We start from the raw sequence: 60,948 nt of genomic DNA, 5'->3' as shown, positions 1-60,948 counted from the left end.
TAAAGTTTAGGGATCTTCAGCTGAAGAGAAGTAAACGGTTTTCTAGAGATAAGCCTAAGGCATCGGTCAAACCTCATAATCGTGTTCCTCCTAAAAACAGGATATTGATGAATCTGATGACGAGGATATGCCTTAGTGCTTTAAGTGTAAAGGATTTGGTCATTTTGCAAACGAGTGCCTAAATCGTAGAAAATACAGTGGGAACAAAGGTCTTGCTGCAGCTATTGGTGAAATTTCTGACAGCTATGAGTCTAATGAAGACGAGAAATCAAGTGTTGCACTTCTCGGTGAAAATATTGATTTTGATAACTGTAGAAATACATACATCAATCTCGATATTCTTTCAGAAGAAAACCCAACTAATCTGGAAGAAAATATTGACCTTTTCTTTGGAAACTCTGTTTGTAATGTTTCAGGTTCCACTATGTGTCTAGCTGCGTGCACATCTCAGAAGCCTGACTTTTATCCTAGTTTGACGTGTTCGTATTGTTCTCTAAAGGGTCATGAACTTGCAAAGTGTTACAAGTACAAACACCAATTAAGGCACGTCAACAAACTTCAACGAAGAGCAAATCAGTTAGCAAATAAGCTCAAACTTGCCCGGAAGACCGCTGAGGTATGTAGGATTTTATCTTTGTCTAAGAAGTTAGTTTCCAAGGACAAAACAAGACCATTAGAGAAGAACGTATGGTCAACTCGTTTTTATAGAGGTCTGAGGATTCCCCTCAAGAGGAACGTGGTGGAGAAATTGTTGTTCACCGCAACACAACTTGATTGTGTTGATTTGTAAATCTTGTCTCATGTGCCTGATCAAAAGAGACAAGGTTGTGTACCTCTGAGGCTTTAGGAAAGTTTTTTTTTCTTAGTTTTGTTCTTCCCTGTCTATCAATAAAAAGAAAGGGTTACTTTCGATAATTCTACTCTCTCTAGGGTTCAGAGTTGTGCATGCACGAACCTGTTAAAAGGTTGCGTAACCCTACATTCCTTTTTCCTTCTCTGTAACCTCCTTTTATCTCAAGACTACTTGTTGAGTTTAAATTGTGATTTCCTCTCATAAACCCATACTACTATGGATACTCCAAGCATGATGTCTTCTGATGGAAAGGATGTTAATATGATTTTTAAGCCATCAATCATGAAGGAAAAAGAGAAATCTCCATTATCTCCTACCTTGAAAAGAAAGAGAAGGAATGTGAGGAAGCCAAGAGCCGTTCCTTCAAATTCTCAGAAGTTTTCTGACGTTCTTGAAGTGATGAAGGAGATGCGAAAGTAGATTCAACTAATAAAGGCTTTTGTGTGTAAGACTCATGAGATTCAGAAGGACCTAGTTCGATATCAGTCAAGAAGGTTTATTGATATCAACTCCTACCTTAATGAACCTTATGTCCCAATGGTTGTTGACGACAAGGAGTTGGGACGATAAAGAATTCTTCAAAGGTCTTATTGCCTAGTAAATCTTCTATTTTTCTTGTTTTATTTAGAATAATAACTAGAGTTTGGAATAACAATTATTGTGATTACACATAACTATGTCCAACGTTTTCATCTTCATGTTTTTAAGTTTATTTTTTAAAATTCTAAAAAATTGTTTGGAAGATGATTTTTGCAGTATTAATCTTTTTGGTTTTATATATTGCAATGTGTTATGGGATATGTGTGTTTGCGTCCGTGAACTATGATTGTCCCATACTTTGTCAAAAGTAAAGTCTTTGTCGATATTCACATATTGATAAAAGAATGAATGGACTTTTGACAAATAACAAAAGTTAAGCCTATTATGTCAATTATTGATGGAAGATAGGTTTAAATCTTTTGTTTTCAGGGATTATGTCTATTGTGTGTCATTGTGCAAATAGTGATGGAAAATAGAATCAATCCTTGTGTATTCCGCAGTGTTGATCTTCCCTGATCCATAATCTTTTATGTATTACTGTGAGGCTCCGTAAGTTTTCTTATGTTGAGCACTATCGACTGAGTTGATTATATTTTTATGATTAACTTAGTTGTTGCTCCGTGAGAATCCTTAAATATTTAGCATGACCAATTGAATTGATCATACTTGTGTGGCCAATTTAGTTGTTGCTCCGTAATTTCTCTTATGTCGAGCATAACCAATCAAAATCATCACTTTTTGTGGTTAATTTGGTTGTGTATTCCGATTATATTAATTATGGGTTCTTTTGTGATTAATATAATTGAGCATTTTTGAGTCTCCATAAGTTCACTTATGTTGAGCACGATTAAATTAATCATAGGTCCTCTTTTGGTTAATTTAATTGAGTATTTTTGGATTCAAATTCATACTCGTATGTGATTTGTTATGTCCAAAGAAATCCTTCTTTTTTTTCGAAATTAAGGTCGCTCATGTTGTTCTTTTGGGAATGACATCAAATGGGGGAGAGTTCTTTTGAACTTGTGCTTAATTGCCAAATCTTTGTGGGGAGTGCGGCTGTGGAATACTATAGGGGTTATCTTGTATCTTTATAAACTCCTTGATGAAAGCATTTAGCTTCGACTTTATGATTGCATCTAAACAAGTTGATATGTACTTCCTTTGTTCATGAAATGTCTCTTTCAGAAATTTCATTAGGATCCCGTTCTTGTACCTTTGCCAATTTTATTGACAAAAAGGGGGAGAATTAATATGTAGTTCACACTATAAATACATATGGTTCTCGGATCATCATGTAAGGGGGAGTGGTTTCCATGAGAAATAGAGTATTGACTAAGGGGGAGTGATAATATCACCATAGTATTGTTGTCAAAGTTGTGATACAATTGAACTTTGATACCGTGTAAGATACTATGACATTGTATAGCAATGATCGAGAACTTTGTTTTCTCATTGTTATAGCTACGGATTTTCAACAACGATGATGCTGAACTTACAACCTTTGGGATCATTGGAGTACTTGGAAGTGACGAAGATTTCGAGTAATGTTGAAGATTAGGCATGTGAAATAGGAGCTACAAAAGTTTATGTATTTATTTTTGTATTCCATATGTATTAATAGTTTTATCACTAAAATTGACAAAGGGGGAGATTGTTAGAGCATTGCTCGGTCAACCTCGCATGCGTTGCTATCTCAAGAATGTTTGTCAATGTTAGTGATCAAAACTACAAGTCTTGATTTCTAGTCTACTATACCTAATGTCTCAGACTAGGATAGAAAGTGTAGTTGAGCTCAAGAACTCCATGGCGATCATCATACAAGACGAAGGACTGCTCAAGGAACTGGTGGATCTTCATCGACTAAAAGGTATGTGGAGACTTGAACTTATCTATCACTCAAAATTATATCTACTCTATCTCTTATCTTGAGACAAAAGTCGTTGTGCTATATAGACTTTGATTATACACATTTGTTATTTCGAGAAAAGTTTATCTCGCCTATCTATTTCTTGAAATATGTGTTGGTAAGATTTCTCTTTGGCCAAACTTATCTTTACCTAGTGACGAAAGTCATGTTATGTTTCAATCACTTTGAAAATGGCTTTGATGACGATAGTCGATGCTTTATGTCTAACAGATATTATAACATTATAGAAGAATGTTTCAATGATTGAAATGAGAGTTTAGATTATATAACCATTGTTGGATATAAGAGTTGTTGTGGAAATACATATATGTATAAGTCCTTATTCCTTGAACCGAAGTTTGCGAACTTTGTTGATCAAGAGAACCGGAACAAGAGCCGTGAACTCAGTCCGCGAACTGGTGGAAGTTCTCGACCCGAGAAAATCTGCCGGAGTTTGAGAACTCCTTCCGGGAACTTAAGTCCGCGAACCCAGACAGTCTGCGAACTTGAGTTAGGTTATATATAAAGACTATTGTTTGTGAACTCATGTTTATATAAACTAAGGAATGCAAGTTTGCAAACCGTGGCTATAAAGTTCATAAACCGATTCAATTGAATCAAATCGTTTTTGCTTCAATTGTGTCTTGTGTAGTTACATAAGATTTCCTTGCAATTGAAAAACTCTCTAACTAGTTCATTTGAGTCATTTGAACTAGTTATGGTGAAGAAGAGATTGGTTGATATGAAAGTGCTCATATGGCTAACCATTCGGTTAACTACTGTTGAACCAACAAATGTACATGTTTGGGTACGGTTACACAAACCTAAAATCGTACATTTCATTTGTGTGTAACAAGCTAGGTTTTTCGATCTAACGGTTGAAAGATATTAGCTTGAATCTAAATCAAGTTTTCATCTAACGGTGAATATTGAATGCTTTTTTATCAAACTAACATTGATTGCAAACCCTGATTTGAAAGGCTATATAAGGGAGAACTCTAGCAACTGGGAAACCTAATCCCCACACCTTCTATGTGATACTAATTGGATAGCTAGAGTTGATTCTCCTTTAACCTTTGGTTTCTTCTTCTAAACCAGGTTAACGACTTAAAGACTTCATTGGGATTGTGAAGCCAGACCGATACTACTTTCTCGTAGTTGTGTGATATGATCTTGTATATTCTATCGTACGAGTACAATCGCAAAGATTCGCTTGAGATTAGTATCTCCGATAGGCAAGATATAAAGTAATCACGAACATCTTCGTCTCATCGTTTGTGATTCCACAATATCTTCTTTCGTCGCGTCGATTAAGATTATTGTGAGGTGATTGATAATACTAGGATGTTTTTCAGGAATATAAGTTCGGATTATCAATTGGTCCCTGTTCACCTTGATTTATCAAAAGACGGAACAAAACTCGCTGTGGGAGACAGATTTATCTATTACTATAGACTTTTCTGTGTGATACATATTTGTTTATTAAAGTCTTCGACTTTAGGTCGTAGCAACTCTTAGTTGTGGGTGAGATCAGCTAAGGGAATCAAGTGCGTAGTATCCTGCTGGGATCAGAGACGTAAGGAGCGCAACTGTAACTTGGACCAGTGTGAGATTGATTGGGGTTCAACTACGTCCAGACCGAAGTTAGTTTGAAGTAGGCTAGTGTCTGTAGCGGCTTAATACAGTGTGTGTTCAATCTGGACTAGGTCTCGGGGTTTTTCTGCATTTACGGTTTCGTCGTTAACAAAATTTTGGTGTATGTGTTATTTCTATTTCCGCATTATATTGTTTATCTTTATAATTGAAATATCACAGGTTGTGCGTTAGAATCAATTAATTAGAAATCCGAACTTTGGTTGTTGATTGAAATTGATTGATACTTGAACATTGGTCTTTGGTACCATTCAAGTTATCTCTCTAGTATTTGATAAAGACTCGTAGATTTCTATTTGCTTGATATAGATCAAATCGAGAGATTGAGATATTAACTCTTTGATATACTTTTATCTAGATCGAGTCTGACTTTCTAGTTGATTCTCTATAAAGTATATTGGAGTTTGTCCATACAGATTGCTAAGCGAAATATTGGGTGTGGTTGTTAGACCCCCGCTTTTTCAATAATCTTGAATCACGATTTGGATTTTGAACAATAAATTGTTCTTAACCGAAACTCATCAAGTATGAACAAATGTTCATTAAGCTTAGTCATATATATTTCGAGAACTAATTACCAATATAAACTTGACTCGAAATTCTTGATATGCTTGCAATAGTCTAGTTAGTCATGCGACAATGTCATACAGATAGAAGGATGAATATAACTTGAGAAGTAGTTGGTTCAGTCTTCATTTACCTTTTGTTGAAGAAGTTCTCCAAAAGCTTCGGTTGATCTTCGATTTCAAACGGTAGAAAGCAGTGATGTCCGATTCTCAACTACATACTTATATCCTAGTCCGAGACTTAACTAATTGTAGACTAGAAATCAAGATATAGTTTTGATCAACTAAATTTGACAACAAGATTGATATAGCAGCACTTTTGAGTTCGAATGAGCAATGCTCTAACACTTTCCCGATACCAATCTATTCGTTGCAAAGAATTTGAGAAATGCTATTGGATCACGAAAGAGTTTCTTGAGCACTTCAACAAAGCTTGATTATTTAAGAATAATACTCTAAGTTTTATTTCTTACATCCAGGTATAATGGGATGTAACGCAGCTTAATTATGTAACGGTAACATTATGAATTGATGAACGAAAGTCAAAAGTTTGATGAATAACGGATAGGTAAACCATAATTCTGGAAATCACAAGTAACGTCCAAAATAACCTGCCATGACTTGTTTCCCATCCGAACCATCAAATTCTAATCCATGACTTATACTGAAAAACAAGTTACGGTCAAGAATGGCTTAGGACCCAGCCGTAGTCTAGTTTACGATTTGGTTATGGTCCATTATCCACTTGTTATTTCCTAGTCGAAACATCAAATTCCAAGCCGTAACTTCTACTGAAAAACAAATGACGTCCAGGAAAAACTAAGGACCCAGCCTTGGTCTTGCTGACGGCTTGGTCATGGTCCATTATCCAAACCGTAAATCTGATAATTTCAGTTTTTCTTCCATTTAGGCCAAAACGGCTAGGTCCTTGCTGCAGAAAACCTAACCAAAAATACCTATAAATTTCCAAAACTCTTCATTTTCCTTTTTTTTAGGAAATCGAACAAACAAAAAACACAATACACCAAAATAGTTTTTCATTGATTGAACCGAAAAAGATTGTATCATTGATAGAATAGATCTTAATATTTCAATTAAACGCATAATCGTATGGGGTAAAATCATAGGTAGTATTTTCTAAGACCCGGCTCGAGCCCTCGACCTGTGAAAAACCAAATCAGTTATGTTAGATAGTGTTATTCAAAACAATTTCTAACGAAACAACTTATTAAAAAACTTACTCTTATAGCACTCGGCATAGTGGGATTAGCTTCCTTTACGACTTTCATTTCCTTTTTGAAAGATTTGCATTCTTCGAATAGTTTCTCAAATCTTTACTTAACAATTGTCAAAGTTCTTCTGTTACGATTTCCGTTTATTGCAAAATAAAAAAAAAAACAAAAAAAAAACTATGAATATACGGTTCCAAAAAGATAGGGAGGTTTTATCTATATCGATGTTTAGATCTTCATCACATTGTCTAACCGTGACCCATGCTCTGATAATAGTAGAATCTTCAAAATAAGGGTAGGGAATCACCATGGTGTTTTTTCTTCTTTTTTGGATGAGAAGTAGATGAGAATGAATTTGAAAGATTAAAACTAGAATTTGGGTGAGGAAGAGATGATAAAAGGGTCTCCTTTTGTAGAGTTTAATGAATTGGTCCAAGTCAAAAAGGGTCTCCTTTTTTTTTGAAAAACTAGCCGTTAGAAACTCAACCTCATTGGTCCAAGTCAAAAAAAACACAGTAAATGAACCGGTTGAGAGTCATAACCTCATAAATGGCTAGGTTAACCGTCATGAAAGAGCCGTGATCAGGTTTTACGGCCAGGAGTTCTTATATAGCCAACTGTAACTTAGACATGAAATCTCATGTCATGATGATCTCTTACTGAATGTATAGCCTTTTCAGAACGTGTATGAATATGCAATTATTAAAGCCTCTCGACCGAGCTTTCAATATTTTGTGTATTCCATCATTTATACTGAGCAATTCTAGTACACACTTCTATGTAGAATCGAGAAAGATTGGACGACTCCTAGATGGATAGACCACCAGTATAAAGCAATAACGTCTTCAAGATGTCGCAAACGTTCCCTAAATTTGCAGAATAAATGTTCATAACGAGCATGATGCTTTCAATATCTCATACCTCGATTCTCAAATAAATAAAATGCTCCTAGACAGATTACCTGCTAGTATAGAACCATCAATTAATTAATTATAGTGCAGTATTCATCAATTGAATTCCTAGAAAATATTATATTTTCATCACAACATTTTATTACTTCAATTCACGGCTTTTCTCAGCTGAATTCCATGGATTATTTATAAATATTCCCTTTTCGGGCATATGGGCCACCACCAAGTAAGCCCCGAGAAAATGGTGCGAGCGTACTTAGTAATAGTTCACAAACGAGCACCCAAAATATGGACAAATAAGGATGAATGGAGAGCTATGGAAAACAGGAAAGGGGGAAAGAAAAAAGAGGCGTACGGGATTGGGCCCACCGGTTGACTGACAATGCGGCGGTCGTGGTCAGTCCCACGCCTCCTCACTTTTTTTATTGTTTTTTTTATTATTCCATAACTCTCGACTCCCATATTCGTGCAAACTCTTGGTTTTTAATATTTTTTCCAAATATTGCTCAATTCTCCAAGAAAAAAACTTACAAATCAAATGGTCCGACGACCTTCAGGCCTTTTTATCAATATATATTAAAATATTTTTATTTTAATATTCTTAAATATTAGACTTGTGTGCAAAACCCTACTTGTTCATTCATGCAAAAATGTAGAGTTTCAGTCAAGATCAAATTCTTTGGAAAATACAAAATATTGCACAAACGTCCAACAAAAATACCAACATTCTCAGGAATGGCTGGTCGTCGGCATGGGTACCCATGCACCACCATGACCGGACTTGACCGGTCACTTGTCCACCATGTCCAGACGGTCTCACATTCCTTAATCTATTTTAGATAATCCTCCACTTGGATAACTCTCCATATTTTGGTGAATCCTCTTTCACCAGTTGAACAATCATACATATACCGCTCAGCCGGTCTCTCTACCACCAATTTTCGTTCCTCATACGCATTGGTTGGTCGGTCTCTCTACCCATATTGGACAGTCCTCCATCTTCTGGATCCAGAGTTTCCCAAAATTATGGTTTCAGACTTATGATAATTCTGATGAATGTCAATAATCTTCATATTGATATTTAATGTTCGGTCCTATAACCAATATTTTTGTTGCTCTACTTTCCAAGAAACATCACATTGGACGGCCATCCACTTGATCGATCATTCAATATTTCATTGGACGCCCATTCGTCCAAAACTCTAATTCCTACGTCATTCGACAACTCATGACATGGGTATTCTATAATAAATCAGCAATATCTGATTTCCTATCAAATACTTGACATATCAGAGTAGGTTATGATCCAGAAATCTCATCAAACCGACGTTAATCAATACAAAATATTCAAGTTTTATTGGTGCCTCAGCCAAGGTATTGAAAGTGGGAAGCGGAGCTTGAATCGTTTTCTATTTTTGAGAAGCGATGCGTGGGTTGAAGCATGAAGCGGCGCTTCATGGTTGGTGGTGAATCGTAAAATATAAAATTTGATATACTATAAATAGGTATGAAAATATTTATAAATATAAAATATAGCCAAATATTATCCTAAATAACCATCTAGAACAGTGGTTGAGCATTCCATACGATACATGAGGTGGTAGGTTTGAATTCCACCATTCTTTTTTAATTTTTAGAACATTATTTCTTGAAGTTGTGACCATTTTGCGCTTCTGACTTTGGTCAAAATCAATGACTATACGCTTCACAATCAGAGCGCTTCATAGGTATGCTTCAGAGCGTTTCTGGAAAAAAATTGAAGCGAAGCGTAAAGCTACGCTTTTAAAAACCATGGCCTCGGCCAGGTCAATGATATGTTACAATTCATCAGACTCGACGCCTATGCATCACTGTTTTCCCAGCAGACACCTTATTATGAATCTATGATTCACAGAGCATACCACATTCGTTATTATGCTCAATTCGTCAAGGCTAAGATTCATGATCTGGCCAAGTCAACAATTGACCAACTAAATACACGTCTTCCTTGCAGACTCCACATACATGAGACATCAATCATGTCGCATGGGGGGATATTCACTGGGATTTGGTCTGGCGTCCTACATCACGTGCGATGTAATAGTACATCCACGATGAGAAATGTGAATAAGTTGTACAAGCAATTGAAGAAATAAGCAAAGTAGTGGATGAACAATCAACCAAGTTTCTCGGGCATTGTGGAACTGGTTCAACCACGATTTCCCACTTCCACATTCTTCCACTCCTCTGCGACTGTCACACTTACTGGAGATCAATGTGTTAATTACTTCTGCAATATAAATAGGTCCACCAACCTATGATTTAAGGAACAACTTAACTCAATTCAATGGATCTCAATCGAACACTATTGAAGAGAACTCAATCAATCTGATCAAAATTCACTGACGGTTCATCAAACATACAGAAGTCTCCAACACGTCCACAATCCTTCAGCCATCATTGATCTCACAATTCTCAGCTTCCCTCCTACAGCTCGACCCTCATCCCTCTTTGTGACCGGCCGAATTGACTCTGGAACGACCATTGTCTTGGTTTAGGCTGGAGTCATACAGATTGATCTCTCGAACTGCACTCCCATGTAGTGCATCTGTTAAAGGTTTCGGAAATTTACTTAATCGAGGATCCTCCAATACGCACAACTCTCCACTTTTCCTCAAAAACCAGCAAATCGTTTTCACCCATCAAAAGGTTGGGTTAGAAATTCTTGATTATCTATAGGAGTTAGAGGATTGTTGTCTCATTTTGGAGAGGAGAATTCACCTACCTCATTAATCTTACTAGAATCACTCATCTGGAAGAGAAAACCTAAATTTCTCGTTTTTTCTCAAATTTCTTCTTTTACCTTCACTCTTTAAAAAAATTGATTTTTGGTTTTCAAACACTAACTATAAATCAAATAATTAGTCTAATTTAATTACTACCACTATTTAGTTTAATTAATTTTATAGTTCATGAAGGACATTTTAGCCATTACAAAAAATAGTAGGATAAGAGATTTTGTTGATTACTATTTTGTAACCCGATTTTGTCCTCTTATGAACCCTCGGTCAAAACCCAATGTTTGAAGGCTTCAAAATCTCCCATGTGATTCAAATTTTCCATAATCACGGATTTTTTTGAATTTTGTGATCCCAACATGCAACTGTGATCCAAATTTATGAAAATATCACTCTTTCAAAAGGGAAGTGAAGCACTTTTCTTCCCTACCACTTGTCAGTCCTGTAGTTCCACGGGAACATGCTTAGGCAATCCATTCAAACATCAATAAGCATCCAACTACTAGGCAAATGGTTAACGAGCACATCACTACTGCCGAAAAGAAAAAGAAACGAGCCTAGTAGTAGAAAGAAAAAAGTTTATTCTCTTTAGTCATACCTCTTCTTATCAGAATCGGATTCTTCTATCTCTGGTTCTCTGCTTTATTCTTCATCTTGTCTTATATTCAGCGCTCTTGCCTTAATATCTTTAGTCATCAGTTTCTTACAATTACGCTGCTGATAACTCTGCTTCTTCAATTCTGCACAGCTTATGTAGGGTGAACCATTCTTCATCCCATCTTGATATGTAATTTGAGAAAACTCTTCAGTGAGTTGGTCAAATTCATTATCTTTCGAATATAGATTTTCTGTTTCTTTTTCTGAGTTTAGTCAGATACTCTGCAATAATGGGTATGGCCATCTCAAGACTAGTAAGGATGTTGTTTGCAAAGCGTGAAATGAGAATTTTAATGGTTGGTCTTGATGCTGCTGGAAAGACAACCATCCTCTACAAACTGAAGCTTGGAGAGATTGTTACTACCATACCCACCATAGGTATTCATTTTATACATTATCGTCAAAAAAGTATTAAAGCACGCCGTTTTATCTGCTTGCAGTACCCTCAGTAGTTAGTACCTCCATTTTTCTAAAACTTGGTTCGAGGAATTGAAAGATGAAATCAAACTGATAACTATTCTGCTTTGGAATGGATCAGGTTTTAATGTAGAAACAGTGGAATACAAAAATGTTAGCTTCACTGTATGGGATGTGGGAGGCCAAGACAAGGTATTAGTTTTCTTTTTCAATGGAACTCACGGCCTTGCCTGTGAACCACATACCTCCGGAAGTGCATGTTCTTTAACTTTGCTCTGATCATACATTAGCCAAACATTTGTTGATAAATATGAAAACTAATGTGTTCTTTCCAATCTCTGCTGAACAGATTCGACCTTTATGGAGACACTACTTTCAGAACACTCAAGGGCTCATATTTGTGATTGACAGCAATGACAGAGAAAGAATAGTAGAAGCCAGAGACGAGATCCATCGAATGTTGAGTGAGGTTAGCTTTGTTTTCTTGTAAGCTCCTGCCAAGGTGCAAATATTCGCAAAAAATGGATTACAGCTGTGGTTGCGTTCCTTGTTTCAGGAAGAACTACGTGATGCCACACTGCTGGTTTTCGCCAATAAACAAGACCTTCCCAATGCAATGAGTGTTGCAGAGATCACAGATAAACTTGGCCTGCACTCACTTCGTCTACGCCGTTGGTAAGTCCAAACAAAACTACAAATGTAGTGAACGAGAAGAACAACTGACTAGACAGAAACTTGAAGTGCACAGCAAAATTTCTAATTTGAATCCAATATGTTCACCAGAATAGCTCATCTAATTTGAACCCAATATGTACACCTGTTACCACACGATTTAGGTATTGGTAATGCTGCTTAGACACCAACAATTTGATGATGAACATTGCTGAACAGGTACATCCAAAGTGCTTGTGCTACCTCTGGTGAAGGACTCTACGAAGGTCTTGATTGGTTATCCAACAATATTTCTACCAAGGCAAGCAAAAACTAAAGAAAGTTCCATGTTTATGTTCCGATGCTTTCTTGATTGTTGAATCATTTAGATATACTAAACCCTTCCACTGTTCATTTATTCCCAGCAGACATAAATCTTGATGGCAGCAAAGACTTTGGACTTCTCAGTACAGCTCCTACAAGATTGTATCTAAGAATAACCGACGTTACTAGTTTGGTTTCCCTCGTATCATGTTAGGACCAAGATATGTTACATGATACATTATAATTATGAAATGAATATTGTCGGACTTATTAAGGCTATTGTAATGAAAGTATTCTAATTTGGTGATTCAGTTCAAAATATAATCACTATGCAACATTACAGACTCATGAAGTACTGTTGATATGGTGAGCCGTGTTATATTAACTGATTCAAATTATGGCTAAAAGCATATTTTCATCATTACGGATTCAAATTAACCGAGCATTAGACTTACGCATATCAAGGGCTAGAAACAAATACAAAGCTGTTGTATAGTATCTTATGAAGGATACAAAAATGTACAGAGTACAGAAAACTGCTAAAAATCAGACCCAGTCTCCGAAATACCAAGATAATATAATGCCTTAGCCCTATTTCTTGCTTAAACTAGTAACCTCTCCATAGGTAAGGAATCATGAAGCTTTTAAGGAAAACACTAGTCTCAAAGTGCATACCAGGATATGTATGTATAGTGATCATCAGATATCCATAGACTGGGCCATAGATGAAGTCTTTGACTTTCTCTTCTTCGATCCATTTTTCTTCAACTTCTGTTTAGGCTTCTCAACTGGGGGAGGCTGAGTGTTCTCCAGGTGCTTTTGAATGGCAGCCAACGGATCCATTTGGAATACAGCATTGTTCAGGACTGTCTTGAACTGCTTAGTCTCCTTCTCCCTGATCCAAATGAAATCTAGCAACCGAATGAATACCACAAAAAAAAAAGAAAAAAAAGATGGCAAAATGATTCAAAACTGTCCCATCTAAGAAACTTACACAAGTTTCTGCCTCGATTTGCAATCAAGCTTCAAGCTGGTCGAGGCAGCTTGTTGATTGGGATTCTTCACCTCAGGTAGGAATTCGGTAAGCAAGGTGAGATCATATGCTTTCAATTTCTTTTGTCGGGGCCGTAGTTTTTTCTTCTAAAATAACAGAATCATTTTATCAATGAGTTATTTTATGCATATGCTTAGCATATCACAAAATAATGACTCAGATTTCTAGTTAAAGAAAGGAAGAAGACCGATAAAAATGAAATATGTGTCGTTTGCGAACTGAAACATCGATACCAATAAACCTAGATGATGGATCCATTAAAATTTAAAGCGATTCAAGAAGCGGGCAAGCTAACATTCCTAAATAAACTGAAAATATTTAGTAAACCTTTAAATAGAGAATGAAACCAAGTAGTTATTTGACAAGATCAGATATCCAAAAATTTAGTAATGTAAACTAAACTAACAAACACCAATAAAGTCTTTTCACCAGAAAAATAAAATTGAACCCAATCTCTAACTGTGAGCTGATAAGAAAGTAACTTTGCCAAAAAGCACCCTCAAGTTAAGAACCAAAATGCAACATCAAAACAACCTAATTCTCCAAAACATCTCCTAATATTCTGTACCCAAAGTGTTTAGCCAATGCCCATAGAGAAACTATATGAAATGGTGTAATGTGACATCTCGCAACCGCTAGATCCTCAAAGTGGAATGTTAACGGACATCCAAAAATACATTAAGTGAACCAAGTATTCAATTCATCTACTTTAAAAAATTTCTCACCTTGGCAATGGTCTTATTTGCACTTAAAGAAGCAACCTTATCTTTAACCTCTACAATCCAACAAAAGAAAAGTAAATTAAAATTGATTTTTTTTCATGAATATCAATAACAGATAGAAACCAGCAGAACATACACTTACTTGAATAAAAATCAACTTTCTTCTCAAATTTTTGTTCCTTTTTTGCAACTTTATCTTTTTTATCTTTAGACTTACTTGGTCTGTTTCAGTTCAAAAATCAAAAAATTAATAAGATTGATGTTTAAGAGATTGAACATTTCTTTAAAACCCTAAAAACGGTGCGAGATTCTCAAAAGCGAGCGGAATAAAAGATTCATGTTACCTCAATCCAGTCAACCCCATCTTTCCACGAAAGATATCGAAGCAGAGGAAGAACAGATTATGAGCTCCTAATTTGTTAAATCGATCACCCAATTTAGGGTTTTAGAGAAGAGGGAGAAAGCAAGCGAGGGGAAGTGGTTGCTGCTTGATAGCTCAGAACGTTATGGGGTATCTTTTGATCTGATAGTCCATTGCAATAAAGGATAAAATAGTAAACCTATTAACACATCCGTACATGCGGCATTCATAACAATCCATGGGGTTACTAGTGTAGGAATTACCATTTAGAGCAAGTCTTATGGTGAAATCCAACCTATTCCAAGTGTGGAAAAATTATGAAATGTCAAGTCTAGTGGTTTCTAAGTTGGGGTCTTCCACAGAAAATTTAAACAGAGTTCCACGGTTTTGTGGAAGGGTCCGTGGAATCCATGTGAACGCCAAAAAGAATAGCGCAGTAGAAGACAAGAAAGCTATTAAAAATAGCACTAAAAAAACGCTATTAAGAATAGTACTCAGTGCTATTAAGAATAGCGTTTTTTTTATCCGTAGATTTAAGAGCAAGTCTTATGGTGGAATCCATCCATCTTCCATCTTCCACGCCACCTCAGCATTTGGAATTGTGGATGGAAGCGCAAGTGTAATGGTGGAATAGTAGAAACGCTATTCTTAATGGAGCTAAAAAAACGCAATTAAGAATGGAGCTAAAAAGACGCAATTAAAAATGGAGCTTTTTTTCAGCCGTTAGATTTCAACAACTCATTTTAAATCTACGGATAAAAAGAAAACGCTATTCTTAATGGAGCTAAAAAACGCAATTAAGAATGGAGCTTTTTTCAGCCGTTAGATTTCAACAACTCATTTTAAATCTACGGATAAAAAAAACGCAATTAAGAATGGAGCTAAAAAAACGCAATTAAGAATGGAGCTTTTTTTTTCAGCCGTTAGATTTGAACAACTCATTTTAAATCTACGGATAAAAAAAAACGCAACTCTTAATTGCGTTTTTTTAGCTCCGCTCTTAATTGTGTTTAACGCTATTCTTATTGGCGTTCAGATGGATTCCACGAACTCTTCCACGAAACCGTGGAACCTTGCTTGGATTTTATGTGGAAGACCCCAACTTTGAAGCCACTAGACTTGACATTCCATGGTTTTTCCACACTTGGAATAGTTTGGATTCCACCATAAGACTTGCTCTAAAATGAGTTGTTGAAATCTAACGGCTGAGAAAAAAACACTATTCTGAATAGCACTGAGTGCTATTCTTAACAACGTTTTTTTATTGCTATTAAGAATAGTGTTTTCACTATTCCACCATTACACTTGCGCTTCCATCCACAGTTCTAAGTGCTGAGGTGGCGTGGAAGATGGAAGATGGATGGATTCCACCATAAGACTTGCTCTTAATCCCATATTAGTTGGGCTTTAGACACTCTAATCCATCGTCTTCATGCCTAGTATTCGCTAGTCCAAATTTATAGAACCGAGAACAATTTAGTCTTTTTCAGACGAGTTAGTCCAAATGGGAGTCGATCCAAGTTTCTACTACCTAAAATATCCTCTCATCGTTATCATACATAAAGACTCTAATTTTCATATTTTTTTAGATCAGATTTGAGAGGTACGAACTCGGATGAGATTTGTAGAGAGAAATAGAGACGATTCATGTTGAAGATTGATAAATCATCAGATTTTCATTGATCTAAACTTTGATTCATGTTTACAGGTCAGTACCTAAACTTTGATTACATTTATTATTTTGTTTTTTGTTTGCTTTTGGATCTTCGAAAATATTTGTTTGATGTTTGATCTCTTGTTTCGATCTTTTAGTGTTTTTTTAAATCATTTGATTCGTGTTTTGATCTGTTTTCTATACTCACGGAATTTGATTTTGATTGTTTTAGTTTTTATTTAAATATTGATTTGTTACTGGTTTTTACTGCTTAAGTCGAAAAATATACTTTGAGGTGGGATTCAGATCGTACGTAGTAAGTACGATGTCTCTTGTTTGATATTTTCATTATCTTGTGACATGTTTCGATCATATTTAATTTTCGTAGAATTTTGATTCTGTAGATTTTAATTTTAGGTTTTATTTATTTTTTCAATTTTCACCGCAACATAGGATTTTGATTTCAAATAGCTTTTGGTTATTCTAATTTGAATTATCTGAGATCTTTAATGTTATTTAGGTCTTATATATATTCCAGATGTGATTTATTTGTTGATCATTCGAATCTTCGTATATGTAATTTTTGTCTTTAACATGTTGAAGTCGATAGACTAACTGATGATCTTTGGTTTATACAGCATGTGCACTTCAATGTACACTATTTTGCAATCTTCAGTTTACACAGTATGTGTACTTTGTTGTGCACTGTGTATGTATCTTCCAATCTTCAGTTTTTACAACATGTGTGCTTTATTGTACACCTTATATGATTTTTATATATGATTTTCTAGTATGCAGGGTATCAAGCATGTCTGGTAAGGTCATATAGCCATTTTCTATTATGGTGATCAACATAGACAAATAAGGTATTTTACCAGATCAACATAGATTGATTTTTATTAGTAAACTATTATGGTAAGCTCAATTAGACTGTTGCATTAATTTTTATGTCAGTCATTGTAAATTTTTAAATTACTAAATATATTTAAGTTTATCACATATTTGAAGATGACAATACACTACACATAAAAATAAATTGTATGATAGCTAGAGTATGTCCTTATATTATTGCACAACACTTGTATAGGTGATGTAGTTTCTAGCAAGTTCTGTTTCTTCTTTGTCATTTTCAAAGTTTCCCTTTTTTAATCTTAACACTTTTATTAGACATCTGGTTATAGTATGAGAAGCATATAGTACAGATAATATTATTGTTCGAACTTCTAAAATGTTGCAAGCATGCAGCTCACTTTTGAATCTCACTAAGTTTGCAAAAAACAGTTACATTTTTGTATAGACCACTACTTCCAAAGTCATGGCACCTATTATCTCTACATACTTACAACAGTTTTGCACGTAAAATACTTGTTTCTATGCATATAAATTATTTTCTATTTACTTATCCTCGAGTAGGTTCTTTGTTGAATTTCATAGGACGAGCAATGGTAGTGTGGCTGCCATTTTCCATAGGTTGATCAACGGTAGTGTGGCTGCCATTGGCGGATTTTAACTGGTTGATTAGTGTATATGTTGTGAGTATATTCTCACTTTGCGTTGGTTTCGTGTTATTATTGATGTCACATTTGGATTTTCCCCTATAGCTAGTTTGATATGTGTGCAACCTATGATATAGAAGAGTCTACAAGCTTATGGTTGCGTAGATGACTAGGGTGTACAACTAGTACCCATGTAAAAAATTGACTCCATAGCTATAACAGCTTTGAAAACAAATATTCTCAATCGTCGTTATACAGAAATATAGTATTATTATTTTCTTCAAATTTCAATTGTATCACAACATTGAAGTAATACTACGGTGATATGTTTCTCGCCCTTAATCGATACTTACATCTTTTGCATAATAGGTGAAACCTATAGATATTGATTCACTCCCTCTTACATAATGATCCGTAAACCATATGTATGTAGTGCGAAACTAGTAATTAGTTGTCCCCTTTTTTGTCAATAATCATGGGATTGAAATGAATTCAACCAAAATATACTTCAAGACTTAAAGGAATTACATATCAACTTTTATTTAGATGATATCACATAGTAAAAAAATACTTAGCCTCATCTGGGAGATTTAAGATACAAGCATATGAAAAAGCGGTGGTCTAAAAACCACACCCAATATTTCGCTTAGCAATCTGTATGGACTAACTCCAATATACTTTCAAGAGAATCAACTAGACAGTCAGACTCAATCTTAAGAAAAGTATATTAAAGAGTTATAACTCTATTTTTTTAATACAATCCGCAATCAAATAAATAGGTATTTGCGACCCTGGTTGAATATAAGAAATAACTTGGACGGTATCAAAAACCAATATCCAAGTGTCGATCAATGTAATCAACAACCCAAAGGTAGTATTCACAAACTGATTACACTTACGCACAACCTGTGATATTTCAATTATACAGAAAATATAATACCGAAAGAAATAACACAGACACCAGAAATTTTGTTAACGAGGAAACCGCAAATGCAGAAAAACCCCAGGACCTAATCCAGATTTGAACACCACACTGTATTAAGCCACTACAGACACTAGCCTACTCCAAGTTAACTTCGGAATGAAATGTAGTTGAGCCCTAACCAATCTCACACTGATCAAGGTACAATCGCGTTCCTTACGCCTATGAATCCCAGCATGACTCTGCGCACTTGATTCCCTTAGCTGATCTCACCCACAACTAAGAGTTGCTACGACCCAAAATCGAAGACTTGATAAACCATCTGTCTCACACAGAAAAGTCTATTGTATAGATAAATCTGTCTCCCACAGATATACCTATGAGTTTTGTTCCATATTTTGATAAATCAAGGTGAACATGAACCAATTGATATACCAGACTTATATTCCCGAAGAAAAACCTAGAAATATCAGTCACCTCACAATAATCTTAATCGTATGGTAGCGAAACAAGATGCTGTGGAATCACAAACGATGAGACGAAGATGTTTGTGACTACTTTTTATCTTGCCTATCAGAAATTAAATCTCGAGCAAATCTTAGAGAAGATAGTACTCAATCACGATATAAAACAACAAGATCAGAACATGCAACTACAGAGAAAATAGTTGAGTCTGGCTTCACGATCCCAATGAAGTCTTCAAGTCGTTAACCTATAGGGTTTTGGGAAAACCTAAGGTTAAAGAAGAATTGACTCTAGCCACAACTAGTATCACACATGAGGTGTGGGGATTAGGTTTCCCAGTTGCTAGAGTTCTCCCTTATATAGTCTTCAAATCAAGGTTTGCAATCAATGTTACCTTGGTAACAAAGCATTCAATATTCACCGTTAGATGAAAACCTGATTAGACTCAAGATAATATCTTTCAAACGTTAGATCGAACTTAACTTGTTACACACAAATGAAAAGTGACTTCATCTAGATATGAGTAACCGTACCTAAATGTGTGCACCTTTGTTGGCTCAACAATAGTTAACCGAAGTTAGCCATATGAACACTTTCATATCAACCTTATTCATCTTAACCATAACTAGTTCAAATGACTCAAATGAAAATAGTTCCGGAGTTGTTCAATTGTTTATATTCTCATAGAAGTATACAAGACACAATTGAAGCACGGTCGATTTTGATTCACTCGAATCAATTCATGAACATTATATTCACTGTTTGTAAAAGATTGTATTCCTTAATATATAAATGTATTAGTTCATGAACAAACCGATTTTAGAACATTACCCACTTAAGTATGTAAACGGGTACGCATACCTAAGTAGCTGGACTTGGACTGTGTTCGCCAGTATGCAAACGGGTACGCATACTGGCATACACTTCCAAACTTACGCATACTATATGAAAAAGCGGGGGTACAACAACCACACCGAATATTTCGATTAGCAATCTGTAGGACCAACTCTAATATACTTTCAAGAGAATCAACTAGACTCAATCTTAATAAAGTATATCAAAGAGTTATATCTCTCTTTCTCGATTCAATTCTTACTTAAGAAAATAGAAATCTGCGAGTCTAATTGAATACAAGAGAAATCACTTGAACGGTACCAAAGACCAATATTCAAGTATCAATCAATGTAAATCAACAACCAAAGGTTGGATATTCTAATTGATTGATTCAAACGCACAACCTGTGATATTTAAATTATATAACAAAATATAATGTGGAAAAGAAATAACACAGACACCAGAAGTTTTGTTAACGACGAAACCGGAAATGCAGAAAAACCCCGGGGTCTAGTCCAGATTGAACACACACTGTATTAAGCCGCTACAGACACTAGCCTACTACAAACTAACTTCGGTCTGGACTGTAGTTGAACCCAAATCAATCTCACACTGATCCAAGGTACAATTATGCTCATACGTCTCTAATCCCAGTAGGATGCTACGTACTTGATTCCCTTAACTGATCTCACCCACAACTAAGAGTTGCTACGACCCAAAGTCGAATACTTTAATAAACAAATCTGTATCACATAGAAAAGTCTACGGTAATAGATAAATTTGTCTCCCACAGAAATACCTACGAGTTTTTTTCCGTCTTTTGATAAATCAAGGTGAACAGGAACCAGTTGATAAACCAGACTTATATTCCCGAAGAATAGCTCAGTATTATCAATCACCTCACAATAATCTTAATCGACGTGGCGAAATAAGATATTGTGGAATCACAAACGATGAGACGAAGATGTTTGTGATTACTTTTATATCTTGCCTATCGGAGATATCAATCTCAAGCCAATATTTACGATTGTACTCGTACGATATAAACAACAAGATCGTATCACACAACGACGAGAAAGTAGTATCGGTCTGGCTTCACAATCCCAATGAAGTCTTCAAGTCGTTAACCTACAGGGTCTCGAAGAAACCTAAGGTTAAAGGAGAATAAACTCTAGCTTATACCACTAGTATCGCACAGTAGGTGTGGGGATTAGGTTTCCTAGTTGCTAGAGTTCTCCCTTATATAGTCTTTCAAATCAGGGTTTGCAATCAATGTTATCTTAGTAACAAAACATTCAATATTCATCGTTAGATGAAAACCTGATTAGATTCAAGCTAATATCTTTCAACCGTTAGATCAAAAACTTAGCTTGTTACACACAAATGAAATGCACGTTTTAGGTTTGTGTAACCGTACCCAAACATGTACATTTGTTGGTTCAACAATAGTTAACCAAATGGTTATCCATATGAGCACTTTCATATCAACCATATTCTTCTTCACCATAACTAGTTCAAGTGACTCAAATGAACTAGTTAGAGAGTTGTTCAATTGCTTAGATCTTATAGAAGTATAAAAGACACAATCGAAGCAAAAACGATTTGATTCACTCGAATCGATTCATGAACTTTATAGCTACGGTTTGGAAATTGCATTCCTTAGTTTATATAAGTATAAGTTCACAAATAATCGTCTTTAGAAATAACCAACTCAAGTACTCAGACTAAGTTCGTGGACTTAAGTACCCGGAAGGAGTTTACAAACTCCAGTAGATTTTCTCAGGATGAGAACCTCCGACAGTTCGCGGACTGGGTTCGCGGACTCTTGTTCCGGTTTTCCTGATCAACAAAGTATGCATACTTTGGTTCAAGGAATAAGGACTTATACATATATGTGTTTCCACACAATGCTTATATCCAATATTGGTTATATAATCTAAACTCTCATATCAATCATTGAAACATTCTTAGAGGACGTTATATAGTTGTTATTCACAAACCATTTTTCGTCAAAGCCATTTTCAAGTAATTGAAACTTAACATGACTCTCGTCACTATGTAATGATGAACTTGGCCAAAGCGAAAGCTTACCGACACATATTTCGAGAAACAAATAAGCGAGATAAACTCGGCTCGAAATAGCAAATGTGTATAATCAAATTCTATATACCAAAACGACTTTTGTCTCAAGATAGGTGATAGTAGATAGACTTTTGAGTGATAGATAAGTTCAAGTCTCCACATACCTTTTAGTCGATGAAGTTCCACTAGTAGTTCTTCGTCTTGTATGATGATCGACATGGATTTCTTGAGCTCAACTATACTTTCTAAACTAGTCCGAGAATTAGCTATAGTAGACTAGAATCAAGACTTATATTTTTGATCACTAACATTGACAAACATGCTTGAGATAGCAACGCATGCGAGTTCGACCAAGCAGTGCTCTAACAACCTCCCCCTTTGTCAATTTTAGTGGAAAAACTATTAATACATATGGAATACAAAAATAAATAAATAAACTTTTGTAGCTCTTATTCCACATGCCTAATCTTCAATATTACTCGAAATCTTCGTCACTTCCAAGTACTCCAATGATTCCAAAGGTTATAAGTTTAGCATCATCGTTGTTGAAAATCCGTAGCTATAACAATGAGAAAACAAAATTCTCGATCATTGTTATACAGTGTCATAGTATCATTATGCAGCATCAAAGTTCAATTGTATCACAACTTCGACAACAATACTACGATGATTCTTCATCAACATGATCACCATGACTAAATACTTATCGGGATTTGAACCAGAAATATCATTATCATTATCAAGCTCAATAGGAGTAACAAATTCCTGATCACCATGCCTAAATACTTCAGATTCTTCATCAACATTGTCCACATCATATTCATCATTATCATAACATGGAAATGGATGAACCTCATCTACACAAGGAGTGTCACCAATTCTAACCTCGATATCTTGATTATGCAAATAACTATCCTCATTTTCAAGAGTATTATTGGATACACTGTATTGGAAATTCAAGTCATTTCGAGCAATACTTTCGTTCTTCTCTAACTAAAGTCTACGTGTCGACTCAACTATTCTCTCAATGGTTTCTTCTAAATAAATCTCCCTAAGTGTTAGATCTAAGTTTTCACTTAACCTATGGAGGATATCTTTCAAAGAAGATTCAGTCGTTGCTGCAGTTCTTTCGTCCATAACTACGTTGTTCACCTCATCTAACTTGTATATCGATTCAGCTAACTTATGTGATGACTCAGCTAAATTCCTGAGAGACTCTTCTAGAGAAGGAATAGGAACTAAAGGATCATAAAAAGGACTACTTTTCAATAGTTTGATTGTATCCTCTAAAGACGAAGAACTAGTATTATAATCTTCTTTCCCGTATGACCGATGCGCGTGTGGATAGTAATTGGGATCACCATGGTATGACCCAAAACCTTGAAAAGGTTGGCATGCCCAACCACTATTCATACTATGATCATAAAAAGAGTAATGTTCATGTTGTTCAGTTGGATAATCATTGTATTGGCTATACCATTTCGACATCCTAACTGCAAGGGAATTCTAAACAAGCGCAGACAAGGCTGACTCGACCACAACAAGCCTATTTTATCTAGCAAACAAAAAGCATGATGGCTCCACTTAGATTTTTTCTAGACTAGCTTATATTCTTTCGAAAAGGAATTCGTTACAATTTGATAAAACTTCTCTGGAATCAATCCGAGTTAAAGTAAGTTGAATAGAGACGACACAAGCTCAGTGGAGCTTTGATACCCAAGGCCTCACCGGCGTTACAAGGCGGCGTACTCAACTCACATAAACCATCATGAACTTCAAAGTATGCTCAAAAGAGTAACCAATATTTTTCTAACGACTTTCCTAATAAGCTCGTTACCCTATCGGTCTCGTTCTAGTACAAATTTTAAGGCTTAGATTCGCGTAGGTTACGTGTTCCTAAGGCGGACAAGAAGGAAACGGTGATGAAATCCGAGTCCTTATCTTGTTTTGGCCAGGCCTTGCCCTTTACTAGAAAATTAAATACGATTTCAGGTCCTCAACATATATGCATACAAAATCATCCAGTAAACCCGCTGACAAGGGATTCGCGGGTGTTTAGAATTCTTACCTCCCATTCCAGACGGGGGATGAACCGCTGAAGTCGACTCGGGCCACCGACTCCAATGTCAGTGTACGAACCCGAGGGGCCAAGGCGATATCGTAATCGTCGTCCTTCCCTGTGCAGTTTATATTTAAACTAACCCTTCCTTAGGGTTTTAAAAATAAAGTCCAATGTTCAATGTCCAAAAGAAAAGAAAAAAAAATGTCCAAAAATAAAAGATTACAAAAATAAAAACCTTAATTACAATTTCTAAAAAAATAAAAATAAAATTATTTGCAAAATCTTCTTCTTCACTCCTTTTGGATTTCTCTTTTCTTTCCTTTTTGAGTTTTTCCTTTCTTTTCAACACTTTCTCTTTTTCCTTTAGCGTAGCTCCAAATCTGAAAGCAAACAAAAATACCAAAACGCGTAAAAAAGAACAAATAAAATAAAACCTAAAACAAATCTATAAACAAATCTGCGTCGGCGGCGCCAAAATTATGATATCTTTGATAGTGGTAAATAGAGTTGTCGTTCACTCGGACTTAGTTGAGATTGATTCTAGGCTTAAATATAAAAATAAGAAGTTATATACAAAATATGTCACGGGATGAAGAATTCACTGGGACTCGGGATTTCATTGTTTTTCATATTCAAGTGGTTCAGAAATTAATCCTAGGAAATTATAGCTCCAAACACAAGAAATATTAACTCTATTCTTTGCCAAAATAGATTTCGTAAAACATCAATTGTAAATTACAAGCATAGTGTATCAAAAGCACCTAAGACTAAGCATACACTATCAAACAAGATAACAATTGATTAATAGAAATTATAAATCATTTATAATCGGTGCAAAAATTAAATAAGGAATTAATTAAATTTACCACATGATGAAATTCAGCTTCGTCCGTCATCCCAGCGATGGGGTCTAGCTCATCATGTTGAAAACCCTCTCAAAGAATTTATTTATGCTCAAAAATGGTTTACAAATGATGAAAAGGGGAGAAATGATGAAAAACCGAGTTTGTAACAATTATGCCTGTTACAAACTAACTGTAACAAAGAACGATACAACTAATGTGTCACTGTCACTGTAGCATGAACGATTGTCTATAGGCGTCTTATGTTCTTCATGTTCGTCAATGGCGGCAGCAACAACAGGTTTCTCAAACTTGATTTCTCTCCATTCTGTTCTTCCCCCTAACGCTCCATCCCCTTATCTGACTCCAAACTCAGCTATAAATACACCACAGGACTATCAATCTCTCGAGTAAATACCTGAAATATCGTATTAAAGTTTAGGAGATTTTATTCTCCTTTTCTCTATTATACACGTCTGAGTTGTCCGAAACTTTTCAAACTCTCTCTGGATTGGATAGAAACAAATTTTCAGAGAATATATCCTCTTAAATCCCGCGTAATATGCTCTTATAGCTCAAGCGTAATCCGGGAATATTCGTTACCCTGTTTAACGCAACAACCATTCATGGGCAGATTTTATTCCTTGTTTTCCTTCCAAAAACACGTCCTGTGACCTATTGATTAAGTGACAACATAATCGCAACATAATATCCATGAAAATCTCTCAGAAATCTTTCCCAAAATCTCGTGCACTGGTGATGAAATATTTCCCGCCGAAAATGATTTTCAAATGAAGAAGAAGGGGGTGCCCCCTATCCAGAGTAGGGGCGCCTTTAACAACAGGGGTGCCATGGGGTGGCCCTTATCCAAAATGGGGTGCCTTTAGTACTTTTCCGGGGGGTGCCCCGAGCAACTTTTCGAGCCGAATTTTCCAAAAATGTTTATTTCCCAAAAATACCTACAAACACATAAAATACCATAATAAGTACGAAATCGAGTACCAACAATACATAACATTGAGGACAAATTAGACACAAAAATGTGTCTATCAAATACCCACAAACTTATTATTTGCTAGTCCTCGAGCAAAACTAATCTAGAAAAAGAAAATCCTAACTCGCAAGGTGTCCCTAGCGACCAAGTTAATCTCGGGAAGGTTTACCAGAGGTGTACCCACAAAACCTTTACTCCAGACCCTGGCTATCTACGCAAAACCTTAGAAGGCACTAAAGAATCTGCTTGGTTGGCATAATCTCATTGACTATAGGAGGAAGTACCCTGATGCGAAATTCCAATTGATGTACACGAGTTTGCACTCATCATACTAAAATTCATATATAAGTGCCAGAGCTCTACTCGGATAGTTTATGGACATCATAACCGGAGTCAACCAATCACATGGAAAGATTAAGAAGATGGATAAATAGAAAAGTAGATGGTTTAAAGTGAACGGTGTTTCCCATATCTGTCCGAAGGCCTCTGCCAAGATGAACCTATCCTAATGGACTGAGATACCTGTCTGATTAATATCAACACAAATGGCATATACAAGGGGACTAGTGGTGGATAAACCTAACTCTAGGTCAACACAACTGGCATATACAAGGGTACCAGTGGTCGACTTTATTGAATTTATTCCGGTTGGTCTGATGGTCTGGTCTCAAATTTTTATTTTTATTTTTTTTGGTATCTCAATCACCCTAATTCACCCTAGCAAAGGTAGCAACTTGAATCGTGTGCCCCACCAAGTCACTTAAAAAAAATAAAAACAGAAGGATAAGGATTCAACGAGATATGGCGAAACTACCATTTTATTTATTTTTTAATTCTAACACCTGGGCTCTATGCTTTTATGAATAGACTCTTTAGATGTTTCCATCTAATCAGATTGGTTCCTCAACTCCTACAACCAAGATGTTCCCATCCACTTAGATTGGTTAGTGCCAACCTTAATAAGCATAAATTTCTAGGCTTTGGAGTTTATTTATTGCAACTAAAAAGTTTCTCCCATACCCCCAAACTTAAATCTAACATTGTCCTCAATGTTCTAAAGATAAAATTAAAAGCATGAACAAGGAGAAATTGTTACCACTCGAAGTAAAAGAGTTAAGGAAAGATATTAACGTGTTGCATGATATTGGGTTACCTCCCAAGAAGTGCTAAGTTTAAAGTCTTCAGCCAGACATCAGAAGGAATTAATCACCTCATAGAATCATAAAATAATAGCCGGAATAACTGCGGATCACCAAAACAAAATAGAGCTATCAAAAGTAAATGGAATCTGCAACATGCCAAGAAAATTAACAAATAAAGCACAACCTTGTCTAGTTTCCTGTAAGACAACTACATCTAGCTGTGGTTCAGGTTCTATAACAGGGTCTAGATAAAATATTTCCATGGGTTGCATTTCCTCATAAGTTAGATCTGAATGTTCAGGTTCTAGAGTCTGGAAAAACTCAAATACAAACTTAGAAGCACATAATAATAACCTGAATAACTGAGGATCCTCTAAGTCAATCAGATTTGATTCACACATCTGACCACAATGAGAGTTGTGGTGTTCCTTAAACAAATGTGTCGACCCTAATCTCCTAAAGTAATTAGGTTTAGTCTCAAAACTCAATAACTGACACATTTCAAATTCAAACGTTCCCAATATTGGAATAAAAAATTTTGGTGGGAAAACAAAATCAATCTGGGTATCATAGCCTGGGTAAACCACATCAACCAGAGGATGGGTTTCTAACAACTGAACTTCTTCCTGGACATTATTAGGTTCGGTAAAACGCGTATGAAGATAATCTTGTAAAATGGTTGAGGCACATATGTCAAGTCTCAAGTGAGGGACCTTTCTAAGAGTTAAAGCACATGGAGAATGATGATCACCCACAAACTTAGAGTTTTCAGTGTCTCTAGAAAGACTAGTCACAACTTCCCTAATTTCTAGGTCATCAGATTCCTGGAAATGGTCAATTGATTCTTCTAAGTAAGGTTCATCCTCACTCATCTCTACGAGTTCATTTTCTTCTAAGAGTAGAGTTTCCAAATTTCTAGACTAGAAAACAATATTCTCAGGATAAACTCGGCTCGAAACAGCAAATGTGTATGATTAAAGTCTATATGGCAAAACGACTTTTGTCTCAAGATAGGAGATAGAGTAGATAGACTTTTGAGTGATAGATAAGTTCAAGTCTCCACATACCTTTTATTCGATGAAGTTCCACTAGTTCCTTAAGTAGTTATTCGTCTTGTATGATGATCACCATGGAGTTCTTGAGCTCAACTACACTTTCTATCCTAGTCCGAGACTTAGCTATAGTAGACTAGAAATCAAGACTTAGAGTTTTGATCACTAACATTGACAAACATGCTTGAGATAGCAACGCATGCGAGTTCGACCGAGCAGTGCTCTAACACTATAGTACCCGTACTTCAACTGACTTCGCCAATACGCGTACAGGTACGCACACTCTAGCTCCCGGACTTTACCTGACCTCGCCAGTACGCATATTTGTATGCATACCGTATTCCGGTCTTGGATCAATCACATATGCAAGTACGCATATTGTTCTTAAATCAAATTATGGTTAAGTGTTCTAAACTCCCATTTCAATCACTAAAACATTCTTAGAAGACAACAATAGCTGTCTCACACAAACTATTAGCTTCAAACAAATTTTCAAGTGATCGAATGATCAATATGAAACATTTTGAGTCTACATCAAATGATTGTCTCACATAAATCATGTAAGATGTTACAAGGCGATTTTCACATGATCATCTTTTGACTTTCGTCAAGAATATAAGATGAAGTTGGTTAAAGCAAAATCTTACCAACACATATTTCTAGAAATATGTAAACGAGTTAAACTCATCGCGAAATATTAAATGTGTATAATTGAAGTCTATATAGCTATACGACTTTTGTCTCAAATAGGAGATATAGTCGATAGACTTTTGAGTGATAGATAAGTTCAAGTCTCCACATACCTTTTGTTGATGAAGTTCCACAAGCTCCCCTGAGTAGTTCTTCGTCTTCAATCGATGAAAATCGTGAAGTGTAATGCTCAACTACACTTTTTATCTTAATCCAAGACTTAGTTATAAGTAGACTAGAAATCAAGACTTATAACAACTAAACTTGACAACAAGCTTGAGATAGCAACACTGGCGAGTTTGACCGAGAAGTTCTCTAACAAGCTCCCCATTTGTCAATTTTAGTGACAAAACTATCAATACATATGGAATACATAATAAATAAATTTTGTAGCTCTTAATCCAAATGCTTGATTTCCTTGGTTCTTCAACATTACTCGAAATCTTCGTCACTTCCAAGTACTCCAGTGATTATGAATGTGTTCAACTCAACATCATAGTTGTTGAAGATCCGTAGCTATAACAATGAGAAAGAAGTAGCTCTCAATCATTGTTATACAGTGTCATCGTATTATTACAGATCATCAAAGTCCAATTGTATCACAACTTTGACAATAATACTATGGTGATATGTATCACTCCCCCTTAGTCAATACTTCATCTCACATGAAAACCACTCCCCCTTATATAATGATTCGTAAACCATATGTATTTGTAGTGTGAACTACACATTAATTCTCCCCTTTTTGTCAATAAAAATTGGCAAATGTACGAAAACTAGTGGAATCCTAATGAAATTTCCATAGAGATACTTCATGACCAAAAGAGACCATATCAACTTTGTTTCGATGATTTCACATAGTCGAAACTAGTGTATTCATCAAGGAGTTTATAAAGATACAAGAAAACTACTAAAATATTCCACAGCCTTTCTTATCACGGATTTCGATGTCGAATTCCTGTAATAAGAGTATCCATCGAATAAGGCGATCTTTAGCATCCTTCTTAGAAAGAAGGAACCTCAAAGTCGCATGGTCAGTATATATGATGATCTTAGATCCTATCAAATAAGATCTAAACTTGTCTAATGCAAATACCACGGCAAGTAACTCCTTCTCGGCAGTCGTATAATTGAGTTGGGAATCATTAAGAGTTTTACTAGCATAGTATATCACATATGGTAGTCTATCAACACGTTGTCCTAAACTAACGCCAACGACATAATCAGAGGCATCACACATGAGTTCGAACGGTAGTTTCCAGTCGGTTGGTTGGACAATAGGAGCTGAGGTAAGGAGAGTCTTGAGTTCTTCCCACGCCTTCACACAAGCAGCATCGAAGTTAAAGACAACATCTTTGGCAAGTAGATTACACAAAGGTCTTGAGATTTGGCTAAAGTTTTTGATGAATCGCCGGTAGAAACCAGCGTGACCTAAAAATGATCGAATCCCCTTCACAGAGTGGGGTTGTGGTAAATGTTGAATGAGGTCGACTTTAGCTTTATCTACTTCAATTCCTTTTTCTGAGACGATGTGTCCTAGAACTATGCCGGAGTTCACCATAAGTGGCATTTTTCCCAGTTTAAAATCAGATTCTTTTGCTTACATCTAGATAGCACAAGGACCAGATGGTCCAAACATTCGTCAAAAAGGAACCAAACATAGAGAAATCATCCATAAAGATCTCGAGAAAACTATCTATCATGTCTGAAAAAATGCTCATCATGCAACGCTGAAAAGTAGCAGGTGCATTACACAACCCGAAGGGCATACGTCTAAAAGCAAATGTCCCAAATGGACACGTGAATGTAGTTTTTTCCTGATCTTCCGGTGCAATGTGAATTTGGTTATAACCGGAAAAGCCATCTAGAAAACAGTAGTGACTGTGTCCAGACACACGTTCTAGCATTTGGTCTATGAAGGGAAGGGGGAAGTGATCTTTTCTTGTTACTGTGTTCAACTTCCTGTAGTCGATACATACTCGCCATCCTGTGGTTGTACGTGAAGGGACTAACTCATTCTTTTCGTTCCGAACTACAGTAATGCCTGACTTCTTAGGCACAACTTGAATGGGACTAACCCATTTACTATCTGAAATCGGATATATGATACCCGCATCAAGTAGCTTCAAGATCTCACTCTTAACAACGTCTCTCATGTTAGGATTAAGTCTCCTTTGCATTTCCTAGATGGTTTGGCATTCTCTTCAAGATTAATGTGGTGCATGCAAATGGTGGGACTTATTCCTTTGAGATCTGAGATGGTCCATCCTAAGGCTTCTTTCTGCTCCTCAAGTACTTTAAAAGCTTGTTTTCCTGTTCTATGTTTAATCGTGAAGAAATGATAACAGGTAAAGTATCAGAAGGACCTAGAATGCATACTTCAAAGTATCAGGTAATGGTTTCAATTCCTGCTTGGCCTTAGGAGACTCATCCGAAGATATAACAGACTTCTCAGAAAGTGGGAGTTGTTCCACTTTAGTCTGCCATTAGTGATGTCCATATGAGGTACAGATTCGAGCAAAGATTGGACTTCACCAATGTATTCATCATCATACAACTCCAAGTCAACTTCTTCCAGACATGCTTGCAAGGGATCTACTGATAAAATGCTAGTCAGTGAATCTTGGATCAAACTCTCCATCATATTAATCTCATGTACATCTTCATCATCAAGACTCACATGCTGTTGACTAACATTAAACGCATTCAATTCTACAGTCATGTTTCCAAAAGATAGTTTCAACACTCCATTCCGACAGTTAATGATCGCATTGGACGTCGCCAAGAAGGACGTCCTAAAATGACAGGAATGTGAAGTCTGGGTTTTGTACAGGTTGAGTGTCTAAGACAATGAAGTCTACAGGAAATAATTTTTCAACCTTAATCAAAACATCTTCTACCACCACGAGGAACTTTGACGGATCGGTCCGCCAATTGGAGAGTTATGGGTGTTGGTTTCAACTCTCCAAGACCTAACTGCACATAAACAGAATATGGCAGGAGGTTCACACTTGCACCTAGATCTAATAAAGCTCTATTGATCGTGTGTTCTCCGATAGTGCAAGAGATTGTTGGACAGCCTGGGTCCTTAAACTTGGGTGGAGTTTTGTTCAGAATGATGGAACTCACCTGTTCAGCTAAGAAAGCACGTTTGTGCACATTAAGCTTGCGCTTTTGAGTACACAAGTCTTTGAGGAATTTGGCATATGCAGGGATTTGCTTGATTGCCTCAAGAAAAGGAATGTTGATGTTGACTCTTTTGAACATTTCTAACATCTCATTGTAGTGGGTGCTTATCTGTTGGCGAACTAACCTCTGAGGATATGGAGCAACAGGAGCATTAGGAGGTAGAGGGACATTCACAGCAGTGGGATTGTCGGCTTCACTAATGTGCTCGGACTCTTTTTTAAACTGGAGGTTTCCTTTGGTGGTGTAGGCAGTGTTAGGTTTGGCTCAGATTCACTTGTTTGTGGCATGCCCACATTGTTCTCAACAATCTTACCACTTCGGAGAGTGGTGATGGAATGGACTTGATCGGGTGAGGTTTCTTCGCAAGATGATGTGCCTGCTTGAAATATCCTCTTTGGATTTTGTTGGGGTTGGCTAGGAAGTTTACCCTTTTCTCTTGTATTCAGTGCATCGCAAATTTGACCCATCTGTAGTTCTAGAGCGGAGACTCGCTGATCAGTCGCTTTCTCATTTTTCATCAGATGTTGGGTCAACTGATTGATACTCTCTTCAATGAGACAATTTCTTTTCAGCAGTGTATTGAGGGTACGACTGCTGCTGAGGATTTCTAGGGTATTGATAGCCTTGATTGTTTTGATAGCTTTGATTGGGTTGAGATGGTCCTCCTTGAACAAGGCCTTTGGACCATGAAAAGTTTGGGTGGTTTCTCCATCCTGGATTGTAGGTCTGAGAATAGGGGTTGTGCTCTTGTTTTTGAAACATAGCGTGTGCCTGTTCTAGCCTAGATTCTTGGAATGCATGCATTTCCGGACAATCACTGACCTGATGGTCAGAACCGTTACATATAGCACAGATAGCCATTTCGACATGTTCACAGAAAGCAGTGGTGGAAGGTTTTACGTTTTGCTGTAGTTCTAACGTTTCTATTCTTCTTGCTAGCGCTGCCATTTTTGCATTTCCCTCAAAATCTGACTCAATCCTATGAACCTTAGCTACAGGTGTAGTCTTTCTCGGTTCACGAATGGATTCCCATTGTTGAGTCTTTTCAGCTACTTCAATTAAGAAGTCCCAAGACGCATCAGCAGTTTTGTTTACAAATAGACCATTGCACATTGACTCTACAGTTGTTCGGGTGGATACATCTAGACCCTCATACAAAATTTGCACAAGTCTCCATTTTTCAAAACCGTGGTGGGGACATTGGAGCAATAACTCATTGAATCTCTCCAGGTATCTAGCTAAGGTTTCACCCTCCAATTGCACAAAGCTATGCAGACTTTGACGAATTGTCGCAGCCTTGTGGTTTGGGAAGAATTTTTTTGAAAAACTCCTTTGTGAGGTCATCCCATGTCATGATGGTTTGTGGCTGTAAAGCATACAACCATGCCTTGGATTTTTCCTTCAAAGAGAAAGGAAATAGCCTTAACTTGAGGGTCTCGTCGGACATTTGAGTGAAACGTATAGTTCCACATATCTCCTCAAATTCTCTCACATGATGGTAAGGGTTTTCATTGTCGATTCCTCTAAACACAGGAAGCATCTGTATTGTGCTCGATTTTAGCTCATAATGACCATTAGCTTCTGGCAAAAGAATACAGGAAGGATGGCTTGCCCTTGTGGGGTACATGTAATCCTTGAGAGTACGGGGTTCTCCCATTGTCTCAGGTTGGTCCGGTGTGTTTTCCTCAGAAGTTGTGGGTATGTCAGTTGGGTCTATTGAATTGACTCTAATTAGTATATTTGATTGGTCTCTAAAGGTTACAATCATCTCCCAATTTAATCATGAAATAACAAGCCCACAGATAATGGAGAAAACAAGGCCCACAATTTGGTTTTAAAAGGGTTTTTTGAAAATTTAATTGGGCTTGGGAACTTTTGGTTTGAATGGGTTTAGAACTTTTGGTTTCAAAAATAAAAGGGAAGCCCACTACTTGGGTTAAATGAGGCCCAGTTGGGTTATTTGACCTAAGCCTAGTTTGGGTTGAAGTTGGTTTGGGCTCACAAATTTAAAGCCCAACAGAAGTTATCACAAACCCACAAAAAAAAAAAAAAAATTACAAGCCCACAAAAGAAAGAAAGAAAAAAAAAGAAAAAAAAAAGAAATAAAAATTATTACAATCCCAAAATAGAAACACTTAATTATTACAAGCCCAAATGAATTTTAATGAGGCCCAGTTGGGTTAGCTCATGGGTTAGGCTTACCTATTTTTGGAGGGAAGCCCAGTTGGACTTTGGTCCTTTTGTGTTTGTTGCAAAAGCCCAGTTGGGCTTGGATCTTCCTTAGCTTTTCTTTGCAGCCCAGTTGGGCTTGTCTTGGCAGCCTTACTCAACAGCCTAGCAACAGCTTCAGCAGGCTTGGAAAGAAGCAGCAGCAGCACCAGCTAACAAGTCTCACCATCTCCTTCAGCAGCACCAGCTTTGCAAGCAAGCAGTGAACAACAATAGAAAGTATGGAGATGGAGCAACAAAGAAGATAGCAAGAACAACAAGCAATGACAAGATGCAAGAAATGTTAACATCAAATGATACAAGTGCAGCTGCAAGCTAAGAGCAACAGCAAGCAAATGAGCAAGTGACAGGAATTGATGAATAAAGCAAGAAAAACAAAGAAACTACACAGCACCGCTACCGAGTCCCCGGCAGCGGCGCCAAAAACTTGATAGCAAGGGAATGATACCCTAAAACTATGTTCTAAATACTTGCAAGTGCACAAGGCCAATAATAGCTAGTGAGCAAGCAAGGGAAAGTCCACAGGGACTTGGAGGATGCAAATGTAACTTTTTTGTTCTTTTCTACTAAAACCTAAATCTAAACAGCGACAACAAAACTAAACAGGACACTAACTAACAGGAAGCTAACTAATCAGGACAACAACTAACAGGACATTCACTTGGAGAAATAATTCACACTAACATTAAAGTCAACTAATCATTAAGCTGAAACTAATCATCAAACATTAAATAGAACAGAATTTTTGACAGAAAACTACATTAATTCGACACTGACAGTTGAAGCAAGATTAACAATGAGACTTAAACATGAACAGCAAACATTGAAGTTGAGATTTTTGAAACAGCAATGAAGTGATTGAATATTTGATAGAGGGGAACTAGGGCTTGAGAATTCACCACTCAACCCACACTAGCATGTTAGCTATTGCACTACTCTAGCTTCTTAGATGGACAGTTTAACTTCAATCACTATATCAAGGCAAAGTATTAGTTGTCTGCTCAAAGAATAACTAATCAAAGCTAACTAACATGAAATTGAATGCAAGTGAAACATACATAGGATGCATCTAACTACCTAGGATGCTTGACATTGTAGGTGAAAGTAATATGTCATCCACATGCTTAAACTATCCTAAACAGTGAGCATGGCATGAGTAAGAGCAATTTGCTTAACATCCTAGCATTCAGGCTAAGGGTTTCATTTAAACCCTAGCTAGGATGTTTATAACATGAATAACATCTCTAGCATATTACTAACAGTGATGTTAAACATGGAAATTTGCAAGTGACGGGGCATACAAAAAAATTGAAAGTAAGCTTCTGATTTTTACTCCAAAATGAGCTTGGGTATCCCAGACTAGCTCAACATCATACACAGTGTCTCGATTTATACCTATTACAAACCCTAATTGAAAATCCCCAAAACAGAGAAAATTAGGGTTTTGAAAATTAATAAAATTACTCACCAAAAAAACTGAAATAACAACAACCCATGCTTAACCCATGCCTTCTCTGCTCTCCCCCTGCTCCAATTGACGCCTATGATGCTCTAATTGTTCCCTAACTCGAGTTGTTTTATTCACCCCAAACCTAGGGTTCAGTGGTTGTGAGATGAGTAAAAGAACTAGGCTAGGGAGATGGTGGAGATGTTTGGAATGATTTGATGGAGATGGTGGCAGTGAACATCGGGGTCTGGTGGTGGCAGGATATGGTGGTGAATGAGTTGCAGGTGACGGAAGAGAGGAATTTGGGGAGAAGAGGAGAAGAACCCGATGGAGAATGGGTTAGGGAGTGTTTGAGTGAAGTCGATAGGTATTTGGCGATTGGGTGTTGAGCGGGTGTATCAAAATTTTATGTCTCGATGATGAAGGGCGTACGATGAGAAGATGATGGAATGATCCAACGGAGAGATGGAGATGGGTGTGGAGCGACCGTTGGATGTGAGATACATCAAAACTGACGGTCCAAGATGGAGTTAGGTGCTATAGTGTTAGACAGGAACATCAAAGCTAGATGCACTCTGATGAATCGACCGTTGGATGATGGAATGGATCCAATCTGACGGCTAAGGAGAGAAGCGGGGTTTGGGTTTGGATTTTGGGTTTAGGATATGGGTTTGGGTTTAGGAAATGGATTTGGGCTTAGGTAATCTTGAGCCCACTTCTTCTTTAAGAACAATTTATTCCTTGTTAAGCCCATTTTCATCCTTGAGTCTTCCATACCGCATTCTTCACTTCTTTTCCGCTAGAGTTTCCTTCGGCTTTTTCCCGTGTCTTTGCTCTTTTCGCTCCGCAACTCATCTAGACTTTATTTATCACCTAAAAATGAAAAATTAAGTAAAATAAAATATTTATCCTTGAGGAGAGTAAAATACATAATTCATTACAAAAGGGGAAATTATGGTATGCAAAAAGGGATAAGTGCCAATAAAATGATGATAAATAATGCAATATTTGGCACCTATCAATTCTCAGTGATGCGAACCGCACTTGAGATATCACAAAATATCTTCATTACACCTGTGTCAATTCCATAATCAGCAAGCATTTGTTTCATCCATAGAAATTGAGTACAACATGAACCTGCAGCAATGTATTATGCTTCGCATGTAAACAGGGATTGTGAGTTTTGTTTCTTGCTATGCTATGCCACAAGATTCAACCCAATATAGTAAAATCCCCCCAAAGTACTCTTTCTGTCTTCCACACATCCTTCCCAATCTGTATCTGAATAGGCAGTAAGATTAATGTTAGTATCAAAAGTATAGGATAGACCATACCCGATAGTGTGTTGTATATATCGCATGATCCTCTTCGCAGCTGCAAGATGAGATTCCTTTGGATTAGCCTAGAATCTGGCACAACAACCAACACTAAACGCAATATTAGGTCTTGTAGATATAAGATATAAAAGACTTCCAATGATAGATCGATAAAGCTTTTGATCCACATTTACTCCTTTCTCATCTCGATGTAGTTTACCAGTAGTGGGCATAGGCGTCAGTTTTGGAGTTAACTTATCAAGACCGAATCTTGTCACAGGATCCCTAGCATATTTTTCTTGAGATAAGTAAATTTCATCCTTATATTGTTGAATCTGTAATCCTAAAGAGAATTTTAATTAACCAACATTTCTCATTTCAAACTCCTTACCAAGAGAGACTTGAAAATCTTTTGCAAGTTTCTCAGAAGTCGATCCATAGATGATATCATCTACATAAACTTGAGCAATGACAACATCTTTCCCACTCCACTTGGTAAACAAAGTTTTATCAGCTCTACCTCTCGAAAAACCTTTCCTGAGAAGAGAAGTAGTTAATTTTTCGAACCAGGCATGAGGCGCTTGTTTCAACCCATATAATGCCTTTTTGATCTTAAGGACATGATCTGGGAAGTCAGGATTTTCAAATCCATTTGGTTGAGCAACATAGACCTGTTCCTTTAAACTTTCGTTTAGGAACGCGGATTTTGTGTCCATTTGAAACAACTTAACCTTAAGAAAACAAGCATGAGCTAATAGCAATTGAATGGACTCAAGGCATGCCACAAGAGAGAAGGTTTCGTCAAAGTCAATGCCTTCAATCTGTAAGTATCCTTGGGTGACAAGTCTGGCTTTATTTCTGACAATGGTACCAAATTGATCGGACTTGTTCTTGAATATCCATTTGGTACCAACAATATTGATATTGGATGGAAAAGGTACGAGCTCCCATACATCTTGTCTTTGAAATTGATTTAACTCTTCATGCATTGAATTCACCCAAAAGGGATCGCTAAGAGCTTCATCAATGTTTCTGGGTTCACTTGCGAAAGATAACACGGTTGATCAAATAACATGCTTTGAAAACACCTTCTCCCCAAAACCTTAACGGTAAGTTTTTGTTATGGAGCATTACCCTGACCATTTCCTAAATGTTCCTATTCTTTCTTTCTGTAACTCCATTATCTTGGGGAGTAATGGGTGGTGAGCATTGTTGAATAATCCCCGATTTGTCACAAAATTCAAACACCTTAGTATCTTTGAATTCAGTTCCACGGTCACTTCTAATTTATTTATTTTGCGACCTTGTTCATTCTGGATTCTATTAACAATAATCTTGAATTCACTATGGGTTTCATTCTTATGAGCTAAAAATGCCACCCAAGTGAATATGGTGTAATCATCTACCATAACTAAAGCATACTTCTTCCCAGCAACCGTAGGTTGTTGAATAGGACTGAAGAGATCCATATGAATTAAATCAAGTGGAGCTTTAGTGAGAATATCTCGAGATGATTTATGTGGAACTTTCGTTTGTTTACCCTTTTGACAGGCACCACAAAAACCATCAATCTTTGTATTGATTTTGGGAACACCTCTAAAAAGTTCTTTGTTAATGATCTTAGTTATAAGGAGATAATTGATGTGACCAAAACGCTCATGCCAAAGATGTGTAGATTCCACCTTAGTCAAATACAACAATTACTAAACTGACTATCAACAAGATAACAATTATTTTTACCATGAGTTCCCTGAAAAATTACTTTTCCAGTTTTTTCTACAATGTCACATCGATTCGCATTGAAGATAACTTTATGGACTTTGTCACAAATTTGACTAACAGAAAGAAGATTTGCAGTCATACCTTTAATGTATACTACATCATGGATTTCAGGAACGCCTGGAAGTTTGATCGTCCCCTTCTTGCTTATGTAGCAAAAACTCCCATCTCTGAATATTACATGACCTCCTTCAAAGTCGTTTGAATTCACAAACCACGAAAGATCTCTAGTCATATGTCGACTACATCCACTATCAAGAAACCATTGAAAGGGTGATGTTGATTTTAGAGCAAAAGCTCCCATACTAACACTACTATCCCGTTTGGGATTTCTTGTTAGATCTGTACACCTTTTTAAAGAAGTAAACAATTGTTCAGCTTTCTTATGAAGATTACTCGCAACCTTTAAGCTTTTCCTGAAAGATGTACATGTATGTTGAAAATGATTGTGAGAATCACAGAACATACATGGACCAACATCTTTAATCTCATCTGAGTGGTTCTGAGTCCCATCATATTTCACAAAGCCCTAACCTCGCTTATCCCCTGACTTGCGACAATTCTTCAGAGAAGAATTAAAGGAGTTATTCAAATCTATTGAAGGAATTTTGACTGACTTCAAATCCTTATACTTTGCAATTTCTGCAATAAAATCAGAATTGATCCGGATTTGTTCATCCAACTTATTTTGGATAATAACTAGCTCTTCAGAACTCTCTCTAAGATCTAGAGTTAAATCCTGGTGAAGCGTTTATTGAGACTTTACTATCCATAGAGACAGATCGCTACAAACACGGACTTATGAGGTCTTAAACGTGTTTGCCTGCTTTGATACCAATTGAAAAGTGGGTGTCTTAAAACCACACCCAATATTTCGCTTAGCAATCTGTATGGACTAACCCCAATATACTTTCAAAAGAATCAACTATACAGTCAGACACAATCTTAACAAAAGTATATTAAAGAGTTATATCTCTATTTCTCAATTCAATCCGCAATCAAACAAATAGAAATTTGCGAGCCCGATTGAATATAAGAAATAACTTGGACGATATCAAAAACCAATATCCAAGTGTCAATCAATGTAATCAACAACCCAAAGGTCGGATCCACAAACCGATTGAACTTACGCGCAACCTGTGATATTTCAATTATATAGAAAATATAATGCTGAAAAGAAATAACACAGACACCATTTTTTTTGTTAACAAGGAAACTGAAAATGCAGAAAAACCCCGACACTTAGTCCAGGTTTGAACACCACACTGTATTAAGCCGCTACAGACAATAACCTACTCCAAATTAACTTCGGACTGGAATGTAGTTGAGCCCTAACCAATCTCACACTGATCAAGATACAGTCGCATTCCTTACGCCTCTGAATCCCATAAGGACTCTGCCCACTTGATTCCCTTAGCTGATCTCACCCACAACTAAGAGTTGATACGACCCAAAGTCGAAGACTTGATAAACCAATTTGTCTCACAAAGAAAAGTCTATTGTATAGATAAATCTGTCTCCCACAGATATACCTATGAGTTTTTTTTCGTCTTTTGATAAATCAAGGTGAACATGAACCAATTGATATATCAGACTTATATTCCCGAAGAACAGCCTATAAATATCAATCACCTCACAATAATCTTAATCGTATGGTAGCGAATCAAGATATTGTGGAATCACAAAAGAAGAGACGAAGATGTTTGTGACTACTTTTTATCTTGCCTTTCGGAGATTAAATCTCGAGCAAATCTTAGAGAAGATAGTACTCAATCACGATATAAAATATCAAGATCAGAACACGCAACTACAAAGAAAATAGTTGGGTCTGGCTTCACAATCCCAATGAAGTCTTCAATTCGTTAACCTACAGGGTTTTAGAAAAACTTAAGGTTAAAGAAGAATCGACTCTAGTCGCAACTAGTATCACACAGGAGGTGTGGGGATTATATTTCCCAATTGCTAGAGTTCTCCCTTATATAGTCTTCAAATCAGGGTTTGCAATCAATGTTAACTTGGTAATAATATTCAATATTCATTGTTAGATGAAAACTTGATTAGACTCAAGATAATATGTTTCAACCGTTAGATCGAACTTAGATTGTTACACACAAATTAAAAGTGACTTCATTTAGATATGAGTAACGGTACCTAAACGTGTGCAACTCTGTTGGCTCAACAATAGTTAACCGAAGTTAGCCATATGAACACTTTCATATCAACCTTATTCATCTTAACCATAACTAGTTCAAATGACTCAAATGAAAATAGTTCTGGAGTTGTTCAATTGTTTATATTCTCATAGAAGTATACAAGACACAACTGAAGCACAATCGATTTTGATTCACTCGAATCAATTCATGAACATTACATCCACGGTTTGCAAAAGATTGCATTCCTTAATATATAAATGTATTAGTTCATGAACAAACCGATTTTAGAACATAACCAACTCAAGTATGCAAACGGGTACGCATACTTAAGTAGCCGGACTTGGACTGTGTTCGCCAATATGCAAATGGGTACGCATACTGTCGTACACTTCAAAACTTCAGTTGATTCCAGTATGCGTAAAGGTACGCATACTATAGCACTCGGACTTCAACTGACTTCGCCAGTACGCGTAAAGGTATGTATACTCTAGCTCCCATACTTTACATGACCTCGCCAGTGCGCATACTGGTATGCATACCATATTCCGGTCTTGGACCAATCACATATGCAAGTACGCATACTGTGCTTAAATCCAATTATGTCTAAGTGTTCTAAACTCCCATTTCAATCATTGAAACATTCTTAGAAGACGACAATAGCTGTCTCACACAAACTATTAGCTTCAGACCAATTTTCAAGTGATCGAATGATCAATACGAAACATTCCGAGTCTACATCAAATGATTGTCTCACACAAATCATGTAAGATGTTACAAGGCGATTTTCACATGATCATCTTTTGACTTTCGTCAAGAATATAAGATGAACTTGGTTAAAGCGAAAGCTTACCAACACATATTTCGAGAAATATGTAAGCGAGTTAAACTCTGCTCGAAATATCAAATGTGCATAATTGATGTCTATATAGCTATACGAATTTTGTCTCAAATAAGAGATAAAGTAGATAGACTTTTGAGTGATATATGAGTTCTAGTCTCCACATACCTTTTTTTGATGAAGTTCCACAAGCTCCCCTTAGTAGTTATTCGTCTTCAATCGATGCACGCCGTGAAGTCTATTGCTCAACTACACTTTTTATCCTAATCCGAGACTTAGCTATAAGTAGACTAGAAATCAAGACTTATAGTGTTGGAAACTAAACTTGACAACAAGCTTGAGATAGCAACGCTTGCGAGTTTGACCGAGAAGTGCTCTAACAACATCCCTTGTAAATTCCATAGCCACACCCCACAAACATATAGCATTTAAGCACAAGTTCATTTAAGAACTCTTCCCCATTTGATGTTATTCCCAAGAGAACAACATCAGTGACCTTACTCTGATGAAAAAGAAGGATTTCGTCGGACATTAACAAATCACGTGGACTTATATCCTGAACATCGACATAAACTCATCTCAATGTCAGTTACGAACATAAAGATAATTTTAATCGGTATGACTCTACATAAGAAAACATTACAGAGTATATCGTGCAGTAATAACACAAAAGTGTGATCACAAGTAGATCGATACTGCGTTCGCAGAAAGTTTGTTCTATTTTCAGTTCAAAAAACATAATAGATTTAAATTTTGAGCATATATGAGATATCAGTTCAATTCACATAAAGTAAAGGAAACATATATCTCATAAGACTTTGCAATACATTAAACCAATAATGATTAAATACTTCAAATTCATCTTCCAAACACTCTAGAATTTAAATAAATAAATCTAAAAACATACAAGATGAAAATCATTGGAAATAGCTTGTGTAATCACAATATTCGTTATACCAAGCCATAGTTATCCTTCTCGAACATAAGAATAAATTCTCACAAGAAGTTTCCTAGTACTTAAAATATTTGAGAAATTCTCTATCCTCTGAACTCCTGATCAACGACAGGCATGTTCATGAATGAAAGAGTAAGTTCCTGCAAAACTCTTAGGTTGTTGTTTCACACGTGCTTCTTGTAGTTCAAGAGATTTTTGTAGAAACACTTTCAGTCCCCACACCTCCTTCTTGGTTTCTTAAGTTCTCCAAGAAGGGTTGTAAACCTTTTCTGATTGGAGCGGCCAGCTCTCGGTTTCTTCACATTCTTCCCTTTCCTTTTAAGAGATGATTCAAAGGGATAAGTCATCTCTTGTTCCTTTATAGTTGGATGAATATGAACAACCATTGGAGCATAAATTTCACAAGAAGATGTTTTGCTTGGAGTCTCCATGATTCGTAAGAATAAAATGGATTTGTGAAAACACAAATATATTGCTCAACAAGCAAAATTCTTGTGAACGAGGTATGAGTCTTGATGGAGAAGATATTTACCATGCAGGGTTTCGGAACATCAAAAGTTCACGTACCAGAGAAGGTACATAAAACCTAAGAAGAATGAGATGTCACTTTCATCCTTCCTTAAGTTTCTACATAGATCAATTTTTTCAATACCATTACTTGAGACATAGATTAGGATGAACAAATAAAAGATGGACGTCCAAGTAATAATATTCAAATTTTATCCATAGCCCTAATGTACACAATTCTTGTCTCTTTTCAGGGCACATGAGACAAGATGCACATTTCAACACAATAAAATTGTGTTGAGGTGAGCATTAGCGTGCTCGCTACTAGGTTCCTGCATGGAATTTGTAATATCCTTCTTTACGGAATGTCTAGCCCGGACTCTTCTCTTCGTTTGAGATTTTACCTTAACCTTTGAATCAATCAATCTCTTAAGAGAAGAAGAGTTAACTTTGCGTACCTCAGGATTGTAATTTTAAACAAATTTAAGCACATTTTCCAAACGACTGGCCCTCTGTTGCAGTTTATTGACATACATTAGTTTATGTTTGTACTTGAAGCATTGTATGAGTTTGTGACCCTCAATAGTACAATAAGGACATTTCGGTTTGGAGATTGGTTCAGGAAAGACATTAGCAGCTAAATAAAGAGTACCTGAAATATTATCAAAGTTTTCGTTAGTACACAAAAAATCTATTATATCCTCCAATGATTTTGATGAAGAATCATCAACCAAATTATCAAGATTGGTATGAGTATTGCTACAATCCTTAAAATTGATAATTTCACCCCAAGAGTGCTACACTTGACCCTTCATCCTCTTCGGAATCATAATGATCAGATGTTTCATCAAATGTTGCAGCCGAACTTTTATTGCCAATGTATTTCCTTCGATTTTGGCACTCATTGGCAAAGTGATCGAACCTTTTACACTTGAAGCACTGTGGAATATCCTCATTGTCAGTATCGTTAGAGTCTCTGTTTTTGACAGAAATACAATTATGTGGATTAGCTGACGTATAAGGCTTTTCTCTAGTGAACCGTTTGTTTTTCTTCCTAAGAAGTTTTCTAAACTGTCTTGTGATCAATGAAACTGAGTTATCAAGATATTCATCTGAAAAGTCAGGATCAAGAAGATTGTTCACAGAGTTATCAACACTTTCACTTTTAATATCGGAGAATTTTCAATTATAAATATATATAATATAATTCGGAAAATAAATAACACAGACACCGAAATTTTGTTAATGAGGAAACCTCAAATGCATAAAAACTCTGGGACCTAGTCCAAACTTGAACACCAAATTGCATTAAACCGCTACAGACATTATCCTACTACAAATAACTTCAGACTGGAATGTAGTTGAGATCGAATTAAAACCTCACATCAACTCACTTACAGTCGTGCTCCTTACGTGCCTTGAATCTCAGCAGGACTCCGCGTAAATGATTCCTTTAGCCGACGTCCTTTACAACCTCAGAGTTGCTTCAATTCAATTAAAGACCTTAAACCAATTTGCCTCCCACAGATAAGCCTATATGTGATTTCCTTTTTGAGCATAGATCAAAGTGAGACTGGAAATCGATACCAATAGACAAAGTCTAGCTAACCTCAAAATCCGATCTTATGACTCCCGAAGAGCATCCTAGATTATTATTCACCACACGAGTATTGAAAAAGCGGGGGTATAACAACACCACCCAATATTTTGATTAGCAATATGTATGGACAAACTAGAATATACTTTTAAGAGAATCAACAAGACTCAATCAATTAAAAGTATCAACGAGTTTATATCTCTCACTTGATTTGATTTCCTCAAACAGAAACTGCGAGTACTAATCAAATACAAGGAATAACTTGGACGGTACCAAAGACCAATATCCAAGGATCAATCAATATCAATCAACAACCAAAGGTCGGATTCTCCAATTGATTGATCTAAAGCACAACCAATATTATTCAATTATATAAACAAATATAATGCGTAAATAGAAATAACACATACACCAGAAGTTTTGTTAACGAGGAAACCGCAAATGCAGAAAAACCCCGGAACCTAGTCCAGATTGAATACACATTGTATTAAGCCGCTACAGACACTAGCCTACTCCAAGATAACTTCGGACTGGACTGTAGTTGAACCCCAATCAGTCTCCCACTGATCCAAGGTACAGTTCCAACCCAAGCCTCTGATCCCAGCAGGATACTTCTCACTTGATTCCCTTAGCTGATCTCACCCACAACTAAGGGTTGCTACGACCCAAAATTGCAGGCTTTGACAATAAAAAAATCTGTCTCACACAAACAAGTCTATCAAAGGATCAATCTGTCTCCCACAGAAAAACCCTAAAGTTTTTGTTTCGTCTTTTGATATAAAATCAAGGTGAACAGAAACCAATTGATAATCCGGTCTTATATTCCCGAAGAACAACCTAGATTAATCAATCACCTCACAACAATCTTAATCGTATGGTAGCGAAACAAGATGTCGTGGAATCACAAACGATGAGACGAAGATGTTTGTGATTACTTTTTATATCTTGCCTATCGAAGAGGTTAATATCAATCCAATCAATCTGATTGTACTCGTACGATAGAAGATGCAAGATCAGATCACACAACTATGATAAAAAAATAGTATCGGTCTGGTTTCACAATCCCAATGAAGTCTTTAAATCGTTAACCTGGTTTTAGAAGAAGAAAACCAAAGGTTAAAGGAGAACCGACTCTAGCACGCAAACTAGTATCACACATAAGGTGTGGGGATTAGTTTTGCACAAGGCTAGATGTCTCCTTTATATAGTCTTTCAAATCAGGGTTTCGCCTTGCTCACAAAGCAAACACTATCCCCCGTTAGATGAAAACCTGATTTAGATTCAAGTTAATATATCTCAACCGTTAGATCGAAATCTTAGCTTGTTATACACAAATGAAGTGCACGCTTCTAGGTTTGTTAACCGTACCCAAACGTGTGCATTGTTGCTTCAACAATAGTCAACCAAAATGCTAGCCATTTGAGCATTTCATACCAACCATTTTCTTCTTCACCATAACTAGTTCAAATGACTCTTATGAACTAGTTATAGAGTTGTTCAATTGCAAGGAAATCTTATGTAACTACACAAGACACAATTGAAGAAAAGATGATTTGATTCACTTGAATCTGTTCATGAACTTTTATATCCACGGTTTGCAAACTGCATTCCTTAGTCTTTTTAAGTTTAAGTTCAGAAATCATCTTTAGATATATAACATTTATCAAGTTTGCAGACTAGGTTCGCGGACTTAAGGTACTGGATAGAGTTTACAAACTCCAGCAGAAATTATCGGGCTTAAGGTACTGGATAGAGTTTACAAACCATTAAAGTTTCCATATGGCTAAATTTATCTATGTTTCACTGACACGATGACATAAGTATCGCCGGGTTAGCGGACGGGGTTCATGGACTGGGTTCGCGAACTTGGCTCATGCAAGCAGTTTGTTAACTCTAGCAGAAATTCTCGGGTTTGAGAACTTCGGCAGTTTGCGCACTGAGTTCGCGGACTTGGCTACTAGCCATTCTTCCAGTATAGGACTTATGCACATATGTGTTTCCACAACATACTTATTTCCATCACTGGTTATGTAATCTAAACTCTCATTCCAATCATTGAAACATTCTTAGATAACGTTATATAGTTGTTACACTATTTCTCGTCAAAGCAATTTTCAAGATGACTGAAACATATCATGACTTGCGTCACTAGGTAAAGAAAAACATGGTCAAAGCGAAACGCTTACCAACACATATTTTGAGATATAGATAGGCGAGGTATACTCGGCTCGAAATACCAAATGTGTATAATCTAAGTCTATATATATAGCTGACGACTCTTGTCTCAAGAAGTAGGAGATAAAATAGATAGACTTTTGAGTGACAGATAAGTTCAAGTCTTCACATACCTTTTTGTCGATAAGTTCCACCGGTTCCTTGAGTAGTTCTTCCACTTGTATGATGAATCGCCATGAAGTCCCTGATCTCAACTACACTTACTATCCTAGTCCGAGACTTAGCTATAATAGACTAGAAATCAAGACTTATAGTTTTGATCACTAACATTGACAAACATGCTTGATATAGCAACGCATGCGAGTTCGACCGAGCATTGCTCTAACAATCTCCCTCTTTGTCAATTTTAGTGACAAAACTATCAATACATATGAAATACAAAAAAGATAATGAACCTTTAGTAGCTCCTATTCCACATGTATAATCTTCAACATTCCTTGAAATATTAGTCCTTCCAAGTACTCCAATGATCCCAAAGGTTGTAAGTTTAGCATCACCGTTGTTGAAGATCTGTAGCTATAACAATGAGAAAGCATTGGTCTCGATCATTCTTATACAGTGTCATAGTATTATTTCACAGTGTCAAAGTCCAATTGTATCACAACTTTAACAATAATACTATGGTGATATGTATCACTCCCCCTTAGTCAATACTCCATCTCACATGAAAACCACTCCCCCTTACATAATGATCCGAAAACCATATGTATTTGTAGTGTGAACTATATATTAATTCTCCCCCTTTTTGTCAATAAAATTGGCAAAGGTACAAGAACGGGATCATAATGAAATTTCCGTAAGAGACATCTCATGACTAAAAGAAAACAATACACATCATCTTATTTAGATGCAATCATATAGCCGAAGCTAATAGCATTCATCAAGGAGTTTAAATATACAAGATAACCCCTCTAAAATTCCACTGCCGCACACCCCTCAATATATGACCATTAAGCACAAGGTTAAAAGAACTCTCCCCCATTAGATGTCATTCCCAAGGGAACAACAAGAGCGACCTCAATTTCGAAAGAAAAAAAGGATTTTTAATGGATACTAAAAACCATGATACATGATTTTCTATATCCAAAAACTCAATCAAATTAATCACAAGTAAACCCATGATTAATTTAATCGGAATACGCAATCAAATTAAACACACAAGATGATCAACTTAATTGATTATGCTCAACATAAGTAAACTTACAGAACATATGACTAACATAACCATTAGAAAATGATTAGGATAGCCGTTCATATACTCAACACAAGGAAACTTATGGAAAATATGAATACTCAACTAGACTAATTACAAGAGAACCCATAATTAATCTAATTGGAATACATAATTAAACTAATCACAAAATTAATCAATTTAATTGACATTTGTTTTGCTCGACATAAGAGAATTTACATAGCATTAACTAAATAACCAAACAAGATGATTAAATAAGTTTACAAATGCTCAACATAAAATACCTTACGGAGCAAGCAACCAAGCTAATCAAAAATAATCAACTTAGTTGTATCGTGCTCAACATAAGACACATTACGGAGCCTCAAAGTAATACATAAAATATGGATCAGGGATGATCAATACTGCAGAATACACAAGGATTCATTCTATCTTCAATCACTATTTGCATAACGACAATAATAAACATAATCCTTGAAAACAAAAGATTTTAACCTATCTTCCATCAAATAATTGACAATATATGCTTAACTTAACTTTTGTATATGTCAAAATTCCATTCATTCTTTTACCAGTACGTGAATACCGATCACAAACGACTTTACTTTTGACAAAATATGGGACAACCATAGTTCATAGACGTAAACACCAATATCCCATAACAAATTGCAATATATCAAATCATAAAGACTAATACTTCAAAACATCATCCTCCAAATATTTTTAGAATTTAAAACCATAAACCTAAAAAAATAATACAAGAAGATGAAAATAATAGCTATGTGTAGTCACAATAATTGCTATTCAAAGCACATGTTATTCTTCCAACTAAACCAAAAAGAAGACATGCTAGGCAACAAAATAAGAAACATGAATTAGAACACCTTAAACTTTGTCAGCAACAAGAGATTGAACATGAACGAGTACTTCAGTTGTCTTCTTTAGTTCGCCTTTCAGAAATTCATGGTTCCTGGTTGCAGTACCGAGTTGCTCTTGTACAACCTTAAAATCTCCAAGAAGATTTCCTACCAATTGTGAAGAAATCTGAACTGGTAGTTTTTCTTCGTTTTCATGATCAAAAGCATGAAAACACGAAATAACAATAGGACATAACTCAACATCATCAACCTTGTTGTTTCCTTCCATTGTGCACCAAGGAGACTTAGTAAGTTTTTATGTTCTTCTGGAACACATTATATAAGGTATTCCATCTAACCCTAGGGAATATGACGCTCGTGTGGGCTGGTGCGTCGACTACAGAACAAGGCCCACACTAGGCAAAGGAAGCCCAATAGATCAAAACGAAAAAGATGTTTGAGGAGCAAACGGAGTAAAGAAACTCAAAAAAAATTTATAACACCGAAAAAAGTACGATCCTGACCGCCTTCTCAAGATAAAAATCCTGAGAATCATGAGCATCCATTTTTATTAAAAAGAGATGCAACATAAACAAGTCAGGGTGTAACAGGATGAACACCTTGCTCATCAATATTTACTGCTCCTTTCTTTTCAACAGTATTTAACAAACTATCTGGTTTAGTTGAAGAAGCATTACCAAGAGAAGATTTAGGAGTACCTGGGTTAACAACCTTCCATGTTTTCTTGATATTCCGTCTGAGCCTGTTTATGCTAATCTTCAGATCATACACTCGATTGTTGACATGTAGGAAGTCTGATTTGGAAGACTTGGATTTATCCCCTTCTTTGACGAGAGCAGAGGGACTCAATACTTCTTTCTTTCTCCTATGCCTTTTTCTCTTTGCATGGTTGGTCATCTTTTCCCCACTCTTCCTCCTTCCATTGTTGGCGTTTTTAGTTTTGAACACACAATTAAGAAAAGACTTATTACAGTACGATCCTTGAGTGTTGAAGGTGCCTTTTCCAACAATGTGTGAAACCGTTTTACTAACTTCCTTAGACATCCATGTAAGAATGTTATGAAGCTTTTCATTCCTCAACCGATAGCGGCATCTTTGCTCAGAATGTCCTTTATTCCCGCAGTAATAACAGTTAAAGGAATTATTTTTAACTGTTTTCTTGTGAGCAGATTTAGAAGGAACATAATTCTTGCTTTTAAGACCATTGCAAGCTGCCAAAGGTTTTTCACATGGAGAATTATCACTAGCTTTTACAAAGTTGATCTTACTAGTTTTTGGAGCGTCTATTCCTTTATATCCCATACCACGTGTATCATGGTGTTCTTTACATGCTCTAAGCATAGAAGAGAATTTTGTAGAGCTAGAATTGAATCTACTCAGACTCTCTTCCTGTGATTTTACTTTATTAAGAGCAGCTGCAAGCTCAGTCTCCAAGGATTTTTCTTTGGCGAGAAGACTGCGATCTCTGTCACTAAAACATTTTTGTTGAGAGTCATATCTTGCTTTGATTTCTGCAAGTCTTTCTTTCAACATGAAGAGATTTCAAAAAAGATTATCACATTCAGATCTTTTTTTGCGTACATCTTCTTCACGATTTTTAACGATCGATTGTAAGATTTTACATCCACCATCATATCCTTTAAAGAGTTTTCTCAACTTTCTGTTTTCTTGACAAAGAGGACCCATGTATTTACTCAAGCAGGTTGTTGACTTCTTTTCTTTCAAATCACGATCAAACAGCTTGATATATTTAAAGACTTCCTCATCAATATTTTGTCCTTCTTCTGAATCACTATCATCTGAAAGATCATCCAATTGTTCCTCAACAGATTTTTTTCAGTGGAAATCAGATTCAGTCAATGGACAAGTTTTTTAATTCTTCTCAGAAGTTACAACCCTTTGAACCTCACGTGAGTGGCTCTGAACTGGTGTTGCGTTATCAAAGATGTATTTATCGTCTGTAGAGTCAAATCACTATAAACACAGACTTGTAAGGTCTTAAACGTGTTTGCCTGCTCTGATACCAATTGAAAAAGCGGGGGTCTAACAACACCACCCAATATTTTGATTAGCAATCTGTATGGACAAACTCGAATATACTTTTAAAAGAATCAACAAGACTCAATCAATTAAAAGTATATCAACGAGTTTATATCTCTCACTTGATTTGATTTCCTCAAACAGAAACTGCGAGTACTAATCAAATACAAGGAATAACTTGGACAGTACCAAAGACCAATATCCAAGGATCAATCAATATCAATCAATAACCAAAGGTTGGATTCTCCAATTGATTGATCTAACGCACAACATGTATTATTTCAATTATATAAACAAATATAATACGGAAATAAAAATAACACAGACACCAGAAGTTTTGTTAACGAGGAAATCACAAATGCAGAAAAACCCCGGGACCTAGTGCAGATTGAATACACACTGTATTAAGCGCTACAGACACTAGCCTACTCCAAGCTAACTTCGGACTGGACTGTAGTTGAACCCCAATCAGTCTCCCACTAATCCAAGGTACAACTGCACCCCTACGCCTCTGATCCTAGCAGGATACTGCATACTTGATTCCCTTAGATGATCTCACCCACAACTAAGAGTTACTACGACCCATAATCACAGGCTTTGACAATAAACAAATTTGTCTCACACAGACAAGTCTATCAAAGGATCAATCTGTCTCCCACAGAAAAACCCTAAAGTTTTTGTTTCGTCTTTTGATATAAAATCAAGGTGAACAGAAACCAATTGATAATCCGGTCTTATATTCCCAAAGAACAACATAGATTAATCAATCACCTCACAACAATCTTAATCGTATGGTAGCGAAACAAGATGTTGTGGAATCACAAACGATGAGACGAAGATGTTTGTGATTACTTTTTATATCTTGCCTATCGGAGAGGTTAATCTCAAGCTAATCGATCTGATTGTACTCGTACGATAGAAGATGCAAGATCATATCACACATCTACGATAAAAGTAGTATCGGCCTGTGATAGACACATTTTTGTGTCTGATATAATCTCAATCGTATATATTGTTAGTGCTCGATTTTGTATTTATTTTGGCTTTTTATGTCTGTGTAGGTGTTTTTGGAAAAATAAGATTTTGCTGCGAAATTCGATCGAAAAGTGTTTTTTGCGTTCATGGGAGGACATTTGCTATTCAGACCCTCACTTTGGATAAGGGGTAACCTAATTACTAAGGGGCATCCCATTTCCAGGCAGCTTCTAATCACACCTCTACTCTGGATAGGGGGTGACCATCTTCAACATTTCAAAAACCAAGTTTTGGCGGGAAATATCTTGGCAGTGAAGAACAGATTTTAGGGTTCTTGATTTGGAGGAGTTTGAGGTCGATTAAACCTCTGATTTTTATAGGGTAGACTCCTTATGGGTCTAGGAATCTGATATGGGTGTTGAAATCGATTAGATTGGGCTCAATCGACGGATTTTTATCACAACAGGAAATATGGAAAGTCACGTGTGTGACCTGTTTTAGGGAATTTTAGAGAGATTAAAGTGTTGTAAACCTTCCCAAAGATTTGTATCTATCTAAGGAAGAGTTTAGAATAAAAAGGAAAGCTCAGAAACGCGTAGAAATTCTAAAACAAGAATTGCCGCAACTTTGTCGTGAAGAGAAGGAAAGAGATTTTGGAAGATTTGGGAGAGATTTAATCGGTATTTTTGATATAAATAGATTGTTTGGGTCATATAGAAGGGGTGTCGAGATTTTGGGGACTTGAGAAGAGCCAGAGAAGAAGAAATCAGAGTTTTATCAAACTCTGTTTCTGCTTCTGCTGCTGCTGCACAGCTCAAGAACGCGAAGAACATTGACGCACGAGGAACAGTCGCAGAACAGTGTCGTTGTTCAACAACATAAGATAAGTAACGTTTATATACAAGAGTAATCATTGTTCCTCTTTGTACCAGAGATCTGTAACACTTTTACGCTGTCGCAAATCAGCTGCTTTGCACCTTTCACTTTTTAATCAACTTTTGAGCAACAAACATGTATTTTGAGCAAGTGATTAATATGAGGAGATAAACCCCATTGCTGAGGCGATAGAGGAAGCTATTTTTCCAACAAAAAGTGGTATATTCTTATTTATTTATCACAATTATTTTTATGATTGTTTTGCCTTGAGTGAAAATTGTTTGATTGATTCTTGTTAATCAATTGTTATATCTTTTGATAGAGCATGCTTGGACCTAGGTTTTTGATGTTCTATGCTTCGGATTTACACTTGTTATTTTGAGAATCTACTTGTTGCAATAGTTTAGAATCAAATTGAACGAAAAAAATTGCATGAATATAAATATTGGATTAAATCACTTTGAATTTGGAAAATAGTGGAATCTTAACCTTAGTGTTCTTTTAATATTGATATCAACTTTGATTGAGTTTGCTATAATTTTTAGTGAATTTTCTATTTTAATATTAGAATTTAAGTCTAATTAATATCCTTCACAAGTCTGAGAATCGAACCACTTGCATCTTCTATTGTACTCGTACGATAGAAGATGCAAGATAATATCACACAACTACGATAAAAGTAGTATCGGCATGGTTTCACAATCCGAATGAAGTCTTTAAGTCGTTAACCTGGTTTTAGAAGAATAAAACCAAAGGTTAAAGGAGAACCGACTCTAGCATGCAAACTAGTATCACACGTAAGGTGTGGGGATTAGTTTTGCACAAGGCTAAATGTCTCCTTTATATAGTCTTTCAAATCAGGGTTTCGCCTTTCTCATAAAGCAAACACTATCCAACGTTAGATGAAAACCTGATTTAGATTCAAGCTAATATATCTCAACCATTAGATCGAAATCTTAGCTTTTTATACACAAATGAAGTGCATGCTTCTAGGTTTGTTAACCGTACCCAAAAGTGTGCATTGTTGGTTCAACAATAGTCAACCAAAAGGTTAGCCATTTGAGCATTTCATACCAACCATTTTCTTCTTCACCATAACTATTTCAAATGACTCTTATGAACTAGTTAGAGAGTTGTTCAATTACAATGAAATCTTATGTAACTACACAAGACACAGTTGAAACAAATATGATTTGATTCACTTGAATCCGTTCATGAACTTTTATAGCCACAGTATGCAAACTGCATTCCTTAGTCTTTTCAAGTTTAAGTTCAGAAATCATCTTCAGATATATAACCTTTCTCAAGTTCGCAGACTAGGTTCGCGGACTTAAGTTACTGGATAGAGTTTACAAACTCCAACAGAAATTCTCGGGTTTGAGAACTTCGCCGGTTCGTGGACTGGGTTCCCGGACTTGGCTCACGCAAGCAGTCTGTTAACTCCAGCAGAAATTCTCGGGTTTGAGAACTTCTGTAGTTCGCGGACTTGGCTACTAGCCATTTTTCCAGTATAGGACTTATGCACATATGTGTTTCCACGACATACTTATGTCCATCATTGATTATGTAATCTAAACTCTCATTCCAATCACTGAAACATTCTTAGATAACGTTATATAGTTGTTACACTATTTCTCGTCTAAGCAATTTTCAAGATGACTAAAACATATCATGACTTGCGTCACTAGGTAAAGAAAAACATGGTCAAGGAGAAACGCTTACCAACACATATTTCGAGATATAGATAGGCGAGGTATACTCGGCTCTAAATACCAAATGTGTATAATCTAAGTGTATATATATAGCATACGACTTTTGTCTCAAGAAGTAGGAGATAGAATAGATAGACTTTTGAGTGACAGATAAGTTTAAGTCTTCCCATACCTTTTTGTCGAGAAGTTCCACCAGTTCCTTGAGTAGTTCTTCCACTTGTATGATGAGTCTCCATGAAGTCCTTGAGCTCAACTACACTTATTATCCTAGTCCGAGACTTAGCTATAATAGACTATAAATCAAGACTTATAGTTTGATCACTAACATTGACAAACATGCTTGATATAACAACGCATGCGAGTTCGACCGAGCAGTGCTCTAACAAGTATTAAACCTGTGGAATCACAAAGTCTGAGACGAGGAGCACTTTGAGATTTCCATCTATCTTGTTTGAGTGAGAAACTCAACGATCAAAACAAGATCAGAATACTCGAACTATCAAGATAAAGATAGTTGGACCTGGATTCACGAATGCCTAGGTGTAGTCTTTTTAGTCGCTAATGATGAGTGCCAAATAATGTATATATTTTATCCCTTTTTGTTGGCATTTACTCATCTTTTGTGCATTAATTCTACATTTTATCCCACATTCTGTATTTTCATTGTTTTCAAGAATAAATATTTTTATTAATTAATTTTGCATTTTTAGGTAATAAATAAAGTTCGGATGAGTTGCGGAGCGAAAAGAGCAGAAAAGCAGTGAAAAGCCGGGAGAAATCACGCAAGGAAGCCGCGAAGAATGGTGCGCACAACCTCATTTTCTACACACAAAAGCGCCTCCGTTCTCAGCCGTCAGATCAGTTCCCAGAAGCATCCGATGGTCGCTCCTTCACAGAACATCAAAATTTGAAGTCTCTGCCAAGCACCACAGCGCTGAAATTTCAAGCCTTCAGATTAGATGGTATTTGAATCCAACGGTCGCTCTCTTGCTGTGCATCGAAGTTTGATATCTCCGCCTAACACTACAACACCTAACTCCATCTGGCGTCGTTGATTTTGTTGTATTATATAATCCAGCGGTCGCTACAAGCTTCACTCCATCTCGCCGTCAGATTGTTCTGCCAGCTTCACATCCCACGGCCCATCTCACGAAACATCACCTCTTGATGGACCCGCCTCACACCCTAGCGACCGAGCACCTACACCCCAAACAAACGCACCCTTCCCCTTTCTCCATCGAACCCATCTCCTCCATCACCCCCCTCTGCAGAACCACCATACCCCGTACCACCACCTCCGTCTCCATCACCACCACCTCACCCCAAATCACTCCACTATTTTCTCCCCAAATCTATTCTACCTAAACCCATCACGTACCATCTCTTTAGCATCACTAATAACCTCAATTTCTCATCTCTCTGCCTGAAACTCTAGGTGAGAAATTGGGGATATAAATGATGATTAAAGCATCAATTGGAGCTCGAGAGGAACGAGAAGAAGCAGGAGAAGATTGGGTCGACGAGATGGAGCGAGTATCTCATCAACAGTAGGTAAATCAATTTCACCAAACCCTAGTTCTACTGATTTTGGGGGAAAATTGGGGGAAAACCTAATTATGTGTAATGGGTATAAATTGATGTCATATGAAGTATGTAGAGGACACTGTGTATCTCTCTGGACTAGCCAGTAGAGAATTTGCTACAAATTTTTATGAACTTCAAATTTTAGTTGCTTATCAGTGACAGTTGAAAATTGCTTCTGTTTGTAATTATCTGATATGTTGCAATTTGTGTTTAATTTATATCATATGATGAATGTGAATGTTTTACTCATGGTTAGCATGAGCTAATCAGCCTCAGGCCAAGGCTCAGTGAAGCCTTGTGCACTGTCAAGTGTGAATGAGCTAGGATAGTTACTTCCTGTTGCTGTGTTTTGATTGTGCAAATGAGAGATGCCAATGCTCATAGAGCCTGTGATTGGCTGTACTGTCAAAAGACAGCCAATGCTAGGGGTAGACTAGTGAGCAAGTTGGTGTTCTTTCATTTCTAGTTGTATGCTTAGGAATGAACATAACCTAGAAACATGTCACTTGATTAGGACACAAGGTGGATCATAAGCCTTGGCTTACCCACCAATCCCCTTTCAGTCACTTTTATTTTTCAGTCCTGTGTGCTTGTATTTCAGTTACTTTTCTTGCCTTTCATTTTCTTGCACCTTGTAGCTTTTGTGCACTGAAGTCAGTGCATAATCCTCACCCTGCCCTTGGCTGCCAAGCCTTGGTTATTTGCTGCTCCTCTTAGCTGTTTCTTTGCTGCTTTACTTTCCAAGCCTTGGTTCATATCATTTACATGTTTTGCTCACTGCCTTAGTGCATTGCCACTCTTATTAGCCTAGGAAAACTTCTTATATGCTCCTCTCCCTGTGGACAAACCCCTACTCACCCTTTTATTACAAATCTTGACCTTGTATACTTGCAAGTGTTTTGTGTGCATCCCATTTTCACATCAAGTTTTTGGCGCCGCTGCCGGGGATTGGTGCTGTGTTTTATCTGTGTTTTTGTAGGACCTTTTAGAAGCCTATCAAGTTTTTGGCGCCGCTGCCGGGGAGCTGGCTGCCATATTTTTGAAGTTTTCATAGCTGTTGTGGCCTTGTTGTGCTTGCCTAGTTGTGTGTGTTCATTGCTATCTTGTTCACTTGCTAACTGCTGCTGGAGCTGTGCATTATTTGTTGTTGCTACCAAGTCTGCTGCAAAGCCTGCTGCAAAGCCTGCTGCTGCTGTTGCCTTCTCTGCTGAGCTGTTGCTGTTGCTGCTGCTGGTGCTGCTGCCAAGCCAAAGCCAAAGCCTGCTTTCTCTGTTGCTGCTGCTGTTGGTGCTGCCAAGCTGCTGCTGCTGCTGTTGCTGCCAAGCCTGCTGCCAAGCCAACTGGGCTGCCAACTGAAGCTGTCAACTGGGCTTGTGCAACCTCTGCTGCTGGGCTCTGATCCAACCTTTGCTGCTGGGCTTAAACCAACTGAGCTGGGCTTAGTAACTTCTGCTCTTGGGCTTCACCAAGTGCTGCTGGGCTCTGCATCCTTTTGTTGCTGGGCTTCGTTGCTGCTGCTGCTGGGCTCTGCTCCACCTGTTGCTGCTGGGCTTGGACGTGAGCTGTTTAGGACGATCATAAAGCCCAAATGGGCTGTGCAACTAAAAGGGGACTAAAAGCCTATTTTTGGGCTTCCCTCCAAAAACAAGTAAGCCTAACCCATGAGTTAACCCACTTGGGCCTCATTTAAATTCAAATTTGGGCTTGTAATAATTAATTTAATTATTTATTTTGGGATTGTAATAATTTTTATTTTCTTTTTCTTTTTTTTATATTTGGGATTGTAATAATTTTTTTTTTGTTTTTCTTTATTTTTCTTTTATTTTTCTTTTTTCTTTTATGGGTTTGTTTTAATTATTATTATTATTGTTTTTATTTTCTTTTATGAGTTGTGCTAATTTATGCTAGGTTTAGTTCAAAAAAATATTTTTTTTCAAAAACCCAAATTTTTTTTAAAAACAAAAACAAAACCCCTTCTTTAAACCAAAACCCATTCAAAACCAAATCTTCATAACCCTTGTGGGCCAAACTGTTTCCGATTGCTCTGTCTGACCAACATGTTAGTTAAGGTACCTACTAGGACATGATTGTGACCTACAGAGACCAGACAAACAGACTTGTTAGAATTAACCCAGACGAACCTATCGAAATTCTAAGTTCTGAGGGAGACAGTCCAGATCAACCAGAAACAATGGGAGAACCCCGTACCCTCAAGGATTATATGTACCCAACTAGAGCCAGTCAACCTTCTTGTATTTTGCTGCCCGAGGCTAATGGCCATTATGAGCTGAAATCTAGCACAATACAGATGCTTCCTATTTTTAGAGGTGTTGAGAATGAAAACCCGTACCACCACGTGAGAGAATTCGAGGAAATTTGTGGAACTCTGCGTTTCACTCAAATGACCGACGAAACCCTGAAGTTAAGGCTTTTTCCTTTCTCCCTGAAAGATAAGGCAAAGGCCTGGCTCTATGCTTTACAGCCTCAATCCATCATGACATGGGATGACCTCACAAAGGAGTTTTTCAAAAAGTTTTTCCCGAACCACAAGACTGCGACAATTCGTCAAAGTCTGAATAGCTTTGTGCAATTAGAAGGAGAGACCTTAGCTAGATACCTGGAGAGATTCAATGAATTATTGCTCCAATGTCCCCATCATGGTTTTGAAAAATGGAGACTTGTGCAAATTTTGTATGAAGGTCTAGATGTGTCCACCCGAACAACGGTTGAGTCGATGTGTAATGGTCTATTCGTAGATAAAACTGCTGACGCGTCTTGGGACTTCTTGATTGAAGTAGCTGAAAAGACGCAACAGTGGGAATCCATCCGTGAAACCAGAAAGACTACATCCGAAGCAAAGGCTTTTAGGATTGAAGCGGATTGTGAGGGAAGAGCAAACATGGCATCAATAGTTAGGAGATTAGAAGAGTTAGAACTACATAAAAATTCAAAACCTTCCACCACTACTCTCCGAGAACATGTCGCTTCGTCTGTTTGTGCTGCTTGTAACGACCCCAACCATCAATTCCAAAATTGTCCAGATTTGCTTGCAGTCCAGGAGTCTAGGCTTGAACAGGCACATGCCATGTTTCAAAACCAGAGCATAACCCTTATTCACAGACCTACAATCCAGGATGGAGAAACCACCCTAACTTTTCATGGTCAAAAGGACCCACTCAAGGAGGACCATCTCAACCCATCAAAGCTATCAAAACAATCAGAGCTATCAGAACAATCAGGGATATCAGAACAATCAAGGTTATCAACACCCGAGAAACCCTCAACAACAATCAAACCTCAACAACAATCATACCTCACACAATACAGACAAGAGATTATCCACCCTAGAGGAAATGTTCCAGAGTTTGATGCAAAGTCAGAAAAATCTAGATCAAAAGATGGATCAAATATGTGAGAGAGAAAAGGGTAAACTTCCGAGCCAACCCCAACAAAATCCAAAGAGGATATTTCAAACAGGCACAACATCCTGCACTGAAACCTCACCTGATCAAATCCATGCCATTACCACCCTCCGAAGTGGTAAAGTCATCGAGAACAACGTAGGCGAACCTAATGAGTCTGATACAAATTCCACGTTGTCTCCACAACCCCAGAAAACCAAAGAATCTGAGCAAGTTGGAAAATCTGACAATTCTACTGCTGTGAATGTCCCTTTGCCAACTCATCTTCCTGTTGCTCCATTTCCTCAAAGATTGATCTATCAACAGAAAAGTACCCATTACAATGAGATGTTAGATCTGTTCAAGAGAGTCAACATCAACATTCCTTTTCTTGAAGCAATCAAGCAAATCCCTGCTTATGCCAAATTCCTCAAAGACTTGTGCACTCAAAAGCGCAAGCTCAATGTGCAAAAACGTGCTTTCTTAGCTGAGCAGGTGAGTTCCATCATTCTGAACAAAACTCCACCCAAGTTTAGGGATCCAGGATGTCCAACAATTTCTTGCACTATAGGAGAACACACGGTCAATAAAGCGTTATTAGACCTAGGTGCAAGTGTTAACCTACTGCCATATTCTGTTTATGAGCAGTTAGGTCTTGGGGAGTTGAAACCAACATCTATCACTCTACAACTGGCAGACCGATCTGTCAAGATTCCTCGTGGAGTGGTGGAAGATGTTTTGATCAAGGTTGACAAATTCTATTTTCCCGTAGACTTCATTGTCTTAGACACTCAACCTGTACAAAACCCAGACTGTCACATTCCTGTCATCTTAGGACGTCCTTTCTTGGCTACGTCCAACGCGATCATCAACTGTCGGAATGGAGTGTTAAAACTGTCTTTTGGTAACATGACGGTAGAATTGAATGTGTTCGATATTAGTCAACAACCTGTGAATCTTGATGATGATGATGTGCATGAAGTTAATATGATTGAAGGATTAATGCAAGATTCGTTGACTAACATTCTATCCGTCGACCCCTTTCAAGCATGTATGGAGAACTTTAACCCTGATTTCTATGATGATGCATACTGTAGTGACGTCCTATCTCTGCTCGAATCTGTACCTCAAATGGACGTCACTGAAAGGAAATATGAAGTGGAACAACCCCTATTCTCTGATTCCA

General features: G+C 36.9%; 2 protein-coding genes across 4 annotated transcripts; one reads left to right on the top strand and one right to left on the bottom strand.

The window, feature by feature from the left end:
* The first annotated feature begins 11,115 nt into the window (after positions 1-11,115).
* LOC113346711 (ADP-ribosylation factor 1-like) lies at positions 11,116-12,822 on the top strand. 2 transcript variants are annotated; one of them, XM_026590202.1, is made up of 6 exons: positions 11,116-11,473; positions 11,634-11,704; positions 11,862-11,981; positions 12,069-12,187; positions 12,404-12,485; positions 12,589-12,822. In XM_026590202.1, exons 1-6 carry the CDS (start codon positions 11,326-11,328, stop codon positions 12,595-12,597), a joined length of 549 nt encoding a protein of 182 aa, XP_026445987.1. In that variant the 5' UTR covers positions 11,116-11,325; the 3' UTR covers positions 12,598-12,822. The 2 variants fall into 2 exon arrangements, with proteins under 2 accessions (XP_026445987.1, XP_026445988.1); XM_026590203.1 differs by having other exon boundaries at positions 11,118-11,473; positions 12,592-12,822.
* A 97-nt stretch (positions 12,823-12,919) lies between these two features.
* Positions 12,920-14,783, bottom strand: LOC113346712. Of its 2 annotated transcripts, none has more exons than XM_026590204.1 (5): positions 14,608-14,783; positions 14,406-14,485; positions 14,267-14,316; positions 13,482-13,627; positions 12,920-13,382 (listed from the first exon to the last, which is right to left on the bottom strand). In XM_026590204.1, the coding sequence occupies exons 1-5, from the start codon at positions 14,625-14,627 to the stop codon at positions 13,187-13,189; spliced, it is 492 nt and encodes a 163-aa protein (XP_026445989.1). In that variant the 5' UTR covers positions 14,628-14,783; the 3' UTR covers positions 12,920-13,186. The 2 variants fall into 2 exon arrangements, with proteins under 2 accessions (XP_026445989.1, XP_026445990.1); XM_026590205.1 differs by having other exon boundaries at positions 13,482-13,624.
* Positions 14,784-60,948: the final 46,165 nt, after the last annotated feature.

Source organism: Papaver somniferum, chromosome 2, assembly GCF_003573695.1.
Source record: "Papaver somniferum cultivar HN1 chromosome 2, ASM357369v1, whole genome shotgun sequence".
NCBI classification, from domain to species: Eukaryota; Viridiplantae; Streptophyta; class Magnoliopsida; order Ranunculales; family Papaveraceae; genus Papaver; species Papaver somniferum.
Note: the sequence above shows the minus strand (reverse complement) of the source record. Positions and strands in the feature narration are given on the sequence as shown.

What these genes read in the sequence shown, in the direction of transcription:
- LOC113346711 (XM_026590202.1), top strand. Translation starts at nt 11,326, where the DNA reads ATGGGTATGGCCATCTCAAGACTAGTAAGGATGTTGTTTGCAAAGCGT. An exon ending in TACTACCATACCCACCATAG is followed by an intron (nt 11,474 to 11,633) that starts GTATTCATTTTA and finishes GGAATGGATCAG; the next exon opens with GTTTTAATGTAGAAACAGTG. An exon ending in TCCATCGAATGTTGAGTGAG is followed by an intron (nt 11,982 to 12,068) that starts GTTAGCTTTGTT and finishes TCCTTGTTTCAG; the next exon opens with GAAGAACTACGTGATGCCAC.
- LOC113346712 (XM_026590204.1), bottom strand. Translation starts at nt 14,627, where the DNA reads ATGGGGTTGACTGGATTGAG. An exon ending in CAAATAAGACCATTGCCAAG is followed by an intron (nt 13,628 to 14,266) that starts GTGAGAAATTTT and finishes CTGTTATTTTAG; the next exon opens with AAGAAAAAACTACGGCCCCG. An exon ending in AAATCGAGGCAGAAACTTGT is followed by an intron (nt 13,383 to 13,481) that starts GTAAGTTTCTTA and finishes CATTTGGATCAG; the next exon opens with GGAGAAGGAGACTAAGCAGT.